This window comes from Dasypus novemcinctus, chromosome 6 (assembly GCF_030445035.2).
Source record: "Dasypus novemcinctus isolate mDasNov1 chromosome 6, mDasNov1.1.hap2, whole genome shotgun sequence".
NCBI classification, from domain to species: Eukaryota; Metazoa; Chordata; class Mammalia; order Cingulata; family Dasypodidae; genus Dasypus; species Dasypus novemcinctus.
In genome coordinates this window covers 7165433-7226380 of record NC_080678.1, presented here as the reverse complement: position 1 = coordinate 7226380, position 60948 = coordinate 7165433, and the positions used below count along the sequence as shown (strand labels likewise).

The 60948-nt window shown below is 47.5% G+C and overlaps 1 protein-coding gene and 1 pseudogene across 1 annotated transcript; both read left to right on the top strand.

Moving 5' to 3' along the window:
* Positions 1 to 3794: 3794 nt before the first annotated feature.
* On the top strand, positions 3795 to 40136 carry GLRX3 (glutaredoxin 3). The gene is made up of 11 exons (XM_004458694.3): positions 3795 to 3913; positions 9252 to 9360; positions 19045 to 19119; positions 19837 to 20038; positions 25163 to 25335; positions 25556 to 25617; positions 28203 to 28260; positions 29694 to 29746; positions 36325 to 36364; positions 36455 to 36547; positions 39861 to 40136. The coding sequence occupies exons 1-11, from the start codon at positions 3825 to 3827 to the stop codon at positions 39909 to 39911; spliced, it is 1005 nt and encodes a 334-aa protein (XP_004458751.2). The 5' UTR covers positions 3795 to 3824; the 3' UTR covers positions 39912 to 40136.
* LOC101432850 (transcription factor BTF3 pseudogene) lies at positions 10136 to 10756 on the top strand (annotated as a pseudogene).
* Positions 40137 to 60948: the final 20812 nt, after the last annotated feature.

The window sequence follows — 60948 nt, the reverse complement described above, 5'->3', positions numbered from 1 at the left end:
CCACCCAGTGCCCTCGGGTGCATTGCCCCGGCCTCAGGCTGTGGGTGGGCAGCCGCTGTGCTGGGGGAGCAATGACCCCAGGGGCCTCGGCAGCTGGCAGTGGCCTCTGTCCAGGGAGCACCTATGGCCAAGGGCCACGGGTGCCCTTGCGGGAGCCCCCAGTGACCAAGGGATGCACCTCTATGGGAAGAGCAAAGGTCACTGTGCAGGGTGGACCCGACCGGGTGGAGGCCGGGGCCAGCCCTCATAGCTCGCTTTCATGTGCTTCTGAGCTTTTGAACACTGACGGGGACACGGGGGAAGGCCAAGTCCTCATATTCTGTCACAGGCCAAACTGATTTCATATGGCAATTTTATGTGATAATTACCAGTTTTTCTCTTGGGGCCTCCACATGCCTAGAGAGAGAGAGAGAACTGGACTGGCCAGAGAACTAGCAGCCTGTGGCGTGGGGGTGGGTGGGGTGGCCGCTGTGTCCTGCACTGCCTCTCCCCAGCTCCCCGACTGGGCAGTTTTCTTAGCTCTAAAATGGGGGCAGGTGGTGAGAGTCTTTAGATCATCAACTGGAGACTGAAGGCTAGAGGTGGTCGCTCATGTGCAAGGGCTTGTGGTGGCCAAAAAACCCACTCTACACTTGCATATACACCTATACGAACCTACACATACACCTGTGTGTTCCTGCTTTTGCACCCCTAGACCAGTAACTCAGATGCAGCACCCTCCTCAAAATGTGGCCTGGGCTCCAGGCCCAGTGAGTGGTCTTTGTGGCTGGAACGAGAGCACTGTAGAGGGAAGAAGTCATCTGCTGCCCCCAGGCTTGCTGATCTCAATCGTGATAACTGCTAGGAAGGGCAGGAGCAGGGCTGGAAACGTTATCCCGGTTTTCCTGCAGCATTTTTGTTGAAGTAGGGAGTATGTTCTGCCACTGGTGTATGCTACTTGCAGCAAATTCTATTTAAAGGGAAAAAAGTCAGGATTTATAAGACTGTCACTTTGTGGGGTGATCACAGCAATTTTGAAAACTATTCACGATTGCACATTTCCCTAGTGCCTTACAATTTCATTATTTTTTAAATTACAAAGCCAGTCCATGTTCTTTGAAAAAAAAATGCAAATGACACAGAAGTGTATAATGCAAAGGACACAAGAGTTGGTCTTCCCTCCAAATGCTCCAATTTCCATTTTCTGGGGGCGAGTTCTGTCCTAATACTTTGGGGGTCATCCTTCTGAAGGCCTCTTCCTATGCTACATCTACCTACCTACCTATCTGTTATATACGCTGTATTGTCTACATAGAACTGGATGTTTAAAAATGGTTATCAGGATACACATCTTGTTTTACCATATGCTGGTTTTCTTTTTTTGCATTTTTATAAAAATCGCTAAGGCTTTTATGCATTTTTAAATTTTTTTTTTTTAAAATTTTTATTTATTTAATTCCCCTCCCCTCCCCTCCCCGGGTTGTCTGTTTTTTCTGTGTCTTTTTGCTGCGTCTTGTTTCTTTGTCCGCTTCTGTTGTCGTCAGCGGCACGGGAAGTGTGGGCGGCGCCATTCCTCGACAGGCTGCTCCCTCCTTCGCGCTGGGCGGCTCTCCTTATGGGTGCACTCCTTGCGCGGGGGGCTCCCCTACGCGGGGGACACCCCTGTGTAGCACGGCACTCCTTGCGTGCATCAGCACTGCACATGGGCTAGCTCCACACCGGTTAAGGAGGCCCGGGGCTTGAACCGCGGACCTCCCATGTGGTAGACGGACGCCCTAACCACTGGGCCAAAGTCCGTTTCCCTAAATTTAAACTTATTTTGAGGTAATTGCAGATTCACATGTAGTTGTAAGAAATAATAGAGAGAGATCCCGAGTCCACGCAAAAGTTCCCGGCGTGGTAACATCCTGCTACACCGTAGGACATGTCCCAGTCGAATGGTGCCCTGCCACCCTGCCTGCCCGCCGTCCTTCCTTGGTAAGTGGTCCTCTCACAGGTAGGCTTGTGTATCCTACAGGCACGACACCATGACTGCCCACCTATCCACTGCGTCTTCAATCATGTACTTTACCATTCTCAGTCACATCCACTTCTCAGGGAGGCGTGTCTGTATGACCACTTTTAAATCACTAGAGCAACGCTGTCCATGAGAGAAGCAAAAGAGAGCTGCAAACGAGAGCTACCCATAGAATTTAAATTTTTCTAAGAACCACATTAAAAAGTTCAAAAAGGTCAACTTAATTTATTTCATGTAACCCAATACAGCTTGTCAACACTAAGTTATCATTTCAACACACAAGCAAGATAAAAATAATTAATGAGATATTTACACTCCTGTTCTCGTACTAAGTCTTTGAAACCGGGTGTGTATTTTACACTTCTGGGGCATCTAAACTCAGGCCAGCTGCGTGTCAGTGCCCAGCGGCCACGAGCCACCACACCGGCCCGCCTGGCTCCAGACCCTTCGTGGGTGCCTGCTGAGGGCTCTTCTGTTTTCCTCAGTTCACATGCTCACACTTCTCTTTTCTTCTGCATCCTCTTAACCTCCAGATTAACTTTTCCTCTTTCTCCCTGGAAAAGGGTGCTTTCTGCTCTGTCCTCCTGAAGCCTGAATTTTGCCCCCCTCCTAGGCCACAGGCAGATTAGCAGTGCAGGCTGCGGGCAGGCAGAGCCACGCGTGGGCCTTGGTGCAGGCGCCCATTGCCAGCTCCTCCTCCCCGCAGGGCCCAGCGCCCTTCCTGGGCAGGGGAGCGGGAGGACACTGGGTTGGAGCACTGCTTGCTGCGGGACCCTGCTCTCCCCTATGTCCTGGCACCTCCCCTGTGCCTATGTGGGGATAAAATCAACGCCCGCCCTTGTGGGGACACAGGTGGTGGAAGTGGGCGCAGGGGGGCCACGGAGAAACTGCAGCTGGCTGAGCCAGGTAGGGCAGGCTGTGAGGGGCCTGACCTCAGCCCCGACTTCTCAAAGACGGTGCAGGAGGACTTCTGGGGGGAGTCTCGAGCTCTGGGTGGAAGCGATTGCACACTCTGATATGCGAAGTAGAGAGCCCCAAGTATAGGGGCCCCAAGAGAGCTCTGCGGCTCGCAGCTGAGGTTCCCCAGCGCTGTAAGCCAGTAGGGGCTGGATAAGATGACCCAGGCGGGGAGTGTGGGGGGTGGCAGAGAACACTGCCCAGAGACTCGGTCTCGGTCTCGGGGCTTGCAGGCAGCCAGGGAAGGCCCCAGGGGTCTGGGGGCCGGGAGGCCTGATGGGTGGGGCTGAGGGGGTCCTGGAAGCCACGTTGGGGGGTGGGCTGATCCTGCTGCTCTGGGGTCACAATCCATGTGGGTAGCCCTGGGTGCGTGTGTATGGGGGTTGGGGGCCACGGCTGATTACACTGGGCTCGGGTCCTCCAAGTGTGAGCAGGAGGCGAGCTTTCTGCTCTGAGGCTAGAAGGCCTGGCGCCACTGCGTCCTCAGCCTTCCCAGTTCACGCCCACATTTACGCTAAATTTCAGCTAAAGAGCTGAGCTTGTAAAGGTATTAACCTGACGGGCACAGTTACACACCAACGCCTCCTCCGACCCGGCTTTGGGGTTTGAAGCTCCGACCTGCACCTGCAGGAGCCGTGAGCCTACAGGGAGCCGGGCCTTCAGGAGCTCAGCACCCCCAGGGGTAAGGACCCCGGGAGCCAGGAAGCCGCAGCGCCAGCTGCCCTGCTCCGACAGCCGCAGGCGCCGGCGGGGGCGTGGCCTGCAGGGGCCCGCCCTCGGGGGCGGAGCTCCGCCGGGCGCCGCCGCCCCGCCCCCGGCCCCGCCCCATCGCGCCGCCCGCGCTCGATTGCTCCGGTCTGGCGGCGGCAGCATGGCGGCGGGGGCGGCCGAGGCGGCGGCGGCGGCCGTGGAGGTCGGCTCGGCCCGGGAGTTTGAGGAGCTGCTGCGCCTCAAAGCCAGGTGAGCGGGCCCCGCGCGGCAGGAGTGGGGCGCCGGGCGCGGGGGCAGCCCTGCCCGCGCCTCCCCGCCGCGCTCGCCTCGGCGGCGGCGGCCGGGCCCAGCCCCGCGGGCGCCTGGAGCGTCTGAGCCGGACGGGCCCCGCCGGAGGGGACGGCGGGCGCGGGAGGGCGGACCCCCGGCCCGGCTCCCCGGGCGCCGTGACTCAGCTTCCCCGGGGCGCTCCCTGCCGGGGCGGGCCGGGGGCTGCGCGGAGACCCGGGCCCGGGGCGCGGCCGCCGCCCGGGGTCCCCTGGGCGGGCTTCGCCTCTTCGCGCGCCGCGGGCCTGGGGCCGCCAGTTGGCGCCCGCCTTTCTCTTTGGCATCCCTTTGTAACCCGGCCTAGCTTCGGCGGGTTGTTTCGTCTTAATTTTCGGATTGATGTTTAAAGTTTGTCATCATCAGGCAGCGCTTGTATTTTCAAACTCATATGTTGGCTTAGACCAGGGTTTCGTGCTTCATGAGCTGGCTTTGTCAGAGCCTGCTCTGGCTTGGTGCACACGTGCTTCTTGCCCTTGAGAAGACTACAAAAGGGGATCCGTAGGGATGCACAGAAAACGTTTTTCTGGGGATTAACAAACTCTGAACTGTAGGAATGCTTACAGGTATGCACCTGGGAGTACCATGTTAATTCCCCATCAGACTGTAGGGTACACCGAAGACCAAGTTGTCCCTGTGAATTCTAGTGTCAGCCCATCCGCTTACTGGCCACCTGGCCCTAGCGCAAATTTCACCCCAAGCCTCAGTTTCCTCAACAGTAAAATGGATTAGAACAGTACCTCCTTCCTAGGGCTGTTGCTGGGCTCCTATGAGATGGTGCTTAGCACCGGCCTGACGGTGAGGAAGCGCTCCCTAAGTGGGTAGCCGCCTGTTTTTAAGCAGGGAGCAGAGTGCATGCATGCAATTCACAGGTAGCAAATGCTTTTTTTGACTTAAAGTGAAATTATGCTGGCTGAGTTTAATTCGAGGCATGTTGTGTTTTGTGATTTTTGCGATGGAGGGTGTAGATGAATTGTGGGAGTTGTCTGTTGAAAATGGGAAGGGGTGAGCTTTGGTGTATTCTGGTTGGTCATCCTTTATGGAGGGGATGAGGTTAAAAGAGTTATTAAAGCCAGCTCTTTGGGCAGTTCCTGGAAATTGTTAAAAAGAGGGAAATGATGAAAGCTGGATTCTGATTCAGCCAACTCTTTTACACACACAGATCTAAAGGCAGCAAATTACGGAGGACAAGAGAGGTGGCCTTTTGAAATGAGCAGGGCTTGTGTGGACCTGCCCATCATAAACTGTCACTTGAAACAAATTGTTTGTTGCATGGTCACATTTTTATTTCTGTTTCGTATTTTAAAGTCTTTAAAATGTCACAAGGGGTAAAAGTTTACTTGTAAATACCATCTAGATGTATTCTTACTAGTGGGCTGTATTTGGAATGACTCAAACGTCTGCACTCCTTCCCATACTGATTAATTTATGGGCACATGGGAAATTTGACCTCGGAGGAAGGAACAAATCTCTGTATTTTTTGTGAGAGTGAAAGCATTTAAGAATTAAAGAGTACTTGTGTTAATGTAATCACTTAAAAAGCTTTCCAAATCATCCCTTCTCCTCAATTTTAAAATTTGACATGAATTGAAAATTTTCCTTCGCCTACCTCATCTAATCAGATGTTTAAATAGAAGTTAGGGAAACCTCAGCTATTATCTACAATGGGATAGTAATGTCGATTTGTAGAGTAATTAAACAGAACACCTGTAATAATAGAGAAACAACTGTTTATTGAGCACTAATTATTTTACTGATGAAGACCTGAGATTAATTAGTCAGAATTTGAACCGCGGCTGCCTTTCTCTAAATGTTTTTCTCCAACATTGCACCATGTATACTGTGCTATCCATAAAAATGGAGAAACACTTACAAATATCTGAAAGACAGTAATGCCGTTTCAGGGATAGGTCCTTATAATATTGAGCATTATTTACTTAAATGAAAAATGGAAGCTAAGCATCTAAACATGAGACTATCATAGAAAATTTAAAATGACGATAGACCTTTCTATAGTGCTCCAATATTTTCAGAGTGCTTTTCTGTTTTTGTTTGATCTTCCGGACATCCCAGGATGTCAGATATTGCTATTTGTCAGATGTGGAAGTTAAGAGAAGTTCGATTACTCTTCAGAGCCTCCATAGTTGTGATGGAACCGAAACTTTTTGAATTCAAGTTGTATATGTGTGTACTTTTTCTTTTCCTTTTTACATAGGTTCAAATGATAGAAAGTGTGGTAAACTATTTTAATTTTTAAAAATGGAATCATGCTATGAACTTTTTCCCATGTCATTAAAAATTCTTTCGTACCACAATTTTTAATGGCTTTATAATATTTTGTTATGTGACCATTGAAAAAGTGGCAGATGTTTCTAGTTATTTGCTATGTAAAAAAAAAGGGGGGGGGAAGATAGCCATATACATTTGTCTCTTTAATTACTTACTAAGAATCAACACCTCTAGGTATGTAAGAAATTTCTGGGCAGGTCCCAGTTTAATTCCCACCAGCAGGATGTGAAAGTGCTTCTTATTCCATCCTTTTTATCATTGACTATTAGGATTTAAGAAATCCTTTGTCAATTTATCAAAATGTTATCCCAGCTTTTTGTTAAATTGAGGTGTAAAATGCACAGAACTTGTTTGCTGTGATGTTTTTGGCAATTGTATGCACAACTGGTAACCACCATTCAAAACGAGACAATAGAACCCCAGAAAGTTCTTTAGGTCCCTCTCCAGGAACCCCCCACCTACTGATTGCTTTCTGTCATTAGAGATTACTTTTACCTGTTCTTGGACTTTATGTCCAAGTTCCTGTTCTTGTATTTCTGGTTCCTTTTGGCCATGGTAGGCTTTCATGATTCATCCATGTTGCCATGTGTATCTAAAGTTGCTTCCTTTTTTTATTGCTGAATAATATTCTGTTGTTTTCTAGTTTGTGAACTGAGGGTAACTTCCAGGTTGGGGCTCTTCTGAGTAGGCTGCTGGGAGCATTCTTGCCCAGGACTTTTTGGAGGACCGCTGGTTTCCTGCCGTCCTTAGGCCCCAGAACCTCAACAGGATCCTCTGCATGGCTGGGAGACGAGGCTAGGGCGTGGATATGGGCTGGGTCACTTCTGCCTGTTTTCCACAACCCGAAACAGCTGCAGGGAAGACTGGGAGATGCCCAGGAGGATGAGGAAGCCTTGGGCCCCGAGCCCTCCTGCTCATACCCTGAATCTGCTGCCTTCTGGATATAAGTTAGACCCCACTGCATTGGGGGCCCTACAATGTGTCCTTACCTTGGGTGGGCCTCCCTGTAGAAACCCCTTTCCTTTTGTGTGCCCCTGGACACAGGCCTGCCGTGACTCCTGTCTTCTCATGTCCTTTGTCTCGGCAAATAATCTTCTCTCCTACCAGACAGAAAGCAGGGCTTCAAGGGGCATCTCCCTCAGCCTCTTTCTGCCCCCTCCACGCCTGCCCTCTTGGGTGTACACTATCCATTCTTCAGACGCAGACTGTCGCTTCTCCTCTGCATGTAATTCTTTCTGCTCCAGATTTCCCCTCTCCTACCTCCTTGAGACCTTGCACTGGTCTCATGTCTTCATCCTCTCCATTTGCTCTGGCTCCTCGCAAATAAATATACTGAGTATAGTCTCATTAAAAAAAACCTGTTCCCTGAGCCTTTCTTTCTGTCTGGCATTTACCCTGTGTGGAGCCAGATCTAAAGGGCGTTTTTTTCCAGCAGTCTCCACCTCCTCATCTTCACGTCTGTCCTCCCTGTGCTGCAGTTTGCCTTGAGTTTCCACCATTCCCTTGAATTGTTCTCCTGGAGATTACCTGATTGCCAAACCCAGTGGCTCCTTTTATGGTTCCGTTGCTAGTTGATGTGTCCTGCTGGATTTGAGATGTCTCTGCTTCTTCGGTGCTCTTCTCTGGGCTTCTTTGGGACCTTTTAACCTTCCTGTACCTCTTAGGCTGCCTTCTCGGGTTCAGCCCAGGGATCCTGTCTCCTCCAGGCCTCACTTAATGTGGATGAGCCCCGAGGCTCGGATCTTGGGTCTCTCTGTCACTTTTGCATGGGTGAGCCCTCCCTGTCAGATTGGTGCCAGCTCTGTTTCTTGATGAGTCTTCAATCTGTAGGCAAGCAAAGACTTCTTCCCTGAGCTGGAGGCTCCTATTAACAACCCCCTAGACTTCCTTTCCTTTCCAGTTGGCAACTTCTGTGTTGTGTGTCTAGGTGCAGGCTCGAGCCCTGTTGGTCACCAGGCCTGACGCTTGGGAGCCAAGCCTGACTTAGCCTCTTCTGCTCCCACTCCTGCCCCCCACCCCGCCCGCCTTTGGTCACCCACTCCTGACGCTTCATTGTAGACTGCACCCCCTCAGCCTTTAGAGTTTTGTAATTCCTTTCCTTGCTCATAGCATAGTTGTTCTTGGTTCCTCCCTCCTTGTAGCATGTTTGTATGTATATATATGTACATATATATATTTTTAAACATATTATCTTGATTTTTTCAGATTTTGAGAGGTGGGGACAGGTTATTTTGGAACTTAAAATTCTATAAAACAGAAAGACCTTTCAGTTGGAAATGAGTTAAGGATAGAGCTAAAGATATCTTTTCTTTGCCAAGAGAACTTTCTATGAAAATAGTTAAAATAAATGACATACACTAAGATTCCTAAGAATTTAGTTAACTTTATTAGTCCACTGTTCTATGAATCCATTGATTTTTAGAAAATCTTTTGAAGCATAGTATAAAAAAGGTATAAAAGGATGGTTTTGTAAAATTTAGTTCCCCATATTCTCGCGTACCTTCATTTTCAACATTTTCTTGGTGTTCTGGTGGTCACAAGTATGCCCTTTTGTCACAATACGACATTTAAAAAGTAAATACTAACCTTAGTGGTAAGAATGCATCTGTAGTTGTTTTTTATAAGCATTATGCCTTTAATGCAGAACCTTAGTTTCTACCTTTCGGAGGAGTCTGAAAATAACAGTTGATTTCCATGACTATTAGCAGAGATGGGTGAATATTCAGGACCATATGGGAGAAATCTTGATTCAAGAAATATCATTAACTTGAAAATTTATCCAAAAGATTCCCAAGAACTTATAGATTGTCCTTTTGTTTTAACTGTGATTAATACAACAAAATTCTAGTGGTACAAAACAATTCAGCAAATTATCATAAAGTTCTTTTTGGTAGTGGAATTTAATTTATGTAGTATTTGCTTATTTCCAACAGTAATGTAATTTTAAAAATATTTTTTTGTTGCTGGTTTACAGGTCTCTCCTTGTCGTCCATTTTTGGGCACCATGGGCTCCACAGTGTGTGCAGATGAACGATGTGATGGTGGAGTTAGCTAAAGAGCATCCTCAAGTTTCATTTGTGAAGGTATTATATCTTCAGTGTCATGCCTGTTACAAATTTAATTCTAATTTATGGGTTAGACTAGATTTTATGAGACATTCTAAGGCAGCAGTGGTGTGGAATTCCAAATGTTCATAGTTGATGTTGGCACCTGTTCTTTTTTTTGCAGTTGATTATTTAAAAAAATCTTTTTAAAATAGTTTTGCATTTCTCAAGTACTGAGTTGTATAAAATTCACACACTTTCCTTAACACATAGTTGAGTGGGAAGACATAACTGGCAAATGTCAGGATAGCAGTGGGGGAATGCTTAAGAGCAAAAGCTGACTGTAGACAATTCAGTGTGGATAATTGTGACTGTAATATGTTTAAAACATTAAGATGAATTTCATTGAAAATCTAGTGATATGCAAAATGACTTGAAAAAGGATATGACAAGGCTGCTAGGGACCAGAAAAATAGAAAGAAGTTGCCCTATTGGGTTGGGTAAATGCAAACCTTCGAGAAATTGGAAGTCTTTCTAACCTGTACAGAAAGCAGAGGAGAAAGGAATCCAGGCAGTCTCATCCTTGCCTGCTTTGGTTTTCCCTCCGGCTTTGTGTGCTCCTGCATTCCTAGTATCTCTTGAGCAGCCATATCCTAGGAAAGTGAGCAGAGTCGGCATACCTGGTTTAGCACAGTTTAGTGTCATCATTCAGGAATTCACACTGGTTTAGGCAGCATGACCGCAAATAGAGTTGAGAATCACAGAAATGAATTATTGGAAAGGGGAAGCACACCCTGTATTCAAAAGCCTGAATCCTTAAGATAAAAAACAAAAAAAACAGACTGAGGCTGACTCTCCAGGATGAGCTCGAGCCAGGGGCAGGTGCCTTGGGGTTGAGTGACTGCTGTCTTTTCCTCCACCTTGCGGTGGAACCCAAGAATGGGAGCCTCAGATGGGTTGAAAGAAACCATTATGAACCCAGAGAAACTCGCTGAACTGCAAGCACAAGTGCATGTTGGTGGGAAAGGAACTGCTCGCAGAAAGAAGGTAGCTCGTACAGCGGCTACAGCAGTTGATAAAAACGTCAGTTCTCCTTAAGGAAGTTTGGGGTAAACAATCTCTCTGGTATTGAAGAGGTTGATGTGTTAACAAACCAAGGAACAGACATCCACTTTAATAACCCTGAAGTCCAGGCACTCTGGCAGTGAGCACTTTCACCGACTGGCCATGCCGACACCAGGCGGCTGAGGGAAGTGCTCCCCAGCATCTTAAACCAGCTTGGCACAGACAGGCTGGCTAGTTTAAGGAGCCTGGCTGAAGCTCTGCCAAACAATCTGTGGATGGAAAAGCACCACTTGCTCCTGGAGAGGAGAAGGATGATGAAGTTCCAGATCTTGTGGCGAATTCTGAGGTTTCCAAGAATGAGGCAAACTGAATTGAGTCAACTTCTGAAGATAGAATTTGAAGTTACTTGGAAATGCTATTTTATATTATGACTGCTTTTTAAAATTGTCTTGTTTATGGATCTAATAAAGGCTAGGTCTCTAAAATTTTTCAGCTCATGCCCCTTGGACACTGCAGCTCTTTTCAGTTTTTGCTTATAAACAGTTGAATTCTTTGCAGCTAATTAAGCTAAGGATGTCTGGGAGTAAAGTTTGAAAACAAATATTAATAAAATTCTTTGCTTCGTTAAAAACAAAACAAAAAACAACCAAAAAGCCAAAGCAAAAAATGAAAGCCTTGTTTTTTAAAACCAGAATTTGTGAGTTCAGAGTACATGTTGGTAAGTATACCTATATTATAGGGTTAAAAAGATGATATAAGTTGTACTTGTCTATATGCCATTTTTAATGTAAACTCTGAAAATAACAGAATTCTGACAGGTTAAGTCATTTGTACGGTAGGTGATATAATTTTCAGACTATTTTTATAGGTTTTATTGAAAGTTGTTTTGTTTTTAATAGATCTTGTATTCGGAAGGTATAAGTCACTGTAAAAGGTGTGCATGGAAAAGTCTCATTCCATGCCTTTTCCTGTCACCTGTTGTCCCATCCCCATAAGTAGTCACTTGTATGAATTTTGTATGAATCCTTCTGGTGTTTGTTTATGCAGATAGAACAAATATGAAAATAGTAATTAGCTTTTTAAAATTTCAGGGCTTATTTAAAATTTTGATGAAATGTGTAATGTAATCTTAGAATGTAAACCTAAAATGTCTGAGGTAAATAATAGAAGGGAACATTAAAACTGCATGTTTGGTCAGTGATAAAAGATAATGCTTACAAGTGACATGAATGATTAACGTTTCAATCATAAGATTAATCAAGATGATGGTAATTGTTCTTAGGTATATACCATTACAGGTTTGGGTAATACATTGTTCTTAGCTGCCAAGTAAATGATTTATTTACAGTGACTATGGAATTACCTCTCACTCTGGTACCAGTCTTGGCAGTGAGTTTTTAAGTTGTTCCAATGCTTAAGTGTCTCTGCAAGCCAAGGGTGGGGAAGCCCTTGTCGGCGCCGCAGGTACCTGCGCCCAGCTGCACCTGCGCTCACGAGGATCGCGGCAGTGCTGGGCTGGCCATTCTTCCAGGAGTCATACTTTCCGGATGTTCATTCTGTGGCTTAGTTTTTCTTTCATTAGACATCATTAGGGCAATGATAATTTCATGACGTTTGTAAGGTAGGTAATTTAAAATTTAAAGGTCACAATGCTGAACAGTGGGCAAATGAGAAGTAAAAGCTTTGAGAGTTTGTTGACATTTCCCTTTTGTTAGTGAGCGCTTTTGGAAATACTGGGGCATGGAACTAATGTTCCACTACCCATATCTTCACCTTTTAATTGGACTTCTTAGTCTTTTTTTTTTCAATTACTACATTAGTTTGGCATTTTTGATTTATGAAGTATGAAGATCATTTTTGATTAAGTGATCGTAGGATATTTTTAATAGTGAGATTATAAAGTTTTGTGGCCATCAACAATATATTTTGTAGAAGTTGATAAAATAATATCTTAGAAAAGTTTCCAGATGTTTTTGGCCAGAGTCGTTAGTTTGTGCTCATTGGAGGAGATCGTGATAGGCAAGGCTTTGCCACCTGCTCATCTGAAGCCCCTCCTGCCTGTACTCATTGTGTAGCTATAGCACGTGTTTACATCCCTTCTGGACACCGTGTCTCTGGTGTGTGATGGTCACATCCTGTGGCTGTGGGTCCTGTCTGAGCCTCTAGGGGCTCAGAGAAGAGATAGAGGAGTTATTTACATTGCTAAAAGTTTTAAAGAAACCTTACAGAATAAAATTAAATAGCTAATTAATGTCAAGTTTCTTTGCTTCTCAAGTTACCTAAGTCGGTTTGTTAGCACTCTTTATCTCATACCGATCCCAAATCTTACTTGACTTTAAATAAAATAGCAGTACACATTTATCATTTAGTAAATTGTTTGGTAGATAGAATCTTTGAAAATATGTCTGGTAGAGGCAGAGTAAGGAGGAAGACTAATATGAGGTCTCTTGGGTGATGAGAAAATTGGGGACCACTGGTTGTATTCGAGGTCCAAACCAGTCCATTTTCTAGCAGGTCTTTCCTATACATCACTGTGGCTCTTTTTGTCTCTGAACTTGGTCTGTGCCATTGGTTGGACTATTAGAAAATATTGTATATATTTGTTTATACTGTTACTTAATTTTTTTAAAATTGGAAAATATTAAGAAAGCATACAGTTCATCCAAAATGTACAATCAATGTATTTGATTTATTTTGCTTGGCTTCTTGATTAGCTGATGAGGTACATGTGAGGCGTGGACCTTTATCATGTTTCATTGTTTCATTGCTCCTCCCCCGCCCCCTCCCCAGCGCCAGCGTTGTACCTGGGTCATAATAGGCTGTGACACTGATTTTACTGTATAATGCCCTTCTATGTGAAAATTCTCCAAGTCACACTTTTCAGCCACCTGGTGGTTAAGATTTTATGCTGTTGTGTTTTTCATTTAGTATCAAACTTGTTTGGATAGTAGCTGGTGTACTTTGCTTTTTGCCCATTGCAACTTCATAGATAAGGTTGGTGGATTACTTGCTTAAATTCAAATTTTTGATTCTTTAAAAAAAAACCAGGAATTGATGTCACTAATATGAGCTCTCTAGAAATAACGAATTCACAGAGACAGAAAGTCGATTAGAGGTTACCTTGGGACGGGGGAAAGGGGGAGTTTTTGCTTGGTGGGTATAGAACAAATAAAAATTAATTAAAAAACCCCACAGGGATCTTTATAGTTTGACTTAGTCTTACTCTTAAAGATACAGCTTACATGGTTTAATTTCTGACAGTCTTTCCAATCAGTATGGATTAGTACAGATGTAGCTTCCACGATTAATTTCCACATGTGTGTACAGGTAGTGTGTATGAACAGGCGATGCAGGCCATCTCCAGGAAGGTCCCGACCAGGCCTTCTGAAGCTGTGTGCCACCTGCCTGGATGGACTCATCCCTCTGTGTCAGAGGACACTACCCTGTTCACTGAGCGTAGGGAGCCTACGTAGGATTCCATTTTTCAGGTGCCTCTCAAAAAAACAAAAAAAAGAAAAATCAGTGCCTCTCAGATAATTCCGGTAGAATTGTTAAATCTTGACAATACCCTAACTTTTATTTATGCTGTCTTGGTAATAAAAAAAACAACCCACAATTGACATAGTTTTTTCACTGCTTCTAGGCTGTTTGGTCTTAAAGTTATCAAAAATGTTCATTGAAAAACCTCTCTTAAATTTTTATTTGGTTATCTGACATGGAATTTGATTTTGAAAAATGTTCCCTTTTGTAAGGAACACATATCACAGAGTAGAAGGCAGTCTCTTCATGAGGTTTAACGGGATGTTTTTGAATGTCAGTTTTAATCATTCTCTACTAGGCCTTGCAGCCTCATCCCACCACTGGCAAGTGATCACTCCATTCTTGGCTAAGGCGTAGTGACTCGTCAGAATTTATTCATCCCATACTCACAGGCCATGCATCGTTCTAGGCACTGGGGAGACAGAATAGGAAGGTCACATACCGTAAACGGGCAACCAAATACACGATCAAGACACATGCAGATAGGAAGTTCTACAAAGCAAAAACAGCAGATAGGATGTGAAAGCTGGGCACTGGGGAGGGCTGTCTGTGAGGCGAGATCTCCGTGTAGAGGAGCCAGGCACTGGGAGAGCTGGAGACAGAGCTTTTGAATAGAGGATTAGCCAGTGCATAGTGTTAGGGGTCAGGCAGGAGGTGGACGGCTGTGGGGCTGAAGTATAGAGGAGGGAGGGGCCCCTGTGAGAATGGAGTGGCAGGGAGAGGCGAGGTGGCCCTGTGGGGGGTGGTGAAGAGTTCCGGGGGGTTTGTGAGTGCAGTGGGGAGCATTGCAGGAGCATGGGCATGGAAGCGACACAATCTGATTTTTGCTTCAAGTCCTTATTCTGACTTCTGTGTGCAGAATGTTTTGAAAGAAGGGGGAGCAAGAATAGAAGCAGCTGGATCAGTCAGGAGGTTCTAAGGGAGCAGGCATGGGAATGGCTTCGTTGGCTTCTCTTTTGGAGACAGCCCAGAAGACCTGCTGAGAGGTTGGATGTGGAGGGAAATGAATTAATCAGGGTGGTCTCCATTTTTGACATGATCAACTGGATGGATTTAACAGAAGGAATCCATGGGGAAGAATACGTTTAGTGGGTGTATTAGTCAGCCAAAGGAGTACTGATCTCTTGGCTTTTATAAAGGATATTTATTTGGGGTAGAAACTCAGTCACAAGGCCCTAATGAGTCCAACTAAAGGTACCATAAGAGGTACTTTCTCAGCAAAGTCTGTTGCCATGTGTTGACGCAAGATGACGGTGATGTCTGCAAAGGTTTAGCCTTTCTCTTCCTCTTCAGGCTCCATGGTCCCAGCTTCTTCTGATCTCAGCTGTAGACTGGCATAAGACTCATATCTCTGTAGTGGCTTGTTTCTTTCCCGGCTCAGCTGCTTGAGTCTCTTCACAAGGTCAGCTGTAAACTCTCAGGCTCATCTCTTCCTGGGGACTCTGCCATGTCTGATGAGCTCTTTCCCTTCCTCTGTGTTCCTCTCCTATTTGTCTACTTCTGTATGAGGGTCTGTTTTATCAGCCCACCAAGGGGGCGGGCACTAAACGCTCAGTGGCACTCTAAAGATGTGGTTGAATCAAAGCCCTAATCTTAACATAAAGATGTCTCAGCTGAATCTGATACAATCAAAGGGTTATCATGACCAGAGGAACAGACCAGTTTACAAACATAATCTATATATATATATATTTGGAATTCATAAATAATATCAAACTGCTACAGTGGGGAAATAAAAGATCTCCCTGGACCAAGTCACATGGGGGTATGTAGTAGAGATGCAGTAAAGATGTTGAGAGTGCAACCTGGAGGTGAGGTGAGGGGTCTGGGGTGGAACACACTTGGGAGTAACTGCCATGTAGGTGCCAGTAGAGCTGTGGGATTGGATGAGGCTACTGTAGGAGAACGAGTGTCGGTAAGAAGAGGAGCGACCCTTTGGGGTGTGCCAGCATGAAGAGACTGGCCAGAGGCGACGGCAGCAGGGAAAGACCCTGAGCCTGGGCCCGATGGGAGGCTGTAAGAGAAGCTGGAAAGCCAGGCTTAGGAAGGGGCACAGAGGTGCTTGCGGTCACCCTCGGTGAGTGATACTGACAGTTTGTAAAATGGCAGCATGGCAGCATAGAGGGGAGGCTGGCTTTGGAGCTAGACCACCTTGCTCACCACTCAACAGTTTTGTAATCTCTGCCAATTTGCTAACCCCTTTGTGTTTCAGTTTCTTCTCTAAAGGTGGTGGTGATGACATACCTTTCATCGTGAGAATTAAATACATGAAACACCCTTAGAACAATGTCTGGCCTAGAGTAAACTGTAGCTGTTGGCCATTATTGTCACAGCGGTCTTTGGAGACCTTGCTAAGTTGAAGTGACCTGCTCCCAGGTCCCCCCTTCCCCGCCCCCCCCCCCCCCCCCCCCCCCCGCAGAAAAACAGCTCACTGCCACCTGGGGAGGTTCCCAAGTCTGGAAGCAAGCGGTTTCCACCAGAGCATTCTGCCTAGGATTCTGTTCTGGAAATGTTCACAATTGCTTGGTCCTAAAGTCATATCCTTTTAATTTAGGCTTTCCTTTTGATTGTTGTAGGTGCAAAGCTTAATGTGATATAGTGAGACAGGCACAGGCTTTCTGATCAAACAAATCTTGGGTTTGCTTTTCAGCTCTGCCACTTAACTAATTATGTGACTTTGGGAAGTTATACAAGTTGTTTCTTCTTTACCTCCCCACCTACTTAAATTGAAATTAAGAGGCATACCTTTCATGCTTGTAAGTAGTATTTGCAATTTTATATAAAGAGCCTGACACAATTTATGGTACAAAATATGAAAGATAGCTATTATTGAGCATCCTTGAGCTCTTGTGAATGCAGAGCATTTTTTAGTATTTATATACGCATATTTTTTATTTTCATTGTTGTAACTGTTTATTGTTTTAGAGCTGACAAAAACATTTCCAAAGAATTTTAGTGCTGCAGACAGAGGTTTTTGGACTTCAGATGGTGCAAACATTAGTTCTTGGTTTTAGAAGGTGTTTAAGCTAAGCTGACTTAAGCCTAGGGAGGAAGTTGTTCCTTTGAACACGTATGTTAAGAAAGTTGATTTATATAGTTTTGAGTGGTGTTGATCATTTATAAAAAGCTGATATCTTCAGGTTGATCTAGAAATGCAGGAATTCTTTCTTCCTTTTCCTTCAAAATTGTAATGGAATTGAGAATCCAGATCAAGCAAGGCAACAGAATCACTGGAACTGAAACTGCCAGTGTCTCACTGGGGAAATTAAACAGGAAAGGATCCATTTCCAGGGGGTTCAAGGGCAGCGGGCTCCTGGAGAGAGCAGCGGCTGCGCGGCTCTGGCTGCGGTGGAGCCTGCTGGCTAGGGGTGGCGCTCCCGCCCCGGCTGGAGGGTTTGTTTTGTCTGCCGCCATTGCCTTTGTCTTGTGAAGCTCTCCTCTTCTGGGAGGGCATGGAAGAGAGGCAGTGGTCAGCTAGGGCCCCGTGGGCAGCCAGCAGGACGAGGGGAAGAGATGAGCGTTTCAAAGCATGTAGGACTTGTGTTTTTGAATCAGAATGCTGTCCTGTTTTGTTCTGGTTTGAGACCATATTGTCTGATTTCTATTTAGTATTGCCCTTTTGGATTTGCATTGCCCTTCTGCCAGAATCCAGCAGTCCTAGAGAGGGATCTGAAGTGAGCCTGGCACAGTGCCTTGGCTGGCTCCTGGGGGTCATCTGTCAAAACAGGACAGAATCACCCGGAGGGCGGCGTGCAAGGTGCACCCACACGATTGGTTTTTCTGGTCAGTTTGTGTCTGTGTGTGGAACCATGTGAAAGCAAAACACAGATGTCTCTTAAAACTTTAGAAAGAGGATATGCAAGGTAGCTGTCTCAGAATGCTCTGTCTTTTTGCCTTTTTTTTCAGTTTTATTGGACAGTTGAATGGTAGATGTTGATTTAAAATTTATAAATACATTTCAAACTGGAAATAATTAAAAATATTGTTTCAAAAGGATGTTATAAAGGATAAAAGTTAAGGTAGTAAAAGTATACCCAAAAATATTTAAGCTAGAAGACTGAAAACCAAGGCAGATTACTCTGCCTTCCACTATATAGTCATGGTTCATCAAATAAATATCATTTGACTGGATAAAGCTCTAGATAAAAATAGTATTTTAAGCCCAGTGGAAATATTTTGCTCTTGGAAAAAATACAGTCTCTATATATTTAAAACTTTTAACAATATCATTTACCAATAAATTTTATTTCCTAGAGGTATAATGTGAATACAGATTTTTATTGGTTTCAAAAGGTCTATATTAAATTGATGGTCCTATGAGGGAAAAATACTATCTCTTGGTTTTTCTCAAAGTATACTTTTTATAAAGTCCTATATAAACAGCTTGCGTAGTTGCATTCTCATTATTTAGAAATTGTATTACTAAATATGTTTTAAATCCATGCCTCAAATACATCATCAGCAAATCTTGTTGAGGAGCCTCAAGGAAATGGTCTGAGAAGGCAGCCGTCTTACCTAAAATACACTTAAAGGTGTAAAAGGACCCAAATACAAGTAGCCCAGCGAAGTGTTTGCTTAGTGTCCAGCAGCATTGCAGGTGTTAAAAGTAAAATTTATCAGACATCAATAGTTTATTGAAGAAATACTCCTTTTTGCTTCATAATTTGCAGAAGGCTGTGGCTGTCAGTCATGATGTAGTGCCGCTGGAAATTAGTCAATAGAGCAGACAGCAGGGATTGCTGTGGGCAGAGAGTAAGCACTGTAATCATGACATGACTGGGGTCAGTGATTTATGGATTTCAATATAGTAGTAGCTGCATATGATTGAAAATTTACTAGGTCACTAGTGCACCAAAAATTTTATTCACAGCCTCTAGGCATCTTTTGAAATGTGCAACAAAATAAAAACCTCTGAACCTGTTCTGACACCGCAGACTCAGTGGATGACATGCCAGCCCAGTGAGTCTCATTTAAATGTAAATGTGTCATAAACTTTTGTACCCTACACTCTGAAAACATGCACTACTTGAAGGAATAATGTGTATGAAACTGATTTACATATTGAAAGAGTGAAAAAGGACCTTTTTACAGTCAAACTTGTATTCTTTTATTTTAAAGTTGGAAGCTGAAGCTGTTCCTGAAGTGTCTGAAAAATATGAAATTAGTTCTGTTCCCACCTTTCTGTTTTTCAAGGTAAGGATAAAGCTGACACAGCGGCTCCGCTATGCAGTGTGTTCCTTCTCCCTGACCCTTCACCCCTGAGCATCAAGTGTGGAGGTTCTTGGCCTGGCTGGGGCAGCTCTGTCCACCTGAAGTGGACTCTGTTAGTTGGTTGCCAAGGGTCCTGAAAAAGTGGCATGGATTGGAAGTCCAACAACCAGAATTTGGAGCTTCTGGATAAAAATCCAGATCCACAGCTATAGACCCCAAATGTTTCTGGAGTTGCATCAGGAGGTGGTTGTTCGGGTCATGTGTCTAGACGTAGTGAAACATGGGGGCAGTTTTGATTTGATTAATGGCTCTTTTAGTAAGTGGGTGCAAATCCGTGCCTTGGGGCAGGTGCCAATTGGTGTTCTCATAGCTTCTAAAATACCCATTTATACTCATAATGATAAATGCATCCCAATGAGGATGGGGAAATCCTTTTTGTTTTAGGTTAGACTGATCTGATTTGAGTTTAGGATGCAGTTATTTTCTCAGTATGTTCCCTAAAAGGGAAAAAAAGACAATTATGAGGTATTACTAACTCGAAAGATGTGGACAATTGGAATCACATGTTTTTCTCTTCTCCAGTAATAGTGTGAAAATTAGCTAGAACTATGGATTTGTACTTGTTACAATTTTGGAGCCTAAAATACAGAGGTGATGAAGGAATGCCACGTGTATTCTAAATGACTTTTTTAACTTCAGAATTCTCAGAAAATTGACCGATTAGATGGTGCACATGCCCCAGAGTTGACCAAGAGAGTTCAGCGACACGCATCTAGCGGCTCGTTCGCACCTGCTATGAATGAACATCCTAAAGAAGAACTCAACCTCCGTCTAAAGAAATTAACTAATGCTGCCCCCTGCATGCTGTTCATGAAAGGCACTCCTCAGGAACCCCGCTGTGGTAAGAAGCTGCTTTTAAGAAGATTCAAGCAAAATGAGTCATTTATTATATAGGAGATGGTTGAGGAGTTGTATGCTCTTTCAAAGCTATTTGTGCATGTTATACTTGTGTCCACATACCTTTACAGGATTCTTAACCTTTTTTGTTCCATGGACCCCTTTGCCAGTCAGGTGAAAACCACAGACCCCTAAGTCCACACACTATACTATGTATTATTTCATAAATATGTCACACCCCCACCAGCATGTCTCCACAAGAATAATGTTTTTTTTGAATTCCAGTTCAAGCTCATGGACCCTTTTTTAGAACCTGTGCTTTAGAATATCAGAGAGGTGGTGATTCCCAATGGTGTTATATAGTTAGATGATAGGAATTCACAGTATAGACTCAGAATGTTGGAGCCACAGGGATCTTTGAAATTACCTAATTCAAGGTCTTTGTTTTATGCATAAGTACTTGGACCCAAAGTGGTGACGGCAACGCCGAGTAGGAGAGCTGGAGGAGGGCCCGAGGGGGCCCGGTGGCTGTCTGCAGGGCTGTGCTTTCTGCCTGGGTGTAGTCAGTTTTGCTAATAACAGGTATCTTCTCTTTCTTGGCAGCCTCCTTTTCACTTAGTCCAGACTTGGCAGCTTTAAAATTGGTCAACTTTTGACATGGTCTGGCACTGACCCTGTGTGTCTTTTCCTTCTTGCTGTCTTTTAGTGCCTGACGATTGTATTATTTACTTACCACTGTCCTACCCACGTTATAGCTGCTAGTAATTTCAAGATTCCTATTTCTGTGGCTTAGAGTCACTCTTATTTTCCATATACATGTAAGACCTTTGTTTCCTTATTCCGGTAAGTTTTAGAATTGACATGTGGTCATAGTTTTATGTGGTTTTCTTTCTGTGATGCCTAGTACAACATTATTTTGCTGCATAATTGAGCATTTAGTGCCTTTTGATGATGGTGTTGAGAATCTGGAAGTATTTGTTTCAGCTGCACAGGAGGGGATTTATTAGAATAGGTGTCAGTAAAATGGAGTATATTATTGATACGATTACTGCATGTCCAGTGTGGCTTTGTAAAAATAATTGCAATCCCAATATTAATTTAATTCTAAATTCTTCCCTATACAGTTAGCAAATTACATATTAGGTTATGAAGAAGTCTGGTTTTTCAAAGTTCCAAAATGAATTCTATATTAAAAGATAAAGAAGTGGTTCCTTTATCCCTCAGCTCTACTTGAAAAGTTTCCTTGCCAGTATTTACCTATCAGATGCCTGCTATTTACGTATTGAAAAGTTACCTTAGTCTCTATTAGAGTTAACTAAAGATAGCAGCGGCCACCTCTGTTGTTTTCTGTTGATTTCTTTTATTTCTTTTTTAAGTTTTTATTGCATATGTTAATTCCCCCGCCCCCATTACTCCCTCACCTGTTGGCTCATTTTTGCTTGTTTGCTCCGTGTCTGCTCATTGTCCTCTTTAGGAGAACCTGGAACCCCCAGGACCTTCCATGTGGGAGGCAGGTGGTCAACTGCTTGAGCCACATCCACTCCCCTGTTGATTTCTTTTTGATGGGTGCTGCATTTGCTTCAGATAACTCACCTCCTGCCATCAGGCATGGTAGCCAGTTTTGGTACATTATGTGGTTGACTAATCAGGCTAAATACAGCACAGTGTCGCCCTCGTCTAATGGATTTTATTCAGTACCTTTATTCAAGTCTGAAATGCTATAGAACCAGCTGTGGAATCTACAGGTTAGACAGCAAATCTGCATTAAAACCAATAGAAAAGTCTCTTAATCTTTTATGAACGGCACCCTGATGAACCTGGCAGGCGACACATTGAAGTGCAGGGAAAGTGCAGTGAGTCTGATGTGCTGGGAAGCGTCTTGGAGCACACTGTCCCCGTGCTACCTGCCGAGGCACGTGGAGTCCAGGCCGGCTACCTCTTGTGCCTTTGCTTCCTCATTGGTGGTCGTGGTGGTTGGAGCTTATCTAGGAGATCCTTTTCAATTCAGATGTTGCATGATTATACAGATAAATCCAGGTAAATGTAGAAATTCTCATTGTATTTAATTTATGGTATATTTCTAGAAGTGTTAACGGGTGGCTCAGTGGCATTTAGAAAACTTTTCAAGTTAACAATAACAAGTTAGAATAAAAAAGCTTTAAACCATTTCAGAGCAGTCTGAGAAACATGGTGTTATGGACATTAAGATAATAAAACATAATCAGGACCTTTTAAAAAAAGATTTTTAGATAAATGTGATTTAATAGTTTCATTCTATACAAGTACTTGTTTTTTTCATAACTACGTTTTTAATAAGCTTTTCTGTTTTTTGATATTTTGGTTTGTTACAACATGTCTTTCTGTCAAATATAAGCAGATCATTTTAGGATGTTGGTATTCTTTAATAAAAAAAGTCTACTTAGAATTAATTGGAGAATATTTTTATTGTGACTTTGCCTCTCTCATTTCCTTCATTGATTCTGTTCATTGATTCTATTCTGATTCTCTTTTCTCCTTTTTGTGTGCACTGCTACGTAAACTGTCTTAATCTCTAAGCTGTTTTCTTGCACCTGCAAAAGCGGCTTTCACCCTCTGCCATTTCTCTCTGAACCTGTTTAGTGGTGAATTGTTTTTACTTCTTTTGGCCCTTTGGAGATAAGGTGTAGGGAGAACCTCCTCTACAGAAGCAGTGGCCACGTAATCTCATGAACTCAGGTAGCTGGCATTTCCTTATTTTTGCACAGATTTTCTTTGAAAGCATTGTTGCCAGAAACACTGTCTTACTGTTTTGTCTCTACTTATTTTGATTAACTGCTCCCCTTCCTTACTTTCTCTTCATGAGGAAAACACAAATGGATGGCATCTAAATTTCACATCAAGAAAGCCCTTTTCAGGTCTACCCCGGAGTCCTCTAGAACCCAGCCCAGTCCCACACACCTCATCTCTCCACCTTCTTACCCTCTGTGCTTCTGGGATTTCCCTACCGCACTGAAGGGTGCCTTGTGAGCCTGGCGTTTCGATAGGCTCTCGGTCATCAAAGAATGAGATGATGCTGATTCCTTGGTCCTCCCTAGGACAGGAAAGAGAGGACTCTTGACTTAGGAACATTTTTAGAAGTGCTGAGATACACGTCTTTTTAAACAGAATGTTAAACAGGTTAATTATTTGGGAATTCTTGTAACTTTCATTTAATAAAGCTTTTAGCAAAGCAAAAGATATTTGAATTATGGTATGGAAATTTTTCCTGCAGTGAGAGCCATCTAAATGGGTTTTACTTTTAAATCAGACAAAAAACCATAGCAGGTTCAGAAGTGTTACTCTTTTTTAAGGATTTTATTATTATTGGAAAGTGATTACTGAAATGGTAATTCTGTGGCAGTTAAACATAGTTTTCTACTTTTAAACATTTTTATTGCATGCATGCATTTTTCTTTAAAAAATAGTGTGAATGTTTTGTGATTAGAATAAAGCCTTTTCACGATTTTCTCCTTAAGCATAACATTTCCATTCTGTTCCTTTAACCCTTAAAAATGAAACAGTGCCAATCAATCTTTCTACTCTGCATGTAATAGCCTTAAGCTAAAATAAAGCTTTTTCTCCGCCAGTTACAGTAGAAATGAGTTAATACATTGGCAACAGAATAACCACCAGCAATCAGCCGTTAGCTGTTTACTAATGAACTCCCAGATGAATGAAAAAATTTCAGAATCTGTGTTTTACTTCAGGCCGTACATGAACTTAACATTTCAGTTGTGTAGGAAAAGCAACTTCTTTGCTGCACAAATAAATGCTAGTGCTTCATCTCCATGAACTGTGGGGCTGGAAATCTATCTGGAGCTCAGTAGTAGATCCATGTTTCAAAAACCAATGTGCTTTTGTGTGACATGAGGTAAAGCCTATTCTTGGGATTGATCTTATCATGAATTTTCTGATTTTACTTTACTTGAAAATAATTGCTAATGCTAGTAAGTCTTACAGAAATTTTGAATGAGAAGAAAGATTGTTTTCCAGTATATTACAACTGTGTTTTAAAAGAAGAATGATGGGGTGTGGAAGAGTAGGGGTACAATATTGGAAAACAATTGGGAATAATTAGCTTATGGAAAGAAAAATATCCTTTTTTTTCAGACTAGACTAATAGATTTATAAAAGACTGATATTCATACTCTTATTCTTCAGTACTAATGTCATAATAAGAAAATGATGTCAAAAAAGTACAGAACAAAAATGTGTCACAAAAGTATAATAAAATCATGGAATATAAAATTGTCACTATAGTATAGTAAAGAAAAATCACATTACATACTTTGGGGAATGGAAATAGTTTAAAAAAGGAAACTGTCACGTTATGACATGAGATAAGAAACATCTTCCATGTATTGACAGTTCATATATAACAATAGAGAAGATAGTTTTAAAATCCAATGTACTATACCCATTTTAGAAGTAAAGGGAGCCCATCCCTACTTGGTTTTTAGTTTATTGTACTGAGAGTTGCCAGAGATTGAGAACTCCTGGAGCGGTCAGTCAAGAAGTAGTACAAGGGCAGTAGAACTGAACAGAGCTTCACCGTGTCAAGTAGGGGTTAAAAATAGCTGTGGTGGGGAGTTCTGTCCTCCAGCAGCGCTGAGGACAGATCTGGAGGGGGCTGCACAGGTGTCCTGGTCAGCATCAGTCACCTGGCTGAGAGCAGCGTGCCAGGGGACCAGGCGAGGCCTCACTCTCCCTTCCCAGGGTGCGGCAGGGACACCAGGGCTCAGGTCTCTGGTTTTGGCCAGTACTGTTTCTCCCACAACAAAAAATGTTCATAATGTTCTGTATGAACTTTGATAAACACATGTGCCCATGCAGGTCTTTTTTTTTTTTTTTTTTTTTTAATCACAGGTAGGTTAAGCTATACCTGAACATGTGTTGATGTGGTTCTATGTGAAATAAGTGGTTCTTGGAATTGTTTTATCTCTTTACATTCTCTCCAGACATGCTCATTAAATCCTGTCAAAGAGAGACAGACATCTCTGCTTAGTACATAATGCAGTAGGTAATATGTACTTTGAATTAATTCACTTAAAAACCATATGTGTGCCTGAGAGGAAACACTAAGTTCTTTATTTTCTTTTTCTGTATGCAGGTTTCAGCAAGCAGATGGTGGAAATTCTTAACAAACATAATATTCAGTTTAGCAGTTTTGATATCTTCTCAGATGAAGAAGTTCGTCAAGGCCTCAAAACCTATTCCAATTGGCCCACCTATCCTCAGCTGTATGTCTCTGGAGAGCTCATTGGAGGACTTGATATAATTAAGGTAAGAGGTGGGAAGTCTGCGTTTTGTAAGGACGTTCATTTGGAGCGTAGTTTTATAAGTGCTGTGATGAATCTAAAATGAAAATTTCTTATTCTTTGCATTTACCAATAGGAACCTGGAGTAAATACAATACAAAGTATTTTGATTAAGCTACTGACTAATAATCTGTATCATGGTATAATAAAGATATCATGTTTTCTTATGTGTGTTTTCATTTCAGGAACTAGAAGCATCTGAAGAACTAGATACAGTTTGCCCCAAAGCACCCAAATTAGAGGAAAGGTAGGTGTTTTCAGAGTTTCAAATAATCTGTTTCTTTTTAAAAATATTTTAAATCCTACATTATTGCATTGCTATTTCTATATAGAAGTCAAAGGTTTGGTTTTTATATGCCAGGGGTCCTAATTCTTTTGTTTGCAGTGGAATCAGTCATGCAAACTTGTGAATATCTAATTTGGACTGAAGGAAGTTTAGCAACGGAAAGAAGTTCAGTGAGCACATGGAGAATATTCCTTGACTGTAGAAGTGTCATCATTATGCAGAGGATCAGCCAGGCCAGGTTTTTACTGATCTCAGCATGTGGGAGCCAGGACCCAGCTGTCTCGTCATTGGTTTCGTAGCAGCCCCTGCTCGCTGTCTTGCCTGTTCATGTTGCAACACTGAAGGTCCGAGGATTAAGAGGCAACTGCTGTGAGCAGTGCACTTGTAAATGGTCTTTGGGTATTTCTCATTGTCTTTCTAAAAGCAAAAAAAAATTCAAGGCAATTTTGGAGCTCTAAAATATGAAGGAATTCCTAATCAGAGCTTTTAGAGGAGTTATTTTATAGAATTTTTGGACTTTGGTGCCCTGAGAGATTTAAAGGGGTGTTTTATTGATAATAAATGTGAGTTAATGTAGAGGTTTAAAAAAGAACTTATTTTTTTATTTTTTATTTTATTGAAGTGTATCATTCATACATGAACATACATAAACAATAAGTAAGTGTGTGGTAAAAGTTGTAAACTTACAAAGCAGACATGCGTAGTGTCACACAGGGGTCCCATACCATACATCACTCCACTGCTAACACCTTGCATTGTTGTGAAACATTTATTACAAATTATGAAGGACTATCATCAAAATTGTACTATTAACTATAGTCCATATCTTAAATTTGGTGTATTTTCCCCCCACCCACCCTATTATTGTTTTTAAAACATGTTTTTATTACAGAAGTTGTAAACTTAGAAAACTTATCATGCACATGTGCAGAATTCCCATACAACACCCCCTCACCAACACACCACACTGTGGTGAGTAATCATCAGATTATTTGACCAACCGTGGTCCATAGCATACATTTGGCATACTTTTTCCATCCCCCCTGCCATTATCAACACAGTACATGTTGGGCATTGATGTGAGACTGTTACAGTATTGCTGATCCATAGGTCACACCAGTTAAGAAGAACTTATTTGAGTCAGCTCATTAGTCATCACAGCTCAGCAAGTCAAGTTGGTGCTTGACTTTGTATGGTAAGCCTTCCACCAGCAGTTTTCTTGCTTTTTATATTTCGAGAATCTGTATCATGTTCATGTTAAACCCTGCATTTTTCTGGCCTTGGCTAATAAAGTAGTCCTTGTGAATATGATTCCTTCTCTGTCAAGTGTGCCTTGAAGTGCCACATGGTTTCTCAGATCTTTTCCACACTCTGTGTCTCTGGAGAAGGTGAAGCCCCAAGTCCTTTGGTTGACTGGGTCTCCTGAGTAGCTTTGTTGCAACATGGGGACACCCTTGGGCCACAGAGGCTATGTGGCCACTTTTCCTACATCCTGGGGCCTCAAAAGACTGCTGTGCGTTTTCTGTGCTGACACTGGCTTTTCGGTCTAGACTCTCCTTTCTGGCTGCCCTCGACAGGCCTGCCTCTGTCAGATCACCTCTCTCACATGCAGCAGACACCAGCAGAGTTAAACGGAGAGTAAAAGGCAGTAGGTAAAGAGCACCTAGGTATGCAGAGGCAGGACTGGATTTCTTGGGCTCTGGTGACATCCGTTGGGGCGATGCAGGGTGACGTTCTGGTTTCTCGGGTCCCGTGCTCCGTGTGGTCTGGAGCAGCAGCATCAGGTTCCCACTTTTCTTGCCATGTTTCTGAAAACTAGCTTAGTGCACTCTGTTGAAAGTGGAGTGGCACGGCTTTGTGCCTGAGTTGTGCATTTCATCTGCAGTAGCTTTATCCTATAGGCAGATTTTGGACTGCATGTGCCCTGCAGCTCTCGTGGGACGAGGCACATAGGGGTGGGCAGCAGGGGCCTGGTAGGCCCATTGTCCTGGGATTTGTGATGAGCTTTGGGCCCTGTGATTATTGAAATTCCAGACAGAAGTTAGATGATGAAGATATTAGACATAAAGTTAAGAGAAGAGCCTTGGATTTTGGCAGCCGGCATTAGCTGGTTCTGAGATTGAATGTTTTGCCCTCCAGGTCTGACCCTGTGAGCAGTGAGTGTGGGGCTTTGGAGGCATTATGATTGAAAATGGCACATGTAGGATCCAGTTCTGAAAATTCTACATGGGCTTAATAGATGGGCCCCTTATTGAACTGTTTCTTATTGACTTGCTTATTATTATTTTTTTAGTACTGTGAGTTGATAGGCTTAAATGGTAACTTTAGGGAACATTCGTTGCCTTGAAAGCCATATTGTGTTTTACAGTGGCTTGGGGAGTGAGTGAAATACAGGGAAATGTCAGTGCATTTGCTTGTTTAATGCCACTCAAAGCTGTGAACTGTCATCCTGCTATCCCTCAAACATGCATGTTACTCCTGAAGCGGAGCAAAAGTGGTGTTTAATAATTGAGCTGAGCCATTTTATATCAATTTTCTCTCTTTAGGCTCAAAGTACTGACAAATAAAGCTTCTGTGATGCTCTTTATGAAAGGAAACAAACAGGTAAAGAACTCAAAAATGGTTTTATTTGTAATTTCTTTTGATGTTAACATCTGCAACGAGGGGACAGTTAAATCTTTTTTTCCCCCAGCTTTAGCTAATGAAGCTCTAGTGGTATCAGGAAGTTATCCGGGCCTTAATTGGTGCTTATGGAGATCAAACAAAATATTCTACATTTTGCTTGACTTTATCATCAACAGCTCAGTGGGGTGCATTTCTTTCTGCTGCCAAACTTTGTTAGCCTGCCCAGCCAGCAGTGCTGGCACTTTGCGGGTCTAGCGGTTTACCCTGCTGCTGTTGGAGTCTGATGGCTGGTATACGTGCAGTGCCGTCACTGTGCGTGCAGAGAACCTCCCAGTTCTTGGGCTTGTACCTCTGTCCCCGCCACCACATAGTGTGTGCTTAGTACATTTGAATGAATAAACAGTTGTGTAATTCTTGTTTGTTTTTAGAACTTTTTTTGGTGAAAGTACATACTGATTGTATATCATTTTGAGTGTGAAGTTTGATAGATCACTCCCCCTGACTATTTGAGCACGACTAATTATCATTTGGGTTTGGAGTAGAATCCTGGTCTCCAAAAACCAGCCATATGCATTTATATTATACTTTGTGGTTTCCATAGGGATTGCACCTCTGCTATTTTATTTTATTCTCATCTGCTTGTTAAGATAAGCAAGGGTACATAGTGTTTGTCCTATTGTAGAGAAGAGGAAATGCAGGCTCTGAAAGGTAAGGTAGATAGAAAAAAGAAACTGCACTTACCTTAGTCTGCCTCACTTTTTAGCCAAGCCATACTGGACAAGTCCTTCACAGAGCTTAACGTTCCCCTTTTGCAGTTGGGCACAATAGTACCTCACAGAGCTATTTTGAGAATCAGGGTATGGTAACTAGTGTAAAAGTTAATATAACTAGTATATTGAAACTAATTATTTAACATAAATATTTGGGTAATTTAACATAGTGAAAATAAGGAAAATGTTAATACTGTAAATTTCAATGTGCTCAGGTCACTTGTTTAGGACCTAGATTCTTTGAATGGTTCAGTGTTTATTAAAAGAAAATAGAGGAAGTTAATAATTTCCAGTAATGATGTAGTGACCCCCCCTTTTTTTTTTAAATTCTCAAGTTTTTCTTTCCCAGGAAATAGTCATACATTTTGGAAATAGTATTATTAGAGCTACTAAAATGTTCATGTACCAGATCTTTTCTACAAGACTGCTGGGATTTGGGGTTCTTTGGCCTGGGAAGAAAGCATAAGATTTCCATAACCTCCAAAAAAATTTTGTAATGTAATAATGTACAGATAAAAAATGGGAGTAAAAGTTTTGTTGGGACCAGAAATTTGATTATAATAATTATCCATATCGGTTAAGCAGAGTATAGATATGGTATTTGAATCACTTAACAGTACATCTTTTTTTCCTTTAATTTAGGAAGCAAAATGTGGATTCAGCAAACAAATTCTGGAGATACTAAATAGTACTGAGTATGTAAATATTATGTTCAAATATGTATTTTAAAAATCCCAACTTTTCAATTCTGCCACTGAAGCTTTTCAGTTATATGTATATTACTTTATATATTTATTTATATCTATCACCCATGTATAATCTGTCTAGCTTTGTTTTTGCTATAATGATTCTCTATGCTTTAACTTAGACTAAACCAGTGTCAACCTATTAGTAAATTAAAGGAGTTTCTTAGACAACATTTGAAATGACTGTTCATCTTCTCTCCCGGAGGAAAGTTAGTAATGAAGTTTTACCATGCGTATAAGATATTTCAGGGAGAGTGTGTTATATAGATTACTATTTAAAAAAATTTTTTTGTTTGTTCTGAAGGAATACATGAAATTGATAGGGCACTTACTATAAGGTCTGAAAAGTAGAGTGGATTAAATTCCATTGTACCTGCTTTTGATCTGCTCAGTGATGAACCTGCTAGGTCAGAAAATTATGATGGATTTTTGTGGTTAAAAACCAATCCATTTATTTGGAGATATTTAGAACATGTTCTGTAGGGTTCATCATATGTTTTTGCCTCTTTACAGTACAAAAGTCATACAAACCTATGCAGAGAACTCCCAACTACCCCTACCCCCCAGATACCCAGATCTGCTATTTTTAACATTGTGCCATAATTTGCTGTATCATTCCATCTCTCATCCATCCTTCTATTTATCACTCCATTTTCTGATCATTGGAGTGTAGATATACACATCACGCTCCTTGAACACTTAATGTACATTTCCTAAGAACAAGGATATTCTCTTATGTAACCACCTTAAGTGTAATTATCAAGTTCGAGATATTTAACGTTGATAAAAAGCCTACAGTCTATATTCCAGTTTTTTCATATATCCCTATAATGTCCCTTTGAACCCTTTCTCCTCCCTTGCTTTATGTCCTGTCTAGGATCATGTGCTGCATTTAATTAACATTGTCTCTTCAATTGTTTGTTCTTTCTTTTTAAATTGTAGGTATGTATACACAACATAAACTTTCCCATCTCAACCACTCCCAAGCACACCATTCAGTGGTATTAATCACATTCACAATATTGTGGTCCCTTACCACCTTCCATTACTAAAACTTTCCTGTCTCCCCAGACAGAAACCCTACACCTGTTATACATTAAATTCCCATTCTGCCTTTCCCCTGCTCCTGGTAACCTATACTTTTATTTCTGTCTCTATGAGCATGCATATTCTCTGATATTTTCTTTGTAATTATTACAAGGGTGCTTAAATTTAAAATTCTAAATCTGTAACAATTTTTTTTTTAAGGAGGCACTGGGCATTGAACCCAGGACCTCGTACATGGAAAGGAGGCGCTCAACCATGGCACTACATCCGTTTCCCCTTGTCTGGTACCAATTTCAATAGTATACACAAACTGTTCTATATCCCTCTGTCCCCCACATTTATGAAATTCTTGTCACAAATTTCATCTTTACATATTATGCATCCAAAACCACTAATTTATCAGGTTGTTTTTTTTTTAAGATTTATTTTTTATTTAATTCTCTCCCTTCCCCTCCCGCCCCCCGTTGTCTGCTCTCTCTGTCCATTTGCTGTGTGTTCTTCTGTGTCCACTTGCATTCTTGTCAGCAGCACTGGGAATCTCTTTTGTTGTGTCTCTTTTGTTGTGTCATCTTGCTGCGTCAGCTCTCTGTGTGTGGCACGACTCCTAGGCAGGCTGCGCTTTTTTTTGTGTGGGGCAGCTCTCCTTGTGAGGGCACATCCTTGCGTGTGGGGCTCCCCTACGCAGGGGACACCTCTGCATGGCACAGCAGTCCTTGCGCACATCAGCACTGTGCGGTCCAGCTCACCACATGGGTCAGGAGGCCCTGGGCCTCCCATATGGTAGATGTATGCTCTATCAGAGGAGCCAAATCCGCTTCCCTATCATTGGTTTTTATGCACCTGCATTTTGACCCTGTAGGGAGTAAAAAGTAGAGTTTCAAACCCAAAATACAATAGTACTGGCATTTCTATTTACTCCTGTTGCTACCCTCACTAGAGATCTTTGTATTTTCATGTGGCTTTGTTATATTGTCTATTACCCTTTCCTTTCAACCTGCAGGACTCTATTTACCATCTCTTGTAGGGCCAGTCTAGTGGTGACAAACTTCCTCAGCTTTTGTTTATCTGGAATGCCCTAATCTCTCACTTTTTTTTTTTTTTTTTTAAGATTTGTTTTATTTACTTCTCCCCCCACCTCGTTGTTTGTGCTTGCTGTCTGCTACCGGTGTCTATTTGTATGCTCTCTGTGTCTGCTCTTCTTCTTTTTAGGAGACACTGGGAACCAAATCCAGGACCTCCCACATGGGAGGGAGGTGCCCAGTTGCTTGAGCCACATTTGCTCCCTGCTTGTTGTGTCTCTCATGTTTCCTCCTTGTGTCTCCTTGTTGAATCACCTGGTTGCATCAGCTCGTTGTGCCAGCATGTCGCTTTAGCTCTCTGTCTTGCTTGTCTTCTTTAGGGGCACTGGGAACTGAACACGGGACCTCCCATGTGGTAGGTGGGTGCCCAACTACTTGAGCCACATCCACTTCGCCTCTCATTCATTTCTGAAGGGCAGTTTTGTTAGGTGTAGAATTCTTGGTTTGTAGGTTTTTCCTCTTGGCACTGTAAATGTAGCATCCTACTCTCTTCCTACCTCCATGGTTTCCAGTGAGAATTGGTATTTAATCTTATTGAAGCTCTGTTGTATGTCCCAAGTTGCTTCTCTCTTGTGATTTCCAGAATTCTCCCCCTTCTTTTCCATTTGCCAGGTTAATTATGGTGTGCCGCGGTGTGGGTCTCATTGGGCTTAGGTGGCACTGCTGAGTGTGTTTGGAGTGCACTGGCATGCTGGGTGGTGTGCCACAGGTGTCTCAGGCCCTGTTCACTCTTCATGCTTTCTCCTCCTCAGACTGGATGATGACCAGCACGTTGGCGTCAAGTTCTCTGATTCTTCTGCCAGATCCAGTCTGCTGTTGAACCCCTCTTGGAAATTTTAAATTTGTTACTGTGGGCTTCAGCTCTGCTTGGATCCTTTTTATAATTTCCATCTATCTGTTGATATTCTCTTTGTGTTCACCTATTGTTTCCCTTGAACGCTGAGCCTATTTAGGACCACTTTTTAAAAGTGATTTCTGGTATATCCCAGGTCTGATCCTTCTCATTGGTGGTTTTTTCTTTTTAAAGATTGATTTTTATTTATTTCTCCCTGCCCCCCCCTCCATTCCCCCAGCTGTCTGCTCTCTGTCCATTCGCTGTGTGTTCTTCTGTGTCTGTTGTATTCTCATTAGGTGGCTCTGGGAACTGATCCTGGGACCTTCCAGAATGGGAGAGAGGCGATTATTCTCTTGCACCACCTGAACTCTGTCTTATTTTCTTTCCTCTGTGTCTCTTGTTGCGTCGTCTTGCTGTGCCAGCTCTTGGTGTCGGTCAGCTCTCCTGCATGGGGCCACATTCCCGCATGGGCCGGCACTCTGCGTGGGCCAGCTTGCCCTCACCAGGAGGCCCTGGGCATGGAACCCTGGACCTCCTATTTGGTAGACGAGAGCCCAGTTGGTTGAGCCACATCCATTTCCCTCATTGGTGGTTTTTAAATCTTGAGTCTTATCTTTTGCATGGCCATCTCTTCCTCTTACTTTATAAGTTTTATAATCTTTTGAAAACTGGACATTTTGGTATTTTAATGTGTTATTGCTGGGATTTAGACTCTGAGGCTTCAGTTCCTTAAGATTGTGTCTAGGGGAGCAGATGTGGCTCAGTTGTTGAGCACCTGCTTCCCATGTAGGGGGTCCTGGGTTCAATTCCTGGTACCTCCCTGCCCCACCCCCCCAAAAAAAAGATTGTGTCTAGCTAGTGTTGAGGCAGTGCTTTCCTTGAATGTCAAGAGCTAACAACAAACAAAAAAACCAAAACCAAAAAATTAAAAAAACATAAAGGGGAAAAAACCCCGCCTGTCTGCAGTCTTTGCTGATTGAAAAATAGCTTGAGGCCAAATCTGCCCCATCCTTTCTGCATATGCATCTTACCTTGCACATATACTGTGGGTGCTAGAAATTTCCCCATTTACATGGTTCCAGATGTTCCCTCTGCCCTAGGGAACCGTTATATCGTGTATCCTGGGCACTGCACGTCACATCCTCCAGCCAGTAGTCCCTGCCCCTGCTCACCAGCAGTGCTCGGTGGGCCCTCGGTGGGCGCTCGGTGAGCCGGCTTCCATGTGCAGGCCACGTTCTGGGTGGGCGAGTCCCTCAGGCCACCACCAGATGGCTTGGGCCAGATGTGCACGCTCCCAGTACGTGCCTGGGGTCACCCAGCGCTGAACTGGTGGGGGTTAGAGGAAGTGCCCGCCAGGGCACCCCCAGATCCTTCTACTTCTGAGGAGCTTTGTTCTTGATTTGGCACTTGGGCCAGCTACTTCAGCCTTAAAACTGTTCCCAGGAGCTTTGAGAAAGGTGTTATTGCCAGTTTTTGCTGGTTGTTCAGAGCTTTTTTGTGGGGATGGAGCCCTAGAGCATCTTGCTGCATCATCTTCATTGGGGCTGAACCACAATGGCTTCTTTCTAAAGTTATAGTGTGTAGCTTTAAAGAAATGAGCCAGCGTGAGAAGTTACAGGGAAAGCAGACTTCATCAAAATGTTCACATGCTCAGGCAGGGTAGTAGTAGCACTGGAGGTATACAACTTGAGGGACATGCAAAGAAAAATAGTTAACTTCCTCAAACCTTTGGGCCGTTTTGTAGGCGAGAGCACTGTCAGTTTCTTGCAGTTATGCCTTGTGCTTGCTCCCTTCCCCTCTGATTTAGGCTGTTCCTGTGGGGTGGGGTAGAGGGCGGCTGACTTGTCATCTCTTTTAATGGCCTCTTTCTTTGTCTTCTCTCTGCTGCACCTACAGAGTCAAACACGCTCAGTTCCTCCGCCTGGCAGTGGCTCGTCGTGAGGGGTGTGGCCAGGCTGGCTTCTGAGCCGAGGGAACTGGGCACATTGGAGCTTGTGTGGTGGGATGCCTCCATGCCTTTGCTTTCTGTTCTGTCTCTCTGATGTTGATGGGATTGGAAGTACCAGTTACCCCAGAGCAGGGGGGCTTCTTTGGGAGACAGTAACCTCCCTGCTCTAGACTTGGTAAAGATCACTGGCTCCATGAGAGGGTGGCCACAGTGGACTGGCCAGGCCAACGGGAACCTCTGAGGCCCCTTAACTTGAAAGAACATCATCTTGCTGGGAGTCCCAAGTATGTGGGGAAAGCTTCTGGTGTTTTATTCTTTCTCCTTCATTCTTTCACTTACCTTTTCCTTCACTAGCCAAAAGAAATAAGCACTGAGGGGCTAAGTGCCAGTGTGCTTTCGGGTGTGAAAGTTGCCCTTTCAAAATAACTATTAGGAGATACACCAGCTGTTAGGCCTCTGTGTATCTACATCCACTGGGGCTGAGAACTCTCAGGCCCCTTATGTCTGTATCATATTTTTGTTACTGCCGCGTTCAGATGAGGACATCTGCCCCTTTGGTTTAACTTGCAGGGGAAGACTTATTCCTTTCGGTCCATTTTCTTCATCTTTTTTTTGCTCTTCTTTCAGGCATTCCCCTTTGTTATTTGCTGCTAATTGACCTCATTTTCTTGACTGTTTACTGCACTCTGGACAGTTACATTGTTTCCTTGGGAGCTTGTTGTTTACTCAACACACAGGGCTTCCCATGGAGGTGGTTTTGTTTTAATGGAAACTCAAGTTCTTTGCAGGTGGCATTTCTTTGGCCATCCGTGGAGACCGTGCACATATCCACAGCCACCCTTCAGGCACTTGGTCATACATTCATACTAATTCTCAGACCATCTTTGAGTAGATGTGGCCAGATTTCCATGCTGTAAGCTTTCACTTATGCATGGCTGGAACTTGCAAGATTTCTACTGGTCTTCTGATGTTACAAATAGCCAGTACCTTGCAAAACACACTTTCTAAGTGTGGAGATCAGGTCTCTGTGAGAGCAGTCAGGAGGCAGCCTCATTGTCCTGGCAGGTCAGCTCCTCCCAGCCTCTCACCAGCCTTGGCGCCTGGGCAGTGGCAGAGGGTCTCACCCGCCTCCTGATGCAGCTTCCTTTAGACGAGGCAGGGGCTGGAAGTGGTGGGCATGCTCATTACAAGGTCACGTGATGGCGAGCATGAGTCTACCTGCTTTGTAGATCAAGCTTTCCCTGCGCACAGTCACACCTGTCCTCGTTTGTGCACAGTGTCTGGCAGCTTTGCGGCCACAGCAGAGCGAATCCCTGCAGCAGACACCGGCTGGCCTGCAGAGCCTGAAGTGGTGACTCTGGCCCTTTAAGCAGCTGAGCACTGGTCTAACCCAGTGTTGTCCAGAGAAAAATCCTGATGCATTTCTATCTTGGATTGACTGAATCTGCGTGGTACCTGACAGATTAAGCAGTAAAATTCTTTACATTTCTCTACAGTAAATTTTGTTAGCTATGAAATGTTGTTTACTTTTCTTGACTATTTAAAAAAAAAACCAGTAGGCTGCACAATTTTTGTTTGAAACTGTATTTCCTGTTAAAATGTTTTCTCCTTTTTGCAGTGTTGAGTACGAGACATTTGATATATTGGAGGATGAAGAAGTAAGTTCCTTGTTTTATGTTTTGTCCTTTGTCTTAGCTTTAACATTTGGGTCTGGTATGAAGATTTCAGGCTTCGTATTGTTCACTTAGGTTCGGCAAGGATTAAAATCGTACTCAAATTGGCCAACATATCCACAGCTGTATGTGAAAGGGGAGCTCATTGGAGGACTGGATATTGTCAAGGTAACGTCAGAGTTCATTGTGTGTGTGAAAGAAGTAGAAACCTGGGTACACTTTACAACTAGAATTTCATACTGATTGGAAGCTTTGGGATTGTCTTGACTCCTCTTTCCCCTCTGACCTCACTTCCATTTGCTTCTAAATCAGAATTACTGTGTCTACTTCCATGATAGCTTGCAATTCTTATTGTTCTTGAATGATGGTGGTTTTGTTTTTGTCAAAACTCAAGTTCTTTGCAGGTGGCATTTTCCTTGGCACCCATGTAAGTGTCACGTGTATCCACAGCCACATCAGACTGTCCTTGCCTCTTACCTGGACCAGTCAAATAACCCCCCCTCACTGTCTCTGCCCCTCTGGGTCCATCTCAAAAACCCCTTCCGCCCCTGATGGACTGCTAGTTAAAGTCCAAACTCTGATTTTGATTTTGCATTCAAAGCATTTTAGGCTATGGCCAAAAATAATCCCAAATTTTAATTTTACTCACATTGTACTAAATGCTTTAGAATTCTTCCATGTTTTCCTGTCTTTCTAGCTTTTTTTCACCCTGTCCCCTCTGCTTTGGATTTCATTTTTCTATATTTAAATGTATTTTGTGTTTTTCACAGCCCAATCGTTTATAAATTAGAGATTCTTCCAGCCAGAAATGCTCCTGCACCTGAAGCTCCCGCGCTGTTTTGTTTTGCTCGCCGTGCAGCGCTACCCTGTGGTTACAGATGGTGGTGGTGGCAGGAAGCAGCCTTAGGCCCAGTGGGGAACCCAGGGACCCAGTGCTGAGGCCACTGCTCCTGCCCTCAGGGCCTTAGTCTCTGGAAAGCACAGGGATTAGATTAGATCATCTCCAGGCTCCTCTTTGGTTCACAGATAATAATATTCTCTTAATGCTGTTAGATCGTAAGCACATTTAGAAAGCACCATTTCATTTACACCTTTAGAGCCTTTTTGCTTTCCATATTTGTTGGATGGGTGCATGGATGAATGCATGGCTTTTATTTACATCTTTCGTTTGTCTGCAGTAAGCGCTCCTTGAGCTTTAAATGGACATGACTTTTCTTACTGGATTTAGAGTCTAGAACTTAAGGCAGCGCCACCTGGTAGTACCTGTTTGCTTCATGGCGCAATTGGTGAGCCCAAAACAGCAGAAGGGAGTATTATAAAGAAGGGAGTATTATGGCTTTAATGCCTCAACCTGCTGCTCTACCCCGGCCTGCTGCTGCCCCGACCCACCTGCACCGGGAGGTGTTGAGGATGGGAGTGGGGTGGACAGGGGCCAGGGGCGGCTGGCCGTGCATTCCCTGCGTGCCTGCTTTGAGGACTCCTGCCTGGCGGGCAGAGTTGTTTCTCTGAGGCCAGCCTCTGACTTGTTTAATGGAAAGCAAGTAGCAAGTAGTCCTTCTTGTAGGTGTGTTGTAAAATAAAAGGTGGTAGCTCCACATTTGTCGAGTGAAGGGCCTCTAGCTGTCGTCGGTGCCGTTGCTTCTTTGGCCTGCTCCTTGTCCTGCTGAGGCTGCTCCGTCCTGCGGCCGCATCTGCAGGTGTGGCCTGCCAAGGGCCGGGTTTGACATCCGTCTTCTTGAACCGCCAGCGAGGCATTTTCCTTCCTAATCTGTTTCCTTCCTGGAGGAAAACAAGGCTTCACATAGTAGCTTTAGGGTAACTCTGAAACAACAAAAATAGATGTGTGTTTGTTATTTTATATATTTTTCTTACTTTTGTCAGGCACAGTCACACCTCAAGTACTCCAGCGCCAGTAGTCTGAGTGCTTTATATAGCCTGGGCCTCAGCCACTGGCAGCTCTTTGGAAGAGAGAATCACAAAATCTCATTTAATTCTCAAAATAAGTAGGTAACTTATTTTAGGTGTCTAAATGTGTTCTGTGACTTTTTTATGTTGATCTCCCAGAACATTCACATTTGGAGCTGTGTGAACTGTAGTTACCGTTTTTCCTTGTGGAGATAAATGGACTAGTTCTTACGTGGCCATTTGGTCAGTTACTTGTTAGCTCAGTTAACATCAGTTAGGTTCCGGATGGGCTTGTTTTGGCTGACCGCTGTAGGGGCATCAGGCACTGCTGTCGTTGAATGAGTGATTGAATAAATGAAGGACTTGCTCAGGCTCTCAGTGACCCAGTCAGTCTAACCTTCTGAGAAAAAACTGCTGCTGGGCGCCCCGGGAGCCGATCTGACCTCTAAGGGGTGCGGTGCTACTGGTGTTCGACTCAGGGCAGCTTGTGTCGAGATTTAGACCACTTTACTCGGATCAGGTTGGTGTTCGAACTGCTGCTGGCTCACGTGAACGGTGGCAATGGTGATGATAACTGTTGTCTGGTAAGCAGGTAAAGCGTGCCAGGCACACTGCTTTGGTGTTTTGCATATGTCCCCTGGTGTGATCCTCCCGGAAGCCTAAGTAATCACACTTGCTCTCATTCAGCGTGAGACACAGGGAATTAGGTGAGTTGGTTGTGATACTGTAGCCAGTAAGCCAGGGTTCAGACTCCCTGAGGCCGCCACCCTCTGCATGGAGCAGTGTGGCCTTCTGCCTGCTGAAGCGCCTACTTGGACAGGTCCAGTAGGATGTCCACTCCCCGTAGGTAGGAGCAGGCCCCAAGTCATAGCTCTTAGTGGTTTTATCAATTGATATTTATGCTGCTTATTGATAACCTAAGATGCTACATCAAATAAATGTTTATTTTAAACAAGAAAAGTTTCTTTGTCCTTTGTTACTATATTTTTAACTCGATGCCCATACTCCAAATTTTCGATCTAGAAACCAAGCATAGAATGTAAAGCCTGGTCTACAGGTGACTCACCTGCTGATGCTCTCTGGGTGCCTCCTCTCTGTCTCTGAATTACTGCACTGTGGCTTTCCCGGAGGCGGAGACGGCTGGCGTGGGGTGAAACGGTGGAGCCTGTGCCTTGGCGTAGAGGGGACTTCAGTGTCATGCGGCTTCTTTCCGCACCCTTTTGTTTTTGCATATCACTTTTTTTCCTATCCATTGCTCTAGTAAAAAGAGAGCTTTTGATCCAATTGCTATGTTTTGATCCAATTGCTTTGTTTGCTCATGCTAAACATTACTGATTTTAGATTTTTTTTTTTTTAACTTTAATTTTGTAATCTGGTAGGGTACTCAGTTTTTGTGGCCTAATTTTGGTAGCTGGGGTTTTAATTCAGTAAGGTGTTTCTTTTGGTTCTCAGATTTAGATTGTTTAGATGTTTTTATTTTATATATATATATGTATGTATGTGTACATATGCATACATACAGGTATGTGTATATATGCATTACATATACATGATATTGTGTTTTTTTTTTTTTTAGGAACTGAAAGAAAATGGTGAATTGCTGCCTATACTGCGAGGAGAAAACTAATAAATGTTAAGCTTGGTTCCCAACTGTTGCAAGAAAAGTACTGAATTATGGTGGGAGCAGTTCATGATTTAGTCCTCAGAAATGGACTAGGAGTCGAAAACTGCTTTTTACCCAGTTATGCTTTGTGTACTTCACAAGGTTGTGCTAAATGTATGTTTTTTCCACCAAAAATAGAATGCAATAAACATCTTCAAATTCAATTAAAAGTTGTATTAAAAACACAAACGTGTCTTTCCATGATGTTAAACATATAGTTACTGCAATTAACCGACTTTAAATCTCTTCTTCATAATATGTGGGCATCTTGTAGCAATTAAGAACTAGACAGTTCAGAAAATGGAGGGAGAACTCTAAAGGATGGAGTCTGCACAGCACGCCTCTTAGAGTAATTCCGATGCCAACCCACTGGCTCCCCCCACTGGCTGAAAGAGCTCTTTACAGCTTTGGAAAAAAATTCACCTACACATCACTGAACTTGGGAGTGGTGGAGCCGCAAAGGCTATATACAATATCTGCAAATTCAGAGACTCAGTTCAGAAAGCACTAATGGTGTATTTCCACTACCAGGAAACATTTTAGTGGCAGATGATTCCGTGTGTCACAGCAAGGCTTTTTCCATGGCATCCAGCAGAATGGGAGCGAAGACCTTGGGTGGAGAGGTGCTGCGCTTAGTTCCCAGCATCACGGCTTATTCTAATCGTGGGAACGACAGAGAGTGAGTCGGCCCTTCAGACAGATCGAGAACATCCTGAGGTCCCTGGACATTTTGACAGTATTTTTGATCCCAGATTGAAACCCTGTTGAATGACTGGCTGCTCTGTTAGGCTTCTGTGGGCCTGCTCTGAGCAGGGTGGCTCTCGGCCATCTTGGTACCTGTGGCCCGGGTGTGCTCATAGATTACCCAGCCTCTTGTCTAGGTGGACGAGGCTCACAAAAGTGAGTAAAGGGAAGAGAGGAGGCAGTGCGGATTGTTCCCACGGGTTTGCCCCCATAGCCCCCCTTCAGTGTCATGGCTTCGGGTGTGCACTAGCATCAGGCAGGCTGCACAAGACCGTGGAGGCCAGCGTGGCCTCCTGGCTTCTTGCTAGGAGTTACGAGAACCTGTCGTGGTGGATTTTCTTGCCCACTATGTGTTCTTAAATGGGGCTCTTTGGGGCATTGGTCCAGGAGGACTTCTTTTTTCCTTCATTTAAAGTGGAAATCATTGCATAAGCAAAATTTAAAAATGCAAGTGGTAATGGCATTGTGATGGTTTGAGAATGATATATCCCAGAAAGCTAGTCCATTCCTGTGGGTGTAAACCTGTCCTAAGTAGAATCTTTTGATTAGGTTACTTCAGTTAAAGTGTAGCCCAGGGAGAGTCTTAAGCCTTTTATTGGAGACCTTATAAATCAGGTGAGTACAGAGGGAGAAAAGCACGGAAGCAAGAAGCTGAAAGCAATGAAACCTGGAAAAAAAGACCAGCATGTGCTGCCATGTGCCTTGCCACATGAGAGTGGAGTCCAAGATTGCCGGCAGCTGGTCTTTGAGAAGAAGGCATCGCCTGATAATGCCTTGATTTGTACGTTCTCACAGCCTCTACTGTCAGCTCATAAATTTCCATTATTAAAAGGTAACCCATTTTATGGTATCTGCTTTGAGCAGCTTAGCAAACTAAAACAGGCATTCTAACTATGATGTCATTAAGCCAGAGGTTTCAGGGATGTGTGTGATCATGGGCGAGGAGTCTATAAATTTACTAGAGTACTTTATCCCAAACTTAAATGATTTGATAGGCCTTTCACTACTTTTTGCTTTATCCACAAGTGCCGACTGTCCTATTATAGTAAGGCAACCTTTTAACTTCATTTTATCTTAAATAAGAATATCTTTGCTATGGCAGTTTAGATATGCTGGTTGTTTTTTCTTTCTAATGCACACTCAGATAAACAGGACATAGAACTTATTAACATCAGTGCTTATTTACATGTTAGCTAAAATTATTTTGGCTCCTCACAATTTGGGAAATACTCTTCTGGCCACATGTTTCTCTGATAATGGAATGTGGCTGCTTTTAGGAGGACCTTAAGCCCACCTTCGGTTGACTCTTGCATGTTACAGGACCTCAGCAGTGTCCTCTGATGAGCATCAAGGCTGGTGTCGGGCTGTTTTGGGGGAGTGGCGCCCCTGTCCTGCGTGAGTTCATTCTTTCGTAAGTTCTGATAGTTGTTGGTTCCACTGACTCCAGGAAGTTGGGGTGACAGTGGAGCAAATTTCTGTTTTACAGATGTTTCCTTCTAGACATTGGGAAAGTCAAGAGATCCTGCTCCCGCAAACCGATGGATAGCCATTTGTGATTCGATTTTATTAGGTATGCTTTAGGAAATAAGGTAAGTGAATCTTGGGCCCAACTGAACTTCAGATTCCACAGACAATATAGCATTTTCTAAAACTGAGAGTTTGCAAAAATGTTTTTAACTGGGCCTGCTTTTTTAGTAACATTTTGTCAAAATTGAAATCTGATCCACAAATTCTGGAGACAAAATTGGAATCTAGGTTTGAAATATGTGCATTTCACAAGGACAGGCAGTGATTTGTCATATATGAGTGTTGCCCCAAGTCTGACAATTTGCTGGGCATTTGCAGTGAGAGCTCCCTTCCATGTAAATGCAGTGTGTAGGGTAAATGCAGTGTGTAGGGCTGCTCCATGTCTGGATAGTGGAGCTGAGCTGCATCTTGGTTCAGAGACGGCTGGCAGTGGGCGCTGGGGCCGGGCGGCCGTGCTCACCTCAGCTCAGGGGCGCTGGGCGGGGCGCTGGGGCCGGGTGGCCTGTGCTCACCTCAGCTCAGGGGTGCTGGGCGGGCACTGGGGCCGGGCGGCCGTGCTCACCTCAGCTCAGGGGCGCTGGGCGGGCACTGGGGCTGGGTGGCCCGTGTCACCTCAGCTCAGGGGCGCTGGGCGGGGCTGGGGCCGGGTGACCTGTGCTCACCTCAGCTCAGGGGCGCTGGGCGGGGCTGGGGCCGGGTGACCTGTGCTCACCTCAGCTCAGGGGCGCTGGGCGGGGCTGGGGCCGGGTGACCTGTGCTCACCTCAGCTCAGGGGCGCTGGGCGGGGCGCTGGGGCGGGGGTGACCTGTGCTCACCTCAGCTCAGGGGCGCTGGGCGGGGCTGGGGCCGGGTGACCTGTGCTCACCTCAGCTCAGGGGCGCTGGGCGGGGCTGGGGCCGGGCGGCCGTGCTCACCTCAGCTCAGGGGCGCTGGGCGGGGCTGGGGCCGGGTGACCTGTGCTCACCTCAGCTCAGGGGCGCTGGGCGGGCGCTGGGGCGGGGTGACCTGTGCTCACCTCAGCTCAGGGGCGCTGGGCGGGGCTGGGGCCGGGTGACCTGTGCTCACCTCAGCTCAGGGGCGCTGGGCGGGGCTGGGGCCGGGCGGCTGTGCTCACCTCAGCTCAGGGGCGCTGGGCGGGGCTGGGGCCGGGCGGCTGTGCTCACCTCAGCTCAGGGGCGCTGGGCGGGGCTGGGGCCGGGTGGCCCGTGCTCACCTCAGCTCAGGGGCGCTGGGTGGGGCTGGGGCTGGGCGGCCTGTGCTCAGCTCAGCTCAGGGGCGCCGGGCGGCCGTGCTCACCTCAGCTCAGGGGCGCTGGGCGGGGCTGGGGCCGGGTGACCTGTGCTCACCTCAGCTCAGGGGCGCTGGGCGGGGCTGGGGCCGGGTGGCCCGTGCTCACCTCAGCTCAGGGGCGCTGGGCGGGGCTGGGGCCGGGTGACCTGTGCTCACCTCAGCTCAGGGGCGCTGGGCGGGGCTGGGGCCGGGCGGCCTGTTCTCACCTCAGCTCAGGGGCGCTGGGCGGGGCTGGGGCCGGGTGACCTGTGCTCACCTCAGCTCAGGGGCGCTGGGCGGGGCTGGGGCCGGGTGACCTGTGCTCACCTCAGCTCAGGGGCGCTGGGCGGGGCTGGGGCCGGGTGACCTGTGCTCAGCTCAGCTCAGGGGCGCTGGGTGGGGCTGGGGCTGGGTGGCCGTGCTCACCTCAGCTCAGGGGCGCTGGGCGGGGCTGGGGCTGGGGCCGGGTGGCCCGTGCTCACCTCAGCTCAGGGGCGCTGGGCGGGGCTGGGGCCGGGTGACCTGTGCTCACCTCAGCTCAGGGGCGCTGGGCGGGGCTGGGGCCGGGCGGCCGTGCTCACCTCAGCTCAGGGGCGCTGGGTGGGGCTGGGGCTGGGCGGCCTGTGCTCACCTCAGCTCAGGGGCGCTGGGCGGGGCTGGGGGCCGGGCGGCCGTGCTCACCTCAGCTCAGGGGCGCTGGGCGGGGCTGGGGCCGGGTGACCTGTGCTCACCTCAGCTCAGGGGCGCTGGGCGGGGCTGGGGCCGGGTGGCCCGTGCTCACCTCAGCTCAGGGGCGCTGGGCGGGGCTGGGGCTGGGTGACCTGTGCTCACCTCAGCTCAGGGGCGCTGGGCGGGGCTGGGGCCGGGTGGCCCGTGCTCACCTCAGCTCAGGGGCGCTGGGCGGGGCTGGGGCCGGGTGACCTGTGCTCACCTCAGCTCAGGGGCGCTGGGCGGGGCTGGGGCCGGGCGGCCTGTTCTCACCTCAGCTCAGGGGCGCTGGGCGGGGCTGGGGCCGGGTGACCTGTGCTCACCTCAGCTCAGGGGCGCTGGGCGGGGCTGGGGCCGGGTGACCTGTGCTCACCTCAGCTCAGGGGCGCTGGGCGGGGCTGGGGCCGGGTGACCTGTGCTCACCTCAGCTCAGGGGCGCTGGGCGGGGCTGGGGCCGGGTGGCCCGTGCTCACCTCAGCTCAGGGGCGCTGGGCGGGGCTGGGGCTGGGGCCGGGTGGCCCGTGCTCACCTCAGCTCAGGGGCGCTGGGCGGGGCTGGGGCTGGGGCCGGGTGGCCCGTGCTCACCTCAGCTCAGGGGTGCTGGGTGGCCGTGCTCACCTCAGCTCAGGGGTGCTGGGCGGGCGCTGGGGCAGGGTGACCTGTGCTCACCTCAGCTCAGGGGCGCTGGGCGGGGCTGGGGCCGGGCGGCCGTGCTCACCTCAGCTCAGGGGCGCTGGGCGGGGCTGGGGCCGGGTGACCTGTGCTCACCTCAGCTCAGGGGCGCTGGGCGGGGCTGGGGCTGGGCGGCCCGTGCTCACCTCAGCTCAGGGGCGCCGGGCGGCCATGCTCACCTCAGCTCAGGGGCGCCGGGCGGCCGTGCTCACCTCAGCTCAGGGGCGCCGGGCGGCCGTGCTCACCTCAGCTCAGGGGCGCCGGGCGGCCGTGCTCACCTCAGCTCAGGGGCGCTGGGTGGGGCTGGGGCTGGGTGGCCCGTGCTTGTGACCCAGCCCTGCCAGTCTTCCACCTCAGCCTTTCTGCTGGGCTGTCTTGTGGAGTGGAGAGAATTGGCAGCCTGGTAAGGGTGTGTGGGGAGGGGAAAGGCATGCCAGGACGGTTCTGGCACTATCGGAATGAGCTCTTGAGGAGTGGAGCTGACACGATGACTCTGTTTGCCTTTTACCCTGGAATGTCAGGCTTCACCTTGTCAGGAGTGCCCTTCCAGAAAGCAACAGTTCACCAGGAACCAGAAAGGCCGCCTACGGGACGAGCTGTTAGGCACGTGGCTTGTGTGTTCAAGCCTGGAGGAAGCTTCCCTGTGCGGGCAGGGTTCCTGTGGAGTTGTACCCACCTAGGGGGAATGGACCCACAGAAAGGATGTTTTGTTTTCACTTTGCTGTTCGTCTGTAATAAAAAATGGAAAGAAAAAACCAGGGGAAAGAGCAAAGTGGGCCGTGGAATTGCGGTTTGCAGGCGAGGAGCTTGGGGAGCTAGAGCGCCTTGCTCGGCCCAGCTGGGGAGTGGAGCTGGAGTTCCCTTCAGGGCGAGTCCTCTCCCTCGCCCCCCGGGCCTCCCGCCAAAGGGTGCTGAAGTAAAAGCCCGTGTCCGCTCCCAGGACTTGCTCGCCGGGAGAGCCTTCGCCGCAGGTGGCCTGCCCTGCCGCAGCTGCAGGCGCCTGCTCACCTCTGTATACTGCTGAACTCCAGACCATTTCTAAAAATAGTAATTCCACCTTCATGACTTTTAAACTCCATTCTAGTCATGGAAATAAGTGGTATCTGAGTTGGAGCTGCAGTACCGTCCAAGCGGTTGGCTCCAGCATCCCCTGCCTCACTGGAAAGGAATCTGCAGGCCATGAGGCCGCGTGACTGCTGGTGGTGGCTGCCGGGGCCCCCGAGGCCACGTGGCCCTGGAGGGAGGCTGGGTGAGCCCGCGTCGACCTGTGCAGGGCCTCTGCCCCCGAGCCTCAGGCTATGCCGCCGGCTGGGTGCACGCTCGCGCCCAGGCAGCACCCCCAGGGGGGTGGCACCAGCGGGGGACGGTTGGGAAGCCTCGGGCTGATGGTGTGCCACTGCTGAACAAGCTGGCCTCCTTGCTGGCTTTCAGGAGTGTGGCTTTTTAGAAACGACGTGCCAGGACGCGTTCAGATGCCGACGGAAAGGCCTGTGTCGCCCCATCTCCCTCAAGGGGTCTGTCATTGTTTCTGAAAACGTCACCTTTTACCCGTGGAGGTTACCCACGTCCCACAGGAGGCCCAGGAGGGGTCGCCGGGGCTGCCTCCCTCGTGGGCCAGGCCAGGCCTCCGTCCCTGACCTCGGGACAAGGAGTGGACGCCCATCTAGCTCGTTGCCCGAGAAACGCTAGTTCTCCCTCAGAACAAAGCTGACTGCTTGAATCCAGGCTTGTGACCGGGATCCGGGAGAAGTCTACGGAGGAAGGAAGGGATTCCAATGTGTCTGTAGGAGTTAAGAGAGTTTTTGATGCTGTTGCACTGTTTTGTGCGTCCAAGAGGGGGCCATGTTGTAATGAAAGAGCAGGAGCCTGGAGGCCCCGGGAATGCGCCCTCCTGGGCTGGACGGAGGCTCCGGGGCTCTGGGCGGCAGTGGAGGCGGCGCCCTTCCCGTGCCGGCCCCTCCCGCTGAGGGGTTTGCCCCAGAGGCTGGAGCCCCTGCCCAGTGGGGAGCATGTCCCCTGCTGCAGCCACATCCCGTGCCCGGCTTGGCTGCTGCGCAGCCACAGTGGAGGACACGTCCAGGATGGTCCTGAGCGCAGTGGCTGCACTTGGAGGACGTGTGGAGAACCTGTGGTGACAGTTGGTGTGTTGAGGCTTGTACAAGCTTATGTATTTTGTTCTCAGCAGAATGGCAGAAACTGCACGAAACGAAGGTGTTTTTGCCACCTTGGTATGTGCCCCTTCTGCCAACACTACCTCCTCTGCTGCATTCGCTGTGAGTGTTCCCTGGGGGCTGTCAGCGCCAGCTGTGTGCTTGGCCAGGCAGTGTAGACAGTCTGGAGGCAACACGTGTACCTGGGGCTCTGCTCCTGGTCATCGAGCGTCAAGCGCTGGAAAGCTGGGCACGTGGAGGCAGTGGGCGGACAGGTGCCGAGGCCATATTGCCTGCCCCCCACGCCCACACCCACGCCCTGGTCCTGCTGGACTTCGTTACAAAACACAAGTGCAAAGGTAAAATGAAGAATTTGAAGATGCAGCAGTGTTGACTTGTGGGCATGGGCCCTGAACGCCTGTCCAGTGGGGCCCACCTTCCAGGGTGAGATCTGGGAGTGGGCTGTGGCCTGGGCCCCGCATCCTGGAGAGGCCTTTCAAGAATCACTGGGTTCCCACTGCTCCCCCAAGGAATCTTGTCTTACACGTTTATAGACACCCCTCGTTAGAGAACGCCCCCGTGCGTGGTCCCACTGCCACGTGGCCGTCTTGCCCTCTGCCACCCACTGCTGCTCACACTTGCTTGGTGCCTGGGGTGTGCAGGGTTCTCTTCCAAAGGTGTGCGAGAGTCACTTTCTCACAAAACACCATGAGGTAGGCACTAACATCACCCCGTTTTTCAGATGGGGAAACTGAGGCACAGGGCTGGTACAGACTGCTCAGGTCACAAGCTTAGTGCCCCAGTCAAGGCTTTTGCACAGCGAATGCCCCCCGGTCACACGGCCAGCACCACGGCTGGCCCGGGCCTGGTGGAGCTGGGATTTGGCCCTGGTGCCTGCTTCCGGAGTTGGCCTCACAGCTGCTGCTCTGCGTGCGGTGGAGGGTCCGCCCCAGGAGAGGCTGCAGGAGTGGCCCGTGGAGGGCTGGCGCGGGAGGTGGCCTGGGACCGGTTCGCCTTCTGTTGCTGAGCAGATGCTGGCCGCTCCAGGCCGGCTCCCCAGGCGCCCGGGCACGTTCATGCCACCATCATGGCAAGTGGGGGTCACGGTGCCTTCCCCCGGGCAGGCTCAGGGAGCAGCCAACGCCACTGGCCCAGGGTGAGTGGTTCGGCGGGGGGTCAAGCCCTGTGCCCGGGAGAGGAGGTAGTCATCAGCGGGCCCGGTGACGGGAGGGCTGGGGAGACAGGAGTCCCCGAAGGTAAGTCCTGCCAAGCGGTGCCGGGGGAGAAAGAGCTCCTCCGCCCTGGGGCGCAGAGCTCGAGGGTCCCGGAGAGTGCCGTCACCGGGGCTCCAGAGCGGCTGCTTCGGGGGCGGGTCCGCTCTCCAGCCAAGGACACGTTTAACAATGTCCCGTCTACCTTGACCCATGAACGCCCCCCACCCCCCACCCCCCAGTGGCCTGGAGGGACCATGTGAAACTTTCTGGGTGGAGGCCGATCCAGGCGGCAGATCGCCCGCGGTCCAGCCCCTGCCCGCTCCAGCGCGCCCCCTTCCTCAAGGTCCTGCGAGCATAGGTGCAGGCCCCCGAGCTCCCGCCCCAGTGACACCGCCCCCCACCCAGCCTCTCAGCGGGGTGCGCGCGCACGAGGGCAGGTAGCGGGAGGGGCTGCGGCGAGGCGCGTGCGCGTCCTCGGGGCGGTGTCCCCCGCCCAGGCCTGGTGGCGCTGACTATGCCGCTGTGCCACGTACGGAAAGAACCACCGCAGCCCCACGAGCCTCTAGGGCCCTCGAGCTCACGGCGGCCCGCGCCGGCGCGCTCCCTCCCTGGTCCGCGCCGGCCAGTCGCGGTCAGCTTCCGTCGGGAGCGGCCGCGGCCCCGAGGCGGCGGTGTCGACGCGCGTCCACGCGAGGGCGCTGCGCACCGCGCTCCGGCCTGGCCCAGCCGCCTGCAGGGGCGGCCGCCGGGCGCCAGGGGGCGCGCCAGGGCCGGGGAGCGCGCAGGACCCGCCTGCGGAGCCCCGGGAAGTGGGGCTCAGAGCGCGCGCGTGGGCGGAGCCGGGGGTGGGGGTGGGGGCTGGGGGTCGGAGGGAACGCAGGGCGCAGACGTGGGAGGGGTGTCCCAGGAAGCGCGGGCGCACGTGGGAAGGGGCCCGGGAGAGTGCGTGGGGGGCTCCAGGGCGCGCGCGTCTCCAGGCCGGGCCTTCTCTGTTGAGTAAAACGCCAGCAGGTTCTCGCCACGAGGCGCAGTGCCAACCGCGTGGTCTGCGTGCCCGGGCATGACTGGTAGTGCCCTGGGTTGCGTCTCGAGGTGCACGGCCGCTGCCTTCGTTTTCCAGACCGGGACTAGGGGCCAGGGCGCCCAGGAGCCACCCAGGCCTCGGCGGGGGCGTGGGCAGCCGGTGTGGACCCGCGGAGTCGGCAGCCGCAGGCGGGAGGGGCGCCCGCGGGGGAGGTCAGGCGGCCGGTCCCCTCCGACGTCCCGGGCCCCGCGCTGAGCCCGTGTCGGTGAGCGCGGGCCTCGCAGGTGGCCTCGCAGGTGGTGGGGGAACGGCCCCGGGCTCGGTCCGCGGACTCCGCTGCCACACCTCGTGGCCACCGGGGCCTGCCTTGCCCTCACGCTGCCCTCTGCGCCTCCCGGCCAAAGAAGGCGGACCCCCGTCTTCACCACGCCGAGGGGCGGGGCAGCCGCAGCACCCGCGTTTCCCACCGAGGACAGGAGGGTCTGACCCCTGCCCAGCCAGCGTTTCCTCCTGCGCGCCCACTCCGGGTCCCGGGCGCCGTTGGCACCTTGGAGGACTCCCCGGGCACACGAGCTGGGCGCCCCTCGCTCCTGCCGGGAATCCTGAGGGTGGCGGTTGCTGCACCCTCCATGACCCCTGCCAGGGGGGCTGGGGGCTCCTCTCTCCTCTGTCTTGGGGGAGGATATTAGCATGGCAGTTAATAAAGGGTTTTAATAAAGGGGAAGAGTCACTTTGGCAAACTAGTCCTGCTCCCCCAGCAGAAGCCCCGCAGAGCTGCGAGTTTGTCAGTCACTCTTGGTTCCAGCGGGGTCGCCTCCGCTGCTGGGGGTTGGAGTCTGGGAGACAACGCTGGGGTGGCATCCGGGGCGGGCGGGGCCTTTTCTTCTTCCCGGGGTGACAGCCTCCAGCAGCCATCCTGCTCTCCGGACCCAGCCGTGCCTGCCTCCTCCACGAGCGGCTGCAGGAGCTGGGTCCCCGGGGTCCCTCGGCCCTGGTCCACTTTCCACGTGCCAGCCAGGGCGCTCTTTAAAACCCCTCGGCTGTGAGGTGCCCGCAGATTCAGGCTGGGCCCTCTCTTAAGACGCTCCAGCACGTCCTGCCCCTTGCGCTGGCCCCTGAGCCTTCGTGCAGCGTGGCCCAACGCAGCCAGCCCCTTACCGGTGGCCCCTGCCCTCGGCGTGGCTCATCCACGTGCAGGATCACGTGCCACCTGCACGGGCAAGGTACCCAGGGCTCTTCACAGGGCCTCCTGCCCCAGCCACCTCAGCCCACCAGCGAGCCCACCAGTAAGTCGTGCCCCTCCCAGTCCTACAGTGGCAGCCCCATCCCTCCCGGCTCGGCCCACGCGGTGGAGCTGGCTGGATCCATCTGACCTCCCTCCTCTGGCCTCCCTCCCCTGACCTCCCTCCTCTGACCTCCCTCCTCTGACTTCCCTCCTCTGACCTCCCTCCTCTGGCCTCCCTCTTCTGACCTCCCTCCTCTGACCCCCTCTTCTAACCTCCCTCTTTTTTAAAATTAATTAATTTATTTTTTATTGATTTTATAAAAATATTACATTAAAAAAAATATGAGGTCCCATTCAACCCCACCACCCCCACCCCACCACTCCCTCCCCAGCAACACTCACTCCAATCATCATGACACATCCATTGCATTTGGTAAGTACATCTCTGTAAGCACCTCATGGTCAATGGTCCACATCATGGCCCATACTCTCCCACATTCCATCCAGTGGGCCCTGGGAGGATTTACAATGTCCAGTGATTGCCCCTGAAGCACCATCCAGGGCAACTCTTAAGTCCCAAAGGCGCCTCGACATCTCATCTCTTCCTGCCATTCCCCATATCTATCAGCTACCATGGCCACTTTTCCCACTCCAATGCCACCTTTTCTCTGTGGACCTTGGATTGGTTGTGTCCTTTGCACCTCTATGTCAAGAGGAGGCTCAGATTCCACATGGATACTGGATGTAATCCTCCTGCTTTCAGTTGTATAACCTCCCTCTTTTGACTCCCTCCTCTGACCTCCCTCCTCTGACTCCCTCTTCTGACTCCTTCTTCTGATCTCCTTCCTTGGCCTCCCTCTTCTGACCTCCCTCTTCTGACCTCCCTCTTCTGACTCCCTCCTCTGACCTCCCTCCTCAGACCTCCTTCCTTAGCTTCCCTCTTCTGGCCTTCCTCCTCTGACTTCCCTCCTCTGACCTCCCTCTTCTGGCCTCCCTCTTCTGGCCTCCCTCTTCTGGCCTCCATCCTCTGGCCTCCTTCTGATTCCCTCTTTTGACTGCCTCTTCTGACTCCCTCTTCTGACCTCCTTCCTCTGACCTCCCTCAGCCCTGGCCTCCCTCTTCTGACCTCCCTCTTCTGACCTCCTTCCTTGGCCTCCCTCTTCTGACTCCCTCTTCTGACCTCCCTCAGCCCTGGCCTCCCTCTTCTGACCTCCCTCCTCTGACTCCCTCTTCTGACCTCCCTCCTCTGACTCCCTCTTCTGACCTCCCTCAGCCCTGGCCTCCCTCTTCTGACCTCCCTCTTCTGACCTCCCTCCTCTGACTCCCTCTTCTGATTCCCTCTTCTGACCTCCCTCCTCTGACTCCCTCTTCTGACTCCCTCTTCTGGCCTCCCTCTTCTGACCTCCCTCCTCTTACTTCCCTCCTTTGGCCTCCCTCCTCTGACTCTCTCAGCCCTGGCCTCTCTTTCTTGTCCCTGCCAGGCCCCCAAGTGGTTTCCCCTCCACCGTGTACCTTCTGGAGCTGGGTTTCCAGACGTGGCATCACTGGCCTCCACTCTCCTTCCCCCTTTTTCACGAAGCCCCCATCTCCCTCAGGAGGTGTGTAGCCTGCTCCATGCCCAGTGGCCACGCTGGGTCACCCAGTGCCTTCACGGACCTGGGCGAGGCAGGAGAGGGGAGTCCACCCTACTGCGGGAGGCCCGACTGGACCCACGTCGCACCGCGGGGCACAGTAGCCCCCAGCGAAGGGGTGAGCTGATGACACGGAGCTCCTGGGGAAGGCTGGCCGGGGCGGGCAGAGGCTGCGGGCGAGGCCGCCGGGCCTGCGCGTGGACGGGCTGCCTCGGGGCCACGGCTGCGAGGAGCTGGGGTCTGAGGAGCGCAGCCTTGGGGAGCTGGGGGGGGTGGGCGTGGCCGGCCCACAGCCTGCTGCTTCCGAGCACTTTGGAAGGGCCTGAAGTGACGGGACCGGATGACCTCTAGGCTTGGCCTCTGCATGTTGGGTGGCTTCCCACGGTCAGGAGGGGCGGCCTCGGAAGCGGCCCTCCTCCCTGGGGAGCTTAGACCCCCTCCTCCTCCAGGCAGGGGGCCACAGAGCAGGGAGCAGGGCAGGGACCCCCAGCCAGGAGACCCCGCCCGGAAAGGGAATCAGAAGCAAGTGGGCCACCAGCTCCCGGACCCCTCCCTGCCTGCCGGGCACCCGGCCCCGTGGCCAGGTCCGTGGGTTCCGGCCATTCTAGGAGGGGGCAGTGGGAGCCCAGAGAGGCGGCAGTGCCCGCTGCAGGCCGTCAGCACCCAGTGCTGGTTCCTGTGCGGCCCAGCCCGAGCCTGCGCTCCTGGCCCACTGGGCCCGTCCCTTCTGTCGCCGAGGCTTTCAGTGGGGACACATGGCAGGAACTTGCAGGAGCCGAGGGCATTCGCTGAAAGGTGAGCCCTGATTGAGCGCCAGCTGTGTGCCACCCAGGGGCGGAGGGCAGTGTTGGGCACGAGCCGAAGCCCCCGTGGAGGCCCCAGGCCGAGGAGGCTGCAGGGTGAGCTGGGCCTGTCACCGCCCCACCGAGGACCACCCCCCGGTGGAGAACTCCCAAGGGTCCTGAAAGTGGGGGGGCCCCTGTCCCCATGCTCGGCCGTGGGGACTGGCATTAGAGGTGCGGGGAGCTCTCTTCCCATGACAGCTGACTTGCAGCGTGAGCAGAGAGAATCTGGACTTACTAGTAAAGAAGCCGGGAATGGCATCTGGTACTGACATGGCCGAGCCCCTCGACAAAGCCGTGGGGCCGGGGGAAAGGGACACTATGCTTCCAGCTAGGACAAGGAATCATCTTCCACTCTGTCACGTGCCGAAGCTGTAGCCAGAGTGCCCAGAAGGGGCCAGGGGTCAGGGGCCAGCCCAGGCCCAGTGGTGTTCTCCTTGCTGGGGGCAAGCCGGGAATGATGGATTTCGCTGATTCACGGCAGCCAAACGGTGGGCATGACCAAGTGCCCACCAAGAGACGAAGGGCCAGACAACCCCACGGTCCACGCATGGTAACAAGGAGTGAAGACACGGGATTGCCTCCACGCGGGAGTTCCTTGAAATCACCGTCCTGCGCGAGATAAGCCAGGCACGAAAGGACAAGTACCGAATGAGTCCACTCATGGACAATATTTAGAAATAGCAAATTTATAGAGATGGAAAGGTTAGAGGCTACGAGGGGCTGGGGGGCAGGGGCTGGGGAGATGTTGGGTAGTGGGGACAGAGTGTAAATTTTAGAAATTTTGAAATAATAAAAGTGAACGAATATGAGACAACTTTGAAGCTGAGGATGTATGAAGGGGAGTGGCAGGTGATAAAGTTGGAAAGGACCTGAACTGGACGCCAGGGGGCTTATTCTGGAATGCAGTGTGTATTAGCCAGCCAAAAAGGTGCTGATGCAAAGTTCCAGAAATCTGTTGGTTTTCATAAAGGGTATTTATTTGGGGTGGAAGCTTACAGTCACGAGGCCATAAAGTATAAGTTACTTCCCTCACCAAAATCTGTTGCCATGTGTTAGAGCAGGATGGCTGCTGGTCTCTGCGAGGGTTCAGGCTTCCTCTTCCTCCTAAGGCTTCATGGTCCAGCTCCTTCCTTTCTTAGTTGTAGGTTAGCATAAGGCTCGCTCTGCTCTCTTTACAAGGTCAGCCATAGACTATCAGCCTCATTCTCTTCCCAAGGCCTCTGCTGTGTCTCTGGGAGCATTCCCTCTTTCCTCATGTGTCTGCTTCTCTGTGTATTTACTTCCTGGGGCTCCAGCATCAAAATTCCAAATCTCTCCTCTGCCCTGTCATTTTCTTTGTGAGTCCCTGCCTACCTAGGGGACAGGGACTCAAGGTCCTACTGATGTGGCCAAATCAAAACCTGAATCTTAATCTAGTAAAAGTGAAACCTCTTAATCTACTACATCCAGAGGAATATACCAGCCTCCAAGCATATATCTATGTTTGGAATTCATAAACAATATTAAACTGCTACATGGTGTTTTCTCCAACTTGTCCCTGATGAAATTTTGATGTTTTTTGTTCCATCATAGAACATAGAAAGAAAGAATATGTCTACATAATTCACATGCATTATACAAATTGCAACTATGTGAGCATGTGCCTGTGATAAGATGAAGCTGCTGGGTACATATGATTTGAAGGAGAGGAGGAGAAGGAGGAAGAGGGGGAGCAGAGGGAGGGGGAGGGAAGGGGGGAGGGAAGAGGAGGGGTGGAGGAGGGAAGGCATGGCCTCAGGACTGGGGTCCCAGCTGTGTCCTGGCAGGGGCCAGAACGGAGCCCAGTGCAGGAGAGAAGGGAGGCAGCCCCCGGAAGCCTGTGAGCACAGCAGGTCCCTTCACAGGGTGGACTCTGGGGCTCTTTCTCCAGGTGGGGGCTGAGCGGGACCAGGGACCTCCTGGAGGGCTGGGACGCCGGGTGGTTCCTGAGAGGATGCCTCAAACGACCTCCCTGACTCGTTCAACATGGATCTCGTGACAACCAGCACACATCGGGCATTGTTTTGGGAGTTGGAGAACAGCAGTGAGAAAGGTAGACATAGCTCCTTTCCTCCTGGAGGGAAAAAGAAAATTTTCTGGGTACCTGTTTTGTGGGGATGATTGATTTCAACTGCAACTCAAAACAGGAATTACAGTAGAGACCCCATGTTCTTGCCCGCGGAGATACCTGTGCGCCTTGGGCAGTCTTGGAGCGCTGTAACACAAGTCCTGTTTTCCCTCCTGCTAGGGAGGGGAAGGACATTTCACCTGGAGTGTTCTGGGACTTGTCCGGGCTAACGAGGTGCTGTGAAGAGGACACACCAGCGGGAAGCTCACCTCCCTGGGATGCGCCCGACTGGTAGGGCGTGGAGACGATGGCTGCTTCTTTAGGGACAGGCCAGGTGCTGCTGGCGGCCTCCCTGCAGTGACCTAGTGGTGATTAAGTCCCTCAGCCTTTGTTTATCTGGAAATGTCTTAATCTGTCCCTCAGTTTTGAAATAAAGTCTTGCTGGATCTAAAGTTCTTGGTTGACAATTGTATTCTTTAAGCACTTTAAGTATGTCAACTTTCTTGTCTTCTTGGTTTCTCATGAGAAATCAGCATTCAATCTAATTGGACTCCCTTGTACATATCACCTTGCTCTTGTAGCCTTCAGAACTTTCTCCTTGTCCTTTGTATTCAACAGTTTGATCAGTATGTGATGGGGCATACTTTTCTTCAAGCTTATCCTGTTTGGTGTTTTCTGGGCTTCTTGGATGGGCTTCTTTGCTAAGTTTGGGAAGGTTTCTGTCCTTATTTCATTGAATATTCCTTCTGCCCCTTTCTCTCTCTCTCCTCCTTCTGGGCCCTCCATAATGTGTATTTTGGCATGCTTGATGGTGTCCCAGAGGTGTCTTAGGCTATTTTTGTTTTTTATAATTCTTTTTCCTTTCTGCTCCTTAGCCTGACTCATTTTTTTAAAAAATTTAAATTTTAAAATAGATTTTTAATTTATTTTTCAAAGAGACATAGATTATACATTATGTTGCATAAAAAATATAGGGAGCCTGATTCATTTTGATGGTCTTATCTTTGAGGTTGCTGATTCTTTCTTCTGCCAGCGCCAATATGCTGTTGAAACCCTCCTAGGAATTTTTCATTTGTTATTGTGGTCTTCAACTCTAATAATTCTGTTTGGTTCCTTTTTAAAATTTCTGTCTCTTTATTGACATTCTCCTAGTGTTTGTTTATTGTTTTCCTGATACCTTTTAGCTTTTTCTCTATATTTTCCTTCATCTTCTTAAGCATGTTTAAGATAATTTTTTCCAAAAGTTGACAAATACCACAACAATGACATAATATTTTTGTTAACTGTCTGACTCAGCTGTATACTTTTATTATTTTTTTTCTTATTTTTTGGCTCTGTGACCTTTTTTAAAAAAATTTAATCAGTTTATTGATATATATTAATAAAGCATACTATCTATCCAATGAGTACAGTCAATGGTATTTGGTGTAATCACATAGTTGTGCATTCATCAATTCAATCAACATTAGAATATTTTCATTATTCCAGGATCAATAGCAGAAATAAGCAAAAAACCCCAAACAAATAACTATCTCTTAATGTTCACCTCTAAAGCTCTCTAAGCTTCCTCTGCAATACATAGCTTTTTCATTTCCATCTGTCTAAATTTATTTTCTACATTCATATTTTTCTTTTCATAAGAATTTTTTCAATTTTATTGATACATATTAATAAAGCATAAATCCATCCAAAGGGTACAGTCAGTGTATTCAGTGTAATCACATGTTTGTGCATTCATCACCCCATTCACTCCCAGAGCCCTTCTCTTATTCCAATAATAATAATAAACAAAAAACAACCAAACAAAACATATCACTCTCAATCTCTCTATGCCTTGCCTGGTGTACCTAACTGCTATTCTTTTTCCTTCTCTCTGGTATGTTTGTATTTATATTTTGTAAAAACAGTCTTGTATATGCAATATCACCCATAGTTTTGTTTTTCATGAGGTTTTACACAGTATATTTAGTTCATAATAGCACAATCATACACTATTCCATTTTGCAGTTTTTAGCTTTCCTTCTAGTAATATACATGACCTTAGACTTTCCTTTTCCAACCACTGTCCTACCCATACATAGTACTGCTAGTTACAAACACCATATCTATTCATTTCCAAAGATTTACAAACAACATTTTTAACAATTCTGCACAGATTAACCACCAACTTTCCATTCTCTACCATTATTCTATTTTCTGGTGACCTTTGTTCTAATTATTAACTCCATGAGTCTACACAGTATATTTAGTTCATAATAGTGCCATCATACAGTATTTGTCCTTTTGTGTCTGCCTTGTTTCACTCAATATAATGTCCTCCAGGCTTATCCATGTTGTCATATGCTTTACAACTTCATTTCTCCTTACTGCTGCATAATATTCCATTGTGTGTATACACTACAATTTGTTTATCCATTCATCAGTTGATGGACACCTGGGTTGTTTCCAAGCAACAGGCAGGTGTCCATCAACTGATATACCCAAAACTGCTGTTCTGGGGTGCAGTGCTCTATAGATGTCTGTTAGTCTAGTTCATTTATCATATTATTCAAGCTCTCTGTTTTTTAAATTTATGCTCTGTCCAGATGTTCTATCCAATACAGAGAGTGGTGTATTGAAGTCTCCAACTATTATTGTAGAGACATCTATTTCTTCCTTCAGTTTTGCCAGTGTGTGCTTCAAGAAACTTGGGATATTCAGGTTAGGTGCATAAATATTTAGTATAGTTATTTCTTCTTGGTGATTTGGGCCTTTTAAAATATATAATGACCTCCTTCATCCCTTATTACTGTTTTGGATTTGAAATCTATTTTGTCCAACATAAGTATCACTACTCCAGCTCTTTTTTGGTTACTATTTGCATGGAATACTTTTTTCCAACCTTTTACTTTTAACCTGTTTGTGTCCTTATTTCTGAGGTCGGTCTCTTGTAGACAGCATATAGATGGCTTATTTTTTTTCATCCAGTCTATCAATCTATATCTTTTGATTGGGGAGTTTAGTCCATTAACATTTAATGTTATTACTATAAAGGAATTACTTATTTCATCCATATTGTCCTTCGGCTCTCTGTTGTTGTATTGTTCTGTTGTCTGTCTTCTTATCCTTTAATTTACCCTTCCGAATAATCTTCACTCCTAAACTCTTCTCCAAATCTCTCATCTTTGTTTTATCCTTTCAGGCTGCAGCATCTCCTTTAATAACTCTTGCAAATCTGATCTTTTGGTAACATAGTCTATCCGTTTTTGTTTGTCTGTGAAGACTTTGAACTTATCCTCAGTTCTGAAGGACAGTTTTGCCTGTTACAGAATTCTTGGCTGGCAGTTTTTCTTTTTCAGTACTTTAAATACATCATACCATTTTCTTCTCACCTCCATGGTTTCTTATGAGAGGTAGGCACTTAATCTTATTGAGTTTCCCTTGTATGTGATGCTTTGCTTTTTTCTTGCTGCTTTCAGAATTCTCTCTTTATCTCTGATATTTGTCATTCTGAATAGTAGGTGTCTCAGGATAGGTCTGTTTGGATTTATTCTGTTTGGGGTGCATTGCCCTTCTTGGATATTGATATTATGTCCTTCATAAGGATTGGGAAGTTTTCGTTCATTATTCCTTCAAATATTCTTTCTACCCCTTTTCCATTCTTTTCTCCTCCTGGGACAGCAATAATGCAAATGTTTGTGTGTTTCATGTTGTCATGCAATTCTCTGAGACTCTGTTCCATATTTTCCATTCTCTTCTCTTTCTTTCCTCCTGCACTTTCCAGATTGGATGTTCTGTCTTCAAAACCATGAATTCTGTCTTCAAGCAATTCAAATCTGCTCTCATGCACCTTAAAGTACTTTTAATCTTATCCATCATGTCTTTCATTCCCATAAAATCTGTTACTTTTATTTGCAGGCTTTCAAATTGTTCTTTATGCTTTCCCAGGGTCTTCTTGATATCCTTTATTTCTTTACAAATTTTCTTTAAATTCTTTGAAGTGATTTAGGAGAGTTGTGTGATAATCACTGATTGTCTTAAATCCTGTATCTCTTCAGATTATTTGGTTTGTTCTTTTGGCCCAGCCATCTCTTCCTGCTTCTTGTGAATTTTTGCTGATATCTAGGCATCTGAATATGTTGATGAATTTACTCTGATGGCCAATTTCTCTCTTGGCTATTGTTTTTTTTTTTTCTTTCCCTACAGCTCTTCTTTGATATTTGGTTCAGCTTATTCTAAGTCTTTAAAACTGCTCAGCTTAAATTTTCAAAATTGAGCCAGGGACTCACCAGTGGGGCTACAGAGAGCAAAAACAGTTTTTATCCCTTTAGTTTCCAGACCAGCCAGCAGATGGGGCTAGTCAGCACACCGTCCCATGGAGGTGCTTCAGTCTTGGCTTTTCTGTGTTCCTATGTTGAATCTCCAGATCAGAGATTCAAAGTGGGCTCTGCTGGCCAAATTCACTGAAGAAAACCATCCCGACCTTCCCTCCCTTTTCCCTTGGAACAGCAGACAGGGAAGAAGATGTCATTCCCCCTTTAGTCGGCTGCAGTGAGCCAGGGGTTTTGCTGCAGCTTAATGTTCTGGGGGATGGGGAGGGAGCCCTTCCTGGCAGCCGCAGGGGCTTGGTAACGCGCGTTTGTCATGTCGGCTTCTTCTCTGTCCTTCACCCTCCTGGGAGCTGTGTAGCACTGTCCTGGTCTGCTGACCCCAGAGCAGTTCCCCTGGACAGCTTTTGTCTCTTTCTCCATTGTTTTTGTGAGAGCATTCAGCTCCGCCTGTTAGTCCATAGCATCGTCCCTCAGTCCCCTTAAGATCATTTTTTAAAAGACTTTGTCTGGTAGGTTCAAAGTCTGGTCTTCTTTGGTGTTTTTTGGATTTTTAGCTTCATCGTTTGGATGGGCCATCATTTCCTGTTTTTTTTTTTTTCCTTGTACTCTTTTGTTGCACTTTGTACATTTTAATATTTTAAAAGAGTAACTCTGGGATTTATTCTGTGACATGTCTGTTTCTTGATTTTGTAATTAGCTGGTCATATGACAGATTTTTTAGTGTCAGCTCTCCTATCAGGAAGGTCCATGCAAAGTGAATGCAAAGTGCAGGGCCCTCCCTGCCTTTCCGGGGTTTGCGTCTTGTCCTGGAGTCGTGCTTGCTAGTGGCTTAGGATGCCCCCCTTTCCAGGAGTTTGAACGCTCCCTCTACTTCCCAGGAGACTGACCGTTTCCCTCTTCCAGGCGGTCATGGCTGTGGTTAAAGCGGGAAGCCTTTGTCCCAGGGAGTCCCTCTCAACTGTTGCTTGCACTGCTTTCCCTTCCTCCAGCTGCTTTGTCCTGGAGGGCAAAACCTGTGAGGGGGCCACGCTGGAGAGGAGTTTCCCATGGCAGTCTTCCCTGGCAGGTGCAAGGCCAAGGGTCCACGAAGGGAGAACCGGCCAGCAACAAAACGCCCTGGAGAGGGGAGGAGGGCGGGCCAGGGAGGCGCCAGGAGCTTCTCGCACAGCTCCCCGAAGCTGCGCCTTCCTGACGGCCCAGCACACGCGGCCCTTCCGCGTTCCCCGCAGGTCTGAGGAAACACACCGCCTGTAAGTCTCCTCCGCGCTGCAGTCCGGGTGGGCTGGAACAACGTCCACCCTCAGAACCAGGGCCCCCGGCAACCCAAATTCTCCAGTTAGGAGCCATTGTCTGTGGTGGGCCCACGTCTACCTCAGATTTGGGGCAAGTGGGTTTTCATATCCCTCTCTGGCACCAGCAAGTTACACCAGGGGCCAGACACCCTGCCTGCTTGCCACGACAGAGGGCCTGGATGATGGCAACTGCCGCACAGAGAGATCAGTTTTTTGCTATTTACTGTAATTTACCAGCTTCTTACCACCCTTTCCTGGATGCTGTACAGTGTTTTACCTGACTCTGGAGTTTCAAAATAGTTGA

Excerpts from the sequence above, each read along its gene's own strand:
- GLRX3 (XM_004458694.3), top strand. The coding sequence starts at position 3,825 with ATGGCGGCGGGGGCGGCCGAGGCGGCGGCGGCGGCCGTGGAGGTCGGC. Across the intron at positions 9,361-19,044 it reads CTCAAGTTTCATTTGTGAAG|TTGGAAGCTGAAGCTGTTCC; the intron begins GTATTATATCTT and ends TTTATTTTAAAG. Across the intron at positions 19,120-19,836 it reads CCACCTTTCTGTTTTTCAAG|AATTCTCAGAAAATTGACCG; the intron begins GTAAGGATAAAG and ends TTTTAACTTCAG.